Source organism: Vipera berus (assembly GCF_964194415.1).
Source record: "Vipera berus genome assembly, chromosome: 1".
Classification (NCBI taxonomy): domain Eukaryota; kingdom Metazoa; phylum Chordata; class Lepidosauria; order Squamata; family Viperidae; genus Vipera; species Vipera berus.
The window spans coordinates 127,495,171-127,567,259 of record NC_138202.1 but is presented as its reverse complement, the minus strand read 5'-3'; the positions used below and the strand labels follow the sequence as shown (position 1 = coordinate 127,567,259).

The 72,089-nt window shown below is 38.6% G+C and overlaps 1 protein-coding gene across 1 annotated transcript; it reads right to left on the bottom strand.

Annotated features, from left to right (window-relative positions):
- Window positions 1-30,290: 30,290 nt before the first annotated feature.
- Window positions 30,291-30,903, bottom strand: LOC308672113 (small nuclear ribonucleoprotein Sm D1-like). Its single transcript, XM_081334735.1, is given in 2 exon segments — window positions 30,291-30,511; window positions 30,515-30,903. Coding segments are annotated over 2 exon segments (357 nt in total). The 5' UTR covers window positions 30,695-30,903; the 3' UTR covers window positions 30,291-30,334.
- Between the last annotated feature and the right edge of the window lie 41,186 nt (window positions 30,904-72,089).

The window sequence follows — 72,089 nt, the reverse complement described above, 5'->3', positions numbered from 1 at the left end:
GACCTCTTGTTTGTCATTCCTTTTCCCATTAAAAGTTTGAAAGTTTGATTCAGAAAAATAATAATAATAATAATAATAATAATAATAATAATAATAATAATAATAAGTAGTAGTAGTAGTAGTAGTAGTAGTAGTAGTAGTAGTAGTTGGAAGAGACCTTGGAGGTCATCCAGTCCTAAATAAAATGCAGATGCAAAGGCTATACTCATTTCCCCACTAGTGATTGATAGCATCTTTGAGATTCATCCAGCCATTGTTGTGACAAACTAGCATTAAGGAGGATATGCTTTAAATCATTTTATTGGTGTCATGGAGTCATTCTAAGCCACTGGTGGGGAAATGGCCTATGAGTGCTCATACAGCCATTCACTTTTACTGAAACTCATATGGTTGTCTGCTTGCAAGAAAATGGGACATAAAATACAATTTCTGAGAAACAAAAGTCAGGGATCAGCATGTTCAAGTGAAGCCAAGATATACTGAAGTGCAAACTGCTAAATAAAGATGCAATCTTTTTTTTTAATTTAATTTTTTTATTAGTTTTCCAATATTACAATAGTATCTTTAAAAAGCAACGTGGTGTCTGGGTTACAATAGTTCCATTTCAGACAAATACATATTATTACAAATCTCCAAACTGTTGTAATCAACATGTCACTGCGTGTTTTTTAGTTTTGCCAGCTTCACTCGTTTCTATCTGCACATTTTCCCCTGCTTTCTGCACCTGTGTTACTATCTTATCATGTAACCATAGTGACTCTCATATGTCCAGCTATGTTATGGTTTCAGACTGTTTTGTGCGCATGCCTAGAAAAAGTTTCTCACAGTTACTTCTTACTTTTCTCTTCTGCCTGATGAGAGAATGTAGTCAATTTAGGTCTTTTGTTTTCTCATTAAAAGTTTTACAATAGAATATGCCTTGAGGATAAAGTTTTGTCCGCAATTGTTTTTACTGGGCATTATTACTGATACTACTGTTGTGGACACTAAGCTGATGTTGAACTTAATTACGGCAGCGAGACTTTTAGTAGCGCAATATTGGAAGAAGGAAGAACTGCCGACTATAGAAGAATGGACTTTAAAAGTTTCCAACCTGGCGGAAATGGCAAAGATCTCAGCGTATTTGAAAGACCAGTCGCAACAGAGATATATTGTGGAGTGGAGAAGATGGATTGATTATATCCAGAATAAATATGGGACTAAAAACTTTCATTTAGCATTTGAATAAGTATTGATGTGATATTTAAATTGCTTGTAGTTAGTTTATAAGAGTTAAAGTGCGATAGATTTAGTATTTTATTGTTGTTTGCATAAGGTAGACTGATTGTTTGTATATTTATACCCTGTATTGAGCTCTGGGAAGTCGGGGAGGGGGGAGGGGGAGGGGAGGGGGTTGGGAGGGGTTTTGTCTTTTTAAAAAATGTATTGTAAAACTTTTCAATAAAAAAAAAGAATATTCCTTGGATTTCCTTTTCTTTGATATTCACCATGCAAATGAACCACGGTCCATCCTCCTCTGGTTAGAATGTTAATTGTTCCGTGACATTTGGTAGCAGAGGATGGTTTATTTTTATTTTCAAGATATAGTGATAGGCAGTCAGCCAGGCAGTTAGTCCGGCACTGAGGAGGCTGTGATTAATTGCTGCAAATATGCTGAGGAAAAGGAGAAAGAAGAAGGCTGGTTATCTGTCTGCTGAGGAGGAAGAAGCCGTTTCACAGAGAGATCTGCCTTCAAGTTTACAGACTCCGTTGGCATCGGCTACATGTCTTGGAGAAGCAGCTTCTGAGCCAAGCTCAGTTTCACCATTTTCTGTTTTTGCAGACTCTCAAGCTGAGTTTGCAAGAGGTTTGGATCTAAAGGGGTGTAAGGTGTTCTTGGACTGTGCTGTCTGCAAGAAATCCAACTCTAAAGCAGCAGCAATTCCACAACGCTCTACACGCCTGTCTACACGCATTTTTGATTTGGTACACACCGACATAGTAGGTCCTTTTACAACTTCCTCTCTCTTTTTTCCTTTAATACATACTATCTCTTATCTAAATTAACATACTTCTCATTGCTATCCATCAGTCATTTAATAGTTTTCTTATATTGTATTTATATTGGATCTAAAGGGGTGTAAGGTGTTCTTGGACTGTGCTGTCTGCAAGAAAGCCAACTCTAAAGCAGCAGCAATTCCACAACGCGCTACACGCCTGTCTACACGCATTTTAGTATATTTTATATTTTAACATTCCATCTTTAAAACATCAAACACCTTATATATTTTTTAGCTTTAATTTTACATTGATATTAAAATTAAACATTTAAAATTTCTCATTTTCATATTGCTAAAAAACTTCCTTTCCCTTTACACAATTTTCTCCATTACCTAGTAATGTAATACACTTATTTATCTCATTTCCATATCAATATTAGTAGTACAATATTAGAATAGTAATCATTAGGATACCAATTGCAAGGAGGAGAAAGAGGAGGAGGACAATATAATATTCTTATTTCTCATTTATAGTTGCCACATATTAAAAATTAACCAAAATTTCTTCCATTTCAACATTTAATACATCCTCTCATGTCACTACATCCAAGTATATTAGTTACATTCTATCATTCTTAACATATATACACCTTAATCCATATCATTTAAAGAACTCAATATTTCAATGTTAGTATTTATACATCTGTGTTTTATTTTTATTTTTATTAATTAGTCAGTATTTTTATCTACTCATCAAAACAATCTCTCGTAATCCAAGTACAATCCTGTCTATTTTGGTATTATCTATTTCAGGCCTCTTAAGAATGTCCATATTTCTTCAATCTTATTATTGCTTTTTTCTTTTGCCATGTCATTTTTCGCTTCTTTGCCTCAGGGTCATCAAAGCATTCTTGTGTTGTTATATCATATTGAAGTGGCCCTCCAGTCTCCACTTTTGAAGGATTGAGGAGTCTGTTAACAGCACCAAATCTTCTCATTATTTTCACCTCTTGATATAATTGTCCTGGTCTGAATAAAAAATTTTCCACCTCTTTCCTATTATAGTCTTCAAAAGTCTGTATTTGTTGAATATTTAATTCTTCTGCCAATGTATTTGATTGTTCAATTTTTTCTGTTAAGTTCTGTCCCACTAAAATATTAGTTGTAGTCACAGTTTGAGTTTGTTTCTTCGAGATGCTTTCTAATTCTTTTCCAAAAGCTCTTATTTCATTGCCAGTTGTAGAAAGGAACTGATAAGTTTGGTAAGATATTTCCCACGTAGCATAGATTTGTTTTTGAAACTCTTCCATAGTGAAGTTTCACATCTGGTTTTCAAGGTTAATCTTATCTTGTTTTTCTTAAATATTTTCTTGATTTTTTTAAAGAGAAAGTCAGATTGCAATTTCAGGTTTAGCCACTGGGTGTCCCCCAAGTACTTTGAAAATTCTTTTCTTTTAGTCCATTTCTTTTTTCAACTTTTTTTAAAAAACACCCCTGGGCTTGCTCGCCACTTATTTGAAGGGAGAGTTAAATTCCCCCCTCTGTCTCCACAGGGGGAAAGGTACTTAGCAGCTTATTTAGGTGAAAAGAAGATTAAGGTATAAGAGAGGAATCTTACCCCCGTCTCTTCCACACTGCTTTAATGTTGCCTGATGGTAAGTTTGACTTTGGCTATCTGCAGCCTAGTAACTGGCCATATTACTATAGCCAGTCTTTCGTCTGCTGGTACGAAGGGAATGTAGGCACTAATGGGGGGGAGTTGCGGCTCCCCCGTGTTTCTGCAAAAGCCCCCTCTATCTGGTTGCCCCTCTTCGGCCCTTTTAGGACCCCCCCAGCGATGCAAAACTGGACGTGGAAGATGAGAGCCGTCCTCCAGACGTCTATGTCGGCTGGCTTGGCAAACCAGAAGTCAAAGATGTAATCTTCTTGACTCTGTTAAGAAATTATTGTGCACGTTTACCTGCTGGCAGAAACCGTAGAATGGAAGATAAAGAATAAACGTTTGTAGTGATAATTTAGAGCAGCCAGATGTTTTTATCTCTTAGAATTCTCAGCAATGATCAGGGGTGTCTTCTGTGGGGAGGAAACTGACTGGGTGATCAAAACCACACCCCTTTGATGTACATGTGATGCACATTAAGAAGAGGTGGTACTTCAGTCACCTGGTTTTGAATCCACCTCTGTAATGCTTTGTACCTGTAATGACCAGGCTTTGGGGGGAAGCTTAGAAATGGAGATCTAGGCCTCTGCACTACATCTAGGTTAGGTAAAGCTGGCTTATACTACCCTGGAATAAGGTAGAGCTAAAGAAGATACTGGTTTAATATTGATTTAGAATTAAAGCTGGTTTGAGAGCCAGTTGGATGTGGTAGTTAAGACACTAGGCAGAAACCAGAAGGCTGTGAGTTCTGGCCCTGCTATAGGCATGAAACCAGCTGGGTGACCTTAGGCCAATCCCTTTTGATAGCTCTAGGAAGTAGGCAAGTGGAAATTATTCCTAAGATCTTGCCAAGGAAACAGTAGGAATTTGTCTGGACAATCACTAGGAGTCAACACTGACTTAAAGATACCAAACGATCATGTAACAATACCCTTAGATACCACAGTCGTTTACCTGACAGGTCAAATAAAGCAGGATCAAATGTGGCACTTTGTCTTTTTCTTTATTTCATATTGAGAAATACAATCACATGTTTAATTCTGCCAATGAAGTTACAGAAATAGTTTTAAAGGATCTTAGAAATTATTCCATGCGGTCATCCTTTTCACAGTTTATAAAGCATTATTTGTGTTTTTGCTTTCATCTGCAGATGTAATGCTTTGGGTATGTTGGTATCTCTGTTTTGATTTTAGCAGGATTCAAACATGACAGTACATTAGCTGTCACCTGTCAGGTACAAAATAGCATACCATCTTATTTATTAAATGCTGTAATTTTTTTAAAAAAAGAATATTTCCATCCCACAGCAAACATAGCAAATTAAATATATATGCCTGTCAGCCAACAAATGCTATTTAATATGGCGTAACCATGATAACCCCATATGATGTTATCTGCTGTCAGCCTCCACCATAGCCAGTTTGCAGTCTGTTTGCAATCTGCTGCTTACAAAGACAGAAAAGCTTTAAAATAGTTCTTTCCCCTTCTAAATGAGAAAAGTAGGGTAGAAATCATCCCTGCCCATAAAGTAACAAGGGAGTAGAAGAACAAAAAGGGGAAAATATCAGGGCCTTAGAAGGGTTAAATAAACCTCACTTGCAAACCATAACCAATAGCTTGGCTGGAAGAAGAGACATAATTTGGTTAGCAAATGGTACTTGATATTACTTGCTAGATTTTGATTATTTTTTTGGGAGGTGGATGGTTGTTTTTGCTTTTTGTATGGCTCCAGCCCTGTGACACAATGCTCTAGGACCTTGAGAATTCGAAATGTACCTGGTCTTACAAAATTTACTTGGTCTTACCTCATCTGTAACAGCTGAATTTGTCATGGAGAATAAGGAATGAATAAATGAAAGAATATTTATAAAAAAATGAATTTCACATTACATTTTGGGGCTGACCCCAAATCAATGAATTACCTCACCCAGCAGCTTCATGGAGATGGTAAAGAGAAGGGGAGAGAGTGAACTCTCTGGCACTCCACTAACAAAGAGCCATGGGCAAAATTTCTCCCCACCCACCAATACTGATTGAAAAGGAGAAAGGAGTGTTCCCCCAACCCCAACCTTGAAGCCAGGCCAAAGGATATAATAATCGATGGTACTGAGTATAGTATATAGTAAGTATAGAGGGCAACTGAGGTAAGAAAGCATTGTACAACATATTTTGTAACATGTTACCTTTCACTCTGGTAGGAGTAGGATTGTATATAAAGAAGGGTGGGGTAAAAACAGATGCAATTTGGTCAGGTTTTTGCAGGCCCCAAAGCCTGGGCATGTGCTCTGGAAGCACATTTGGCCTGGCTCTTTGTGAGACAACCCTTGACCTTCGTAGGCCTTCCAAACCTCTCATGTGGCTTCAGGAAGACCACACCACTCTTTGGGAAGGCTGCGCACAGCCAGAAGCTGCTTTGCAAAGGGCCAAGATGCCGTTGTCAGCAATGAGACAGCACAGAGGTGATAGAAAGCACACTTAGTTCAGGACAGAGTGCAGGACAGCAGGAGTGGTGGAATGCAAGGTAACCAGTAGAGCAGAGATGTGGGGAAGATAGGTGGGTAGGTGATGTTGAAGCAGAGGTGAGTATAGCAGGCAGGAGAAGCTTTGCCTAACACTGCCTAACTATCACAACTGAAACTACCAGAACTGCCATCACTAAATGGTGTGGTCACATAATGTTTCACCTAGGAACCACTTTACTGATCCCTATTAATGTTGTTAAGAAAGGACTACCTTTACTGCTTCTATTTGAATCACCCCACAAAGCACCTTCTACAATAACTTTCCCCATGTCTAGAGTGTATCCAGTTTTGGATCATCCCTCGATTTGACAAAGATTCCATTTACTTCTTCGCCCATGTCATTAATAAAAATGTTGACAAGTACTTTGCGTAGGACTAAGGCAGACCATTTGATACATCCTAGTTTGACAAAGAACCCTTATCCCTGATTTAAGGTATATTTTAAATCTAACTCAGTGGTACTTCTGTAAATGTATATTCTTACTGTCAGAGAAAAGGAAGAGGGTGAAGACAACCCTTTCTTCTGTTCAGTCATAACCAATCTCCAACTGCCATTCATATTTTCTATTCTGGGAAATAAAAATATGAATATTGTTTCTTCTGAACAAGATACATACTCCCAAATGCAGCACAACATCAGGGTATGTTTACAGAGATTTGTCATGCAGAAAGAACTCTGGGATGTGATACACAAAGTTTCAAAGCTGCTAATCACATTCTTTGTCAGATATCTCATAACAATTTCACATTCCAGCATATAGGCTTTAAAATCACTGACTTTCCGGCTCCATATATTTAAAGCAAGGCCAATTGAAGGACAAATCAAAATTTCAAATATATGATGAATATCCATGTCCATCAAAAATACCAGAAAAATACTTGAAAGATTTAATTTAAGGAAATTGGTATGAATGTATTTGCTAAAAAAAATGGGGGGCGGGGAAATGGTTGCTAGTTTGCTTGGTTGTTCTTTTTTCCTTTCTATTTTTGCAGATCTTCTATCTGTAAGCAAGGTAATGATTTGAGGCATCCATGGAATATAATTTATCCTCTAGAGCAATCAATTCTCTTTGAAAAAAACAAGTTAAATTACTGCTATTTAGCATTTGGCCCAGAAAATACGGCTATTTTTTTGTGTATGTAAATATCATTGTTGAGAATAAGAGAGCTGTAAAAAAACCCACATCAAATTATCTGATATTCTCATATTCATCACTGTACAATTGAAGGATGAGAGATTTACAGGCAATTGTGTGTTTGATTTGTTCCTAAGGTAAGTGGATGTATTCATAGAACTGCTTCCCAGAACAACTGTTTGATGCCACCTCTTCTCCATCTGCAAACTCTTATAGCCTGATAACATTTTCTAACCCTAACCCTTCACCCTGGTTTCCTACTCTTATAAATAACTGAACAAACCAGATGTTCTTTCCAATACCCTGCCTTTTTTTCCCTTGCCCTTCTAACGTTACCAGTTCTGTAACAAAATAAAAAATAGAATTCCTCTGAACCTGGTCATGTCATGCAGGCTGATGGTGTACAAACAACCACAACAAAGGGGTTTCAGTCTCTTTCCAATGAAATGACATTATTATTATTATTATTATTATTATTATTATTATTATTATTATTATTATTATTATTATTATTATTATTATTATTATTATTATTATATTATTATTATTATTATTATTATTATTATTATTATTATTATTATTATTATCTCAAAAATTCCATTTTTGTACTGAAAAGTGTGTTGTCTAGGTGTACAAATATTAGAATATAAAAATCATTACATTCACAATAATCTTATCAGAATACAATCATATACTAAGAAGTAGCAATCATATTATTAAAAATAGTATTTCCCACAATAACACTAATCTTCTTTACATAATCCAGATTTTCTCATATTTCCAACTTTCTAACCTCTGTTTTTATCAGCTAACCATTGGTAAAATAAGTCCCATGTCATATAGTATTCAGTTTCTTCTTTTTCTTTAATCTTTAACATTAACCTATCCATTTCTGCACATTACAGTATTTTTTTAATTATATTCTCCTCTATAAAGGTTTCTTCATTTTTCCAAAATTGTACATATACTACTCTAGCTGCTGTTAGTATATGTAAAACTAGTAAGTATTACCTTTATTATAGTTCCCTGGTAACATGTCCAATAAGAATATCTCTGGTTTTAAATCTATATGTTGTTTTATCATTGCTTCCATCCATAGGTGTATTTTATTCCAATTTTTTTTTTTTTTGCTTTAGGACATGTCCACCACATGTGATAATACAAACCTGGTATTTGATTACATTTCCAGCATTTTACAGATTTATCTTTGTACATATTCGTTAATCTTGCAGGTAAAAGGTGCCATCTGTAGAACATTTTATAAAGATTTTCTTTGTACACTGTTGACATTGTTTATAGTTTCTGTCCCACCGTTTCTGCCATTAATCTAATTCTATTGTATAGCCAAAATTCTTAGCCCATATTACCATTGTCTCCTTTACGTGTTCTTCTTTCAATTTAGTACTTAATAAATAATTGTATATCCTTTTAATTAATTTCTCATCTATACCCATTAGAATCTGATCCAATTCAGTTGGTTCTTTATAAAAAACATATATCTTCCTGTCTTCTTCATATCTGGATTGTATCTGTAACTGTGGCCACCATGATAGGTCAATCCTTAATCTATTAAGTTCTTGTTTAGTTTTAAGTTCCCCCTTTTCATTTAATATATCAAAATGACATTTTTTTTGAAAGCAGGTCTGAACTTTGGCAGTTCTCTTTTATCTCAGCTGTCTTTGGACATTATGTCTATCATTCCAATTGTATCAATTTTTGAATCAGTGGAACCTGACCCAGTTATTTTTCTATTGTATTGCAACAATACAATTCTTGTTTAATTTCCTTGAAGAAAATCAGAAACTTCATATAGTACAAAAATTAGCAAATAAGCTGTTAAACAGTACACACAGTTTAGGCATTATTGAACATTTGTCTTGGTTTGCAGCTGATTCTAGATATAATTCAAAGTTTGGAGTTAACTTTTAAAGCTCTGAACCATTTAATTTGTATATATCATTGTCTATATAATAAACTTATCTGGAAACTATATTCTTCTAAAAATGCTTCCCTTAGTTTTTAGAAGCTTTTGCTGCACATAGAAGAGAGAGAATCTTCCCCTGAATTATGAATTGTGAAACCATAGTTTACTCTTAAGAGAATGAGGATAGGTGAAAATCTATTCAGAATCTTCCCCTCATCTTCCTCTGAAGCAAGGAAAGATACACAACAATTTATTCAATTGCTTGCAACTTATAAATATCAATTCTGATATGGACAAATGGGGTTAGTAACAATCCTGATCCAAACCATTGTTTATCAAATTTGTTAAGGTCTACCCATATTTCTTTACTGGGCTTGAATTAAAACCATAAATCAGCCATCCAACGTGTAAGGTCTTGAAACAAACACAAAAAAATACTACAGTTCTACTTTATTGATATTGACTATAATATCAGAATCTTGAAAGGCTGAGGGTGTGTTTTTTTTTCTTCCACTTATACCAAAGGTAGCTGAGGTGGGGCAGTCTTGAAGTTCTTCCTTACCACTTCTTGTCTTTCTGGGCTAAGTTGATATTTCTAGCAGAAGTAACAGCTTCTGCATTTTTCCTCAGGTTTGTCTCCATATTCCTCCTTATGTGGACCACTGAACTTTTTTGACAGATATATAAACAGGAGACTCCTTATATGTATTGGGTTAGGGCTGATTATGTGTTGGTGCTAGAGTGAAATCATACACTTTCCCTCTTCCCCACTTGAATGATTCTTAGTGGAGCCACGTCAATGATTAATTAACCACAACATCTTAGAAACTACACAGTTTCTCTGTGGCTTCCTAATATAATCAATCAACTAAATACTTTGTAATGTTTCCTACATTAGCAGCTTGAGGCCCTAAGTCACCACCAATCCACATAAGACCTTTCTGATAAATTTCTGAATGAGGAAGTAGCAATGGAGCTCCTGGTTCGTCTATGTGAAGTAGTTTTGGGATTACAATATCACAATTCAAGCCCATCCTTTCTTTCTTTTTTTTTATTGAAAAGTTTTAAAATACATTTTATCTTTAACAATCCCCCCTCCCCCTCCCCTACCTATCCCTCCCTACCCCTCCCCCCCTTTCCCCCCTCCCCCCCCCCGACTTCCCAGAGCTACGTACAGGGTATAAAAACAAAGAACAATCATAAGCATCCATATGCTACCAACAATAAATTCTTAAATCTATCACTCTCTAGCTCATATAAGATAACTACAAGCAATACTAATATTTCATATAGAAAAAAAAGAAAATAGAAAGGAAGACTTATTCAAATGCTAAATGAAACTTTTTAGTCCCATATTTGTTCTGGATATATTCAATCCACTTTTTCCACTCCATAATATAACGTTCTTGCGAATGATCTTTCAAATAAGCCGAGATCTTTGCCATTTCTGCCAGGTCAGAAACCTTTAAAGTCCATTCTTCTATAGTCGGCAGTTCCTCCTTCTTCCAATATTGACCTATTAAAAGTCTTGCTGCTGTAATTAAATTCAACATCAACTTAGTGTCCACAACAGTAGCATCTGTAATTATACCCAACATAAAGAATTGCGGACAAAACTTTATCCTTTGCTTAAAGATCTTCTGCATATTCCACCAAATTTTTATCCAAAAAGCCTTGACCTTTTTACAGGTCCACCATATGTGAAAATATGTTGCATCTTCGCCACCACACCTCCAGCATTTTGGCTGATAATTCGGATACATACTTGCAAGCTTTTTAGGATCTAAATGCCATCTATAAAACATTTTATAAAAGTTCTCTCTTAGATTTTGAGCTTGTGTAAATTTTACGTTCCTCACCCAGATCTTTTCCCACGTGTCCATTGTAATAACTTCTTGGATATTCTGGGCCCATTTTATCATACAATCTTTAACAAGTTCTGTTTCTGAGTCGATTTCTATCAATGCAAGATATATCCGTTTAATATGTGCTGGACCCTGATTTCTAATTTGCTTTATCAAATTTTCATCAGTCATTGCAAAACCAGTTTTCTGATCTTCTTTCCACCTGGCCCGTAACTGAGTATATTGAAACCAGGTTTGAACAATCTTCTCATCTCACAAGAGGTTATATGATTTTAAACACCATACACTTCTTTCCAAGCTTAAGATCTCCTTATACGTAGTCACGTCATGTTTGAAGCCAACATTTATGTTTTCTATTGCGTGTTTTGGAATTGCCCACAATGGCATCTTACAGTCTACCTTATGTCTATACTTCTTCCAAACTCTCAACAATGCCTGTCTTAAAATATGCACTTTAAACACATTATCTACCTTCTTATCATACAACAAATATGCATGCCAGCCAAATAACAAGTCATGGCCCTCATCCTTTCTTTCTTATTGGTCCTCTGCCCCATGTTTCCATTTATAGAGTGATCTTTGTTTTATTTCCAAATTTCAGTCTCCTCTAATTATGCAAGAATCTTTTCAGGCATCTCCCAATGGTTAGCTGCCTATTTCCTACCTCAGTTTACCATAATTATCTGGTATCCAATTTGTTGTATAGCTGGTTCTTGTGGGCATTGAGCGAGATGGAAGGTTCAAAACAGCAACATGCTTTATTGAAGGTCAGAACAGAACTGAAGCTGCAAGGAAGCTGCTGCGTAGCTATTTATACGGTTGGCCGATAGGCAGCGACCAATAGGTTTGAAGCTAAGGTTTCCCGCCCAAAGACCTACTTAGCCGGCTGGAGACAACTGGTCTGGGCCGGCTAGCAACTGTTACAACATACACATGAACTAGCACTTAGCAATTGAATGCAAGCAATTAGCAAGCAGGACAACTAGTATTAACAATTGAATTAGCGAATAGTGCAACTCCAGCAAACACTTACAACATATATAAAACCCAATACATTACACAATTACATATCAGAGAAAATGGAAGGGTAGAAAGTAGGTCAGGGCCCTTGGTAATTTTGCCAAATTATGTCAAAACAAAGCAAGAATCAGTGTTGCTTATATGGCTTTTTTCATTCTATTTATCAATAATCTACAAAAATCACCCTTTTTATCCTGTCTTTAACAGAAGATTATCACTTTCCAATTTCCTATTTAGAACCATAAACTTTGATGGGAATGATCATCCTAGGCAAAAACAAGCACTGAAAGAACAGGGGAAAAAATCTTGCCTTTGCTGATTTTTAATCATACCTAACTACATAAAACATTTTCAAAACCTTATAACCTGTGGCAAGCACTCAAGCTTACATACTGCTGGCTGTAACAAAACAGTAAAATTATTTTCAGCCTCACAGATGTATCTTCTCCAATGGCATTAGTTTTGCTTGAATAGTTGCCCAGCTGCATGCGCTTAAAGGCCTTACGCTGAAAAGAGTTTTTCACTTTTTGCAGATTATGTTTTCTCAATCTCTTTTATGAGGTTGCAACCCACGAACTTGTTGAATCAACCTAATTCCCATGCTGAGGTGGAAGCCTTTATTTCTTCTCTCACAGAAGTCTTAGATGTAGGAAAATAGCAAATGATCTTATGGATCAAAGGGATATGCCATGAATGAGGAAGGTGCATTGCACCAGAAATATATATATATATATATCCAACCAAGGATGATGTTTAATAAACCTGGACAACTCAAATGTAGGGACCAACCATGTCTTTTAACCACATAAAAATCCACAGACATGTCATCTAGAATGAGTTTTTTGTGGGGAGAAGGAGAAAACAGCAGGGTTTTTTTTACCCAGTATTAAACTTCAAACATAAGCTTCAGATCCAAGTTTTATCTCCTTGTGTTCCATGTACTTTCTGATCCCAGCTGGACTCAACCCATTTGTGCAGTTTAGTTGGTACCCACCAGTGGTGGGATTCAGCCAATTCGCACCAGTTTGGCAGAACCAGTAGCTAATTTTTTTGTTGCCCAGGCTCAGAACGGACTTGTGAAAGTGGCATCCACACAGAGAACCAGTTCATCACATATTTGAATCCCACCACTGGTACCCACTAAACATTTCAGTTGAATGTGTGAACTCTGTTTTTTTTTTTAAGAATACTTATTTATTTGTTCTCTTGAAGTGATCAGCACAGCTTCCTAATAAATTATAACAACTTTAAACATAGTGGGCAACTCCCATTTTTTGCAACGATGCACACTGCAGCTAAGCCTATAATGAATGAATTACGTTGGATTCAGAGGCAGTGAGGCTGAAAGTAATCATGATCTTATAGATGTCAATGGATTGCCTGTAAATATGGATAGTTGTATTTCTTCCATTTGCTTCACATGAATGTATTATTGTGAGTTGCTTTAAGATGTGATTGTATAGAAGCAGCATATAATTATAGTAAATAAATAATGAAAATGGGATTCAATTGGCAAAATAAAAGCCATATTGAATTAAACACTACATTGTAGAATAAGGAATACAATAAGCTTCCATGCGAATCTGAAATATTTTCCTATTTTTTCTAGAGCTCACTCAGCAGAAATAAACCTGTTTTTTGCCAGTTTTCCTAATACTTTTTTCTTTTTTTCAAAATTTTAATCTTTCTATATTAAGTTGGACCACTACTGAGTTACCTTATTGTTTGATTCTATAGATGAAGTTCTGTTTAATAAATGCATCAAAATTATTTTTCTAAATAATGCATATTCCATCCCCCCCAAAAAAGAGGGGAGGGCTCATAGATCAATCCAAATCAAGTCTGCTTACTCTGAGAATTAGGGCAATATTTTATTCTGGAAAATGAGGGTTGGATTTTTTAAAAAAAACATTTTTTCACAAGCTTTAAAAAAGCCACGTGTGTTTTTGTTTACAACCCCTGTGTAACACAAGGGAAAGGATTTGTAAGATTAAGTTAGCAAGGTTTTTCCACTTAATGTCTTATTTGTCCTAATAAAAGACGTAGTTTCAGAACAGTAAGAAGCAAATACCTCTATGCCATCTGATAGCTGTGACTAAACACAACTCCATTACTATAACATCTCTGTGTTTGTGTCTGTCTGTGTCTGTGTGTCAGTTTTTGGCTCCTGGTCACTGTTTAGACAAATCCTTGCAAGTTTTTTGGCAATGTTTTCAGAGGTGGAACAGCTCTTGCCTGTTTCCTAGAGCTGAGAGAGAGTGACAGGTCCAAGATCACTCAGTTGACTTTATACCTAAAATGGGACTAGAACTCATATTCACTTGGTTTCTAGCTCAGTGCCATAACCACTACAGCAAACTGGTTCCCTCAAGTAGCAACAGTAAAGAGTAATGACATCTTTTCCTCATAAAACATTGCTTTAGTTGTGGAATATGATCTTTGTCTTATCTTTAGTTGGTTGAATATATAACACATTAATATAATAGTCCAGGAATATAATCCTAGCATTTTAAAATGTCTTCATCTTCAAATGGACATCTTATTTGTCAAAATGATGCAGACTTTCCTGAATCTGGATAGCCAGTATCTCTTCTACAGATCTCCTAATCAGATCATTAACGAAATAGGATGCAACAGCTGTGGTTCCAATAAATAGAGATGCCAAGAAGTATTGGAAGTTTTCAGGGACCACTGACATGTCCAACTCATGTCCATCTTAGCTCAGAATATCTCCTGTAGGTGATTGTTTGGACACCTGCTGTAGCATCATCGATAGCCAGTTTCTAGTATGCTTGAAAGGAATAAGTGTAATGACACATTACAAGAATGGAGATCCCTTTCTCCCTTTGTACCTACAAGATATACCCATGTGGAAAGGATTACTTAGCCAGCTTAAACAATTTCTACTCCACCATTTTAAACATTTCTTCATGGCTTTCAGCTATTTACTGCTTTTAGTTAGGGCTGCGAAATATTTTTTCTCAATTATTCCATTTGATTTGATGACATGATGTTAATTTTATTTGCTACCTACTTTTCCCATCAAGTCTTTTAGCTTATTGCATGGCTTAGTTCATTTTTTTTCTGAATTGTGTTGTGTTACATTTGATTGTCATGATGACCTGTTCATCACAGCTGGGGCCCATATGCAGGGCTCTGAGGGGTGGCTGTAATTGCATTTGGTTAAACCAAATATTCATCCCAAATTAACTTCAGAGCTTAAAAGCCCAAATAAATTAAAAAATCACTATTTGGGTCAGGGTGACCATTGGAGGAAGGGAATATACTTTCCTGTTTGCGTAGAATTGGGCAATTTAAAAACAGAACCAACATTCTTCATTTAAACACAAGTTCTGACAGAATAGAATAGGCTAGTTGCCATCTACTTTAGAGGCACTCTAACTTGTGCTGAGAGTGCCTCTAGAAATGACAATATTAAATTATGACAATGTAATGGTTCTGATTTCATAGACCAGCCACTTCTTCCCCAGGAAATTTTAAAGGGTTCAGAAAACCTTTATGTCCATGGAAATAAGCCCAGAATATATTATGTTGATCTCACAGAGATTCCATTTAATCCTTTAGATAAAGTTTAGAAGTATATAACAAAGTGGTGATCATTTTTAATTATAAGAACAAACAAACAGAACAAACACAAAACTCTATAGAGTTTTTGTTTTTGTTTTATTTTAATCCCATTTTTCTATTTGGTTTGGTTGAATTCAGTATCTTATGTTACAAGATACAAAGGAAAGAAAAGGATTGGGTTTACCTGATCTGAAATTGTATTTTTATTGTGTTTATTTATTTATCAAATTTATATGGTGACCCATCTCACAAAAAGTGACACTGTGCAGGGTATAACACATTTGCAGCTTATTGTTTGGTCTGGATGATAGAATGACTATTGCTAAGAAACAGAAGATTTTTAGGTCTAGAAGAACATGGCCCAAGATTTGGGTGGTATAGAAACTTGTGGCAGAAGCTCAAGATTAATGTAGGTTTCAAAATTCATTATGTTAGACATGCCATTTTGTCATGAGTATAGAACCATGGAATAAATACAAATCCAGACAATGCGAAAACATAATTTTGTTAAAATTTAAAAATAAATAAAACCTAATACAACAAAAGCATTTTATGGAGATGAGAAGTAATAGGAAAAGATAAATGATTAACGTATTGGAAGATACTAGAATTTTATCAAGGGGAATATAAAATAAAATCAAGAGAATAATTGAAGACAGAGGGACATAATTTTCAGCAGTTTTCTTACAGTTATCAGAAAGTTTTAAAATAGACAAAAGAATTATATAAAATGATTTGGTATCTTATGCAAGCAACATAGATTTAATGTAATTGTGTAAAAATATTGATATAAAATATTACATATGGCACTTGAAAGACAGAAGCGACATTAAGAAAATACTAATTTATTCAACTTATTTTACTTATTTTTTTACAATTTTTCAATCTTGTTTTAAATTAACTTTTTTTATAGAAACTTGAGGTAGAAGCTCAATTTTTTATAGAACTTGTTTACTGTGCATGCAGTTTGTTACAGCAATACCTCATTTCTACGTATAACTAGCTTGGTGGGATTGGTGGGATTCAAATACTTTAACAACCAGTTCTCCACCCTAATGACCGTTTTAAGTATTAAAATAACTGATATACCGAAAGGTAGTTTATTATTTCATATATTTAATACTTAAATAAGAACAATAGAAGAGGTACACAAAACTAGATTATGTTACCCGAAAATAAGGCTGGGTCTTATATGTATTTTTTTTTACCAAAAACCCATTAGATCTTATTTTCAGGGGATGTCTTACATTATAGAAGGTGGCGAATGCACAGGCGCAGGGCATGGCCTGTGCATGAGGTGGCAGCCAAGGCCAAAGTACCAGCAGAGCCCCAGAGGGTCAGGGAAGGTCCTGAAGCAAGCTGGTGACTTGCCTGCAGCGCCCATGCCAGCTGCCCCTTCCCTGCCAGAGCCGGAATGCTGCTGTGTTTACCATAAGTGCTGGTACCAGTAGATGCCGGCCTTCCCTCTGGTGGGCCTGGGCAGCTGCTAGAGAGCAACGGGCCTGTTTCAGCACCTGGAGCCTTTAGGGGGTTTGCCCTTTCACTTCCCTTTGAAGCCAGACTGCTGGCGCTTTTGGCCACCTGGCCCTCTTCACAGCTCTGCCCACCAAAGTGGCAGGTTGAATGTCAGAACCGGAAAGCTCCTGCTTTCCAGCTCCATCACATTTCTCTGCCACCACAGAGCTGGAGAGCTTGCCTCACCCACCACCACCCAGATGCCCTCCCTTCCCAAAGCATTTCTGTGCTAACCTTCTTTCCAGCTCTGACACATTCCTCCATCGCCTTCCTCTGATGCTGTCGGACTAAAAAAAAAAAGTTCAATCAATCAATTCCAACTTCACGAGACCTTTTTTTTTCACAAGAAGTTGGAATTGATTGATTGAACCTTTTTTGCCTTGAACTGTCTATGCCAGGGGTAGGCAACCTCAGCTCTTCTATGACTCATGGACTTCAACTCCCAGAATTCCTGAGTCAACATAGCTGAATCATAAAAGAGCTGAGGTGTCTACCCCTGGTCTATACGCTCACCCAGCGTGCTCTCCACATCTTGGATCAGCTGCAGCACACCATGGAGAACATGGCTGATGCGGGCAAAGAAGGTGCGCATACAGACTCTGCTGTTTTCAGCAGTGCTTTGGTGCCTGGTTGGGTGCCTCAGGTCAGCTGCAGCATGCTGTGGAGAGCATGGCAGAAATGGGGCGAGTGCGAGGACTCTGCTTTTTTCAAGTGCCATTTTAATAACCAGTTCACTGAACTCAAGAGAAAGTAGGTAACGGTTCTGCTGAACCGGTGTGAACTGGCTGAATCCCACCACTGGCTTTAGCCATAAAAGTAGTTGAGATTTAGATTTTTTCCATTGAATTTAGAATTCTGAATGCTAAAAAAACAAATAAAATTTAGAAAATTAATGTCACTATGCTGTTTTAATATCTCATAGCAAAAAGCATCCAGAAATTGATAAATAGGTGATAAAGTCTGTGACACAAAAATAATTATACCACAGTGTTAAAAATAGAATTGCATTTAAAGCTAATAGCAGCAAAATAGCCTATATTATAAAAAAATCAATTCAGTGAAGCAAAGTCACAAACAAAGATGAAAGGATAGTGTCTAGTATAATTACAAGATAAATCATGAAGAAATGTAAATAGTTTTGCTAACCATGGTTCAACAGCTTTTATACTTAAATAGGAGTGCAATAATATGTCCATTTCATTTCATATTCTCATTTCAGACTTTGCTCTATATTCAGATCTCCAAATCTATATTTATCAGAAATAAGAGGTCAAAACCAATACTAATCTGATTTATTTATTAATTAATTTAATTCCACTCCTTGATACAAACAGTGGACCCAATACTATATTCTTAAGTTATACTGTCATGAAATCACTCACAGGACAAAATAACAGAGTTGGGAGGAACCTTGGAGATCTTCTAGTCCAACCCCTTGCTCAGCCAGGGAACCCTATACCATTGCAGACAAATGGCTGTCCAATCTCTTCTTAAAAACTTCCAGTGTTGGAGCACCTTCTGATGTTACTTATTACTTGCTTGTTACAACTTCTGATGTTACTTACTACTTGCTTGTTACTTATGAGCTATGTTTCACTTTTCTAACTGGATCACAGATGTATTTAGCATGTTAAACAAACCCAGGAATACTGAAGTCAGGAATGGGATACCGTATTTTCCGGCGTATAAGACGACTGGGCGTATAAGATGACCCCCTACATTTCCTGTTAAATTATAGGGTTTGGGCTATACTCGCCGTATAAGACTACCCCTCTTCCAACGCACACCAAATAAAAATTAAAAAACATCAGATTTGATTTTAATATGGTAATTTTAATCCAAATGCTTATGACATGCAGGTGCTTAGTAGGAAAACTGTCACTTATAAACATAAGGCTGTTTGTCATCAAACATGTAAACATAAAACAGTGCAAGTGGATTAAACTATAATAATAATAATAATAATAATAATAATAATAATAATAATAATAATAATAAGAAGAAGAAGAAGAAGAAGAAGAAGAAGAAGAAGAAGAAGAAGAAGAAGAAGAAGAAGAAGAAGAAGAAGAAGAAGAAGAAGAAGAAGAAGAAGAAGAAGAAGTTGGAGGGGACCTTGGAGGTCATCTAGTCCAACCCCCTGCTAAGGCAGGAAACCCTATACCATTTCAGACAAATGGCTGTCCAGTCTCTTCTTAAAAACTTCCAGTGTTGGAGCATTCACCACTTCTGGAGGCAGGTTGTTCCACTGATTAATTGTTCTAACTGTCAGGAAGTTTCTCCTTAGTTCTAGGTTGCTTCTCTCCTTGATTAGTTTCCATCCATTACTTCTTGTCCTGCTTTCAGGTGCTTTGGAGAATAGCTTGACTCCCTCTTCTTTGTGACAGCCCCTGATTCCAGCAACCATTCCCTATTTTCCTAATTCACTTTTTCACTTTTCCTAATTCACTCTAAAGCTTTCCCTGCGCAGAGCCTTAAGTAACACAAGCTGCCTGCAATTAGTGCAGGTTCGCATCCCACCAGGCTCAAGGTTGACTCAGCTTTCCATCCTTCCACGGTAGGTAAAATGAGGGCCCAGATTGTTGGGGGCAATAAGCTGACTTTGTAATAATGCTGCTTGGGGGGGGGTGAAAGCCCTAATAAACAGGCATATACACAGAATGAAGGCTATTGCTAAGCACATTGATGTGTGCTTTAAATTGTAAGCCACCCTGAGTCTTCGGAGAAGGGCAGGATATAAATGGGATTTTTTAAAAAAAAGACCAAATGGGAGATCCGCTCCAGGTTTTCCAGCCAGCCCGCCCAGTTCCTGAGTCAAATGTGTCCTTAGAGCTAAGCCGCTGCTCTGGCTGCTGCCTTCCCCACCTGCCTTTCAAGTTGGGATATACTACAGCTGCTCTTCAACTTTAGAAGAAAAGACGCCCAGACCCCAGCCTGTAAAAAATCACAGACTGCAGCTTCTTCTCCAATTGGTCCCGCTTTCCCTGTGCAGACTAAATGGGAGATCCGCTCCAGGTTTTCCAGCCAGCCCTGTCCCTAAATTTTCAGCACCCGGCGTATAAGACGACCCCTGACTTTTGAGAAGATTTTCATGGGTTAAAAAGTAGTCTTATACACCGGAAACTACGGTATTAATTTTAGTTTAGGGTTAAATTAATCTTTTCTAGATAGCTAGATCACATCTGAAGTTCCTCCTCCTGGTGTCAGCATAGAGACAGTCATACAGCAATCTAAAGAAGATGTAAAGCAGGGCTGGTCTAGGAACTGACTCTCTCTGACTTTACTGTTTATTCTCTCTTGGCCATGACAGATGGAATCTAGTGAAAACAAGATTCCATGTTACTCCAAAACTGTTGTGAAATGCTATCCTGCTCAGATTTCTGAGACTAGTTTGTTTCTCCATTAAACTCGATATGAACATCTGCTTGGTCATTTTACATTTTCAATTTGCATTGATCTTCCATTGCTTCAGTAAATTGATTTTATGGCATCTGCCACCACATAGGTTTACCCATGTGAATTATGTCAGCTGAGATAAATGAATGTACTATACTAGGAGAACATAGCTAAGTATGTTCGCTTAATAGCAGGAACACAGATCACATTTTGTGGAATCCTGAGTTAAGCCACTTCAATCAAAAACTTTTAGCCAAGTTTCAGGAGATAACATGCAAGTAAGTAGAACATGAACCTTCATAAACCTTCATAGGCTTTGGAAAGTTGCATAAAAGCAGAGAATGCAAATATTTATACAGTATATTTATATTATATTTATATTTATATTTTATATTTATTATATTTTTATACCGCCCTTCTCCCAAAGGACTCAGGGCGGTGTACAGGGCAATAAATATAAAAACGGAATACAAAAGTTAAAAAACTATTAAATAGTATGCCCAAGTTTAAAACAGTAATTAAAAACATATTAAAACCCCAACCCTAACCCATCAAACCAGGTCAGATTGCTCGAATAAATAAGTTTTTAGATCGCGCCGGAAGGAGCGAAGGTCGGGGGCCATCCGGAGCTCAACCGGCAAGCGGTTCCACAGGTCTGGCACGCCCACAGAGAACGCCCTCCCCCTGGGGGCCACCAATCGACATTCTTTGATCGGAGGCACCCTGAGGAGGCCCTCTCTGTGGGAGCGCACTGGACGGAGGGAAGTTGACGCCGGCCGCAGGTGTTGCCATAGGTAATCTGGACCCATGCCATGTAGGGCTTTGTAAGTCATTACCAACACCTTGAATCTCACCCGGAGGACAACCGGCAGCCAATGCAGCTCGCGGAGCAAAGGTGTAACATGGGAGTATCGGGAGACTCCCAGCACAACTCGCGCGGCTGCATTCTGCACCAGTTAAAGCCTCCGAGTGGACTTCAAGGGCAGTCCCATGTAGAGAGCATTACAGTAGTCTAGACAAGAGGTCACGAGCACATGAGTGACTGTACGCAAGGCATCCCGGTCCAGATAGGGTCGCAACTGGCGCACCAGGCGAACCTGGGCAAAGGCCCCCCTAGTCACAGCTCCAATATGCTCTTCTAAAGAGAGCTGTGAGTCTAGAAGGACCCCCAAGTTGCATGCCCTATCACCCCCCCATGGTAAGAGATGGAATAATCAGAATTTCCCAGGATGCCGGCACGAACAGCCACTCAGTCTTGTCAGGGTTGAGCCAAAGCCTGTTCCTCCCCATCCAGACCCGGACCGCCTTCAGGCAACGGGACATAACGTCGAGGGCATCACTGGGGTGGTTTGGGGTCGAAATAAAAAGCTGGGTATCATCAGCATACTGATGATACCCAACTCCAAAACCACGAATGATCTTACCCAGCGGCTTCATATAGATGTTGAACAGGAGAGGCGAGAGGCCCAATCCCTGAGGGACTCCACAAATGAGAGGCCTCAAGGTCGACCTCTGCCCCCCTGCCAACACCGACTGCGAACGTCCCAGAAGGTAGGAGGAGAACCACTGAAAAACTGTGCCTCCCACTCCCAACCCCCTGAGACGTCGCAGCAAGATACCATGGTTGATGGTATCAAAAGCCGCTGAGAGGTCTAAAAGGACTAGGACAGAGGAGCAACCCCTGTCCTGAGCCCGCCAGAGATCATTCACCAGCACGACCAATGCTGTCTCCATGCAGTACCCGGGCCTGAAGCATGATTGGTACAGGTCTAGATAACCAGCTTCATCCAAGAACAAAGGGAACTGCTGAGCCACCACGCTCTCAACAACCTTCGCCAGAAAGCAAAGGTTGGAGACCGGACAAAAGTTGTTTAATATTGTTGGGTCCAAGGCAGGCTTCTTGAGGAGGGGTCTCACCACCGCCTCCTTCAAGGTGGTGGGAAAGCTACCCTCACTCAAAGAGGCAGTGATCACTGCCTGGAGCCAGCCTCGTGTCCCATCCCGGGCCGCATAAATCAGCCAGGAGGGACACGGGTCCAACAAACATGTGGTGGAGCTCAGCTTCCCCATGATCCTGTCCACTTCTTCAGGAGTCACAGGATCGAACTCCTCCCAGATAACATCGACAAGACTGCCCGTATCCTCATCGTCAGCCTCTGCCTAGTCGGAGTCCAGACCGGTCCGGTTCCGAGCAATTTTGTCCGACAGAAATCGACTAAACTCCTCGGCTCGACCCTGCAAGGGCTCCTCCCTCACCTCCTGATTAAGGAGGGAGTGAGTTACTCTAAACAGGGCGGCCGGGCGATTATCTGCAGATGCGATGAGGGTGGCAAAGTGGTTAGACCTTGCCACCCCCATCGCCACGAGATAAGTTCTCGTGAATGACCTTAGTCGTAACCGGTCAGATTTGGATCGGTTGGATCTCCAACAGCTCTCTAGGCCCCGTCTCCGACGCTTCATCTCCCGGAGCTCCATGGAGAACCATGGAGCCCATTGGGATCTGCACCAGGTCAAGGGTCGCATGGGTACAACTTGGTCGAGTGCCTCTGTGGCCACCCTTTCCCAGGCTTCCACTAGGGCATCGACCGAGCTGTGGGCAAAGGAGGCAGGTGGGGACCCAAGCGCCGCCTGGAACCACTCAGGGTCCATCAGGCGCCTAGGGCAGAACCATCTCATTGGCTCCATGACGGGGAGTGGCAAAACGGAAGACCAGCCGCAGGAGATGATGATCGGTCCATGACAGGGGTGTAATAATTGGGGAAAACCCCCCAAGATCATCTAACCACCGTCCGGATAGAAAAACCAAATCGAGTGTGTGACCCCCCCATGAGTTGGGCCCTGAATAACCTGCATCAGGTCCATGGCCGTCATGGAAGCCATGAACTCCTGAGCTAACTCAGATGATCCCCCCAGGGATGGTAGGTTGAAGTCACCCAAAACCATAAGTTTGGGGAACTCAACCACCAACCCTGAGAGGATATCGAGAAGCTCAGGCAGGGCTGCTGCTACGCGACTAGGTGAAAAGTACACCAACAGCAAGCCCAACTGAGCTCTAGGTCCACATCTCAGGAGGAGGGACTCACACTCGACTATCTGGACTATGGTGGCCTCCCGCGGACATAAGGTCTCCCTCGCAACTACTGCCACTCCACCACCCCTACCCTGAGCCCGAGGCTGGTGCAGCACCCGGAAGCCTGATGGGCAAAGATCAACCAGGGGGATCCCGCCCTCTGGGCCCAACCAGATCTCCGTAATGCAAGCCAGGTCTGTATGCTCCTCCTCAATCAACTGACGAATGAGAGGAGCCTTATTCATTACGGATCTGGCATTGAAATACACGAGCCTGAGCTCAGGTGGCTGCTCATCCTCGCTCCCGGTACCACGGGCCGAAATCAGAGGGTCGGAGCGCATCACCGCTTGGAGGCAGCGAGGACGCACTCCCGGATATTGATACGGCCCTCTGTTCATACACCTGCGGCCATTCCCTACCGCCGTGACAATGACAATGACAAAAAGAGGAAAGGAACAAAACAAGCTACTTGGCATTCAGTTTTTATAAACAGAATGTGTCAATATGAGAAGAGATTAATTAATGACAGGTATATCAAGTCCTTTGTGGAAGAGAAATTGAATGTTATTGCAAGGTCCCTGGCCCTTACTTAAATCTGAGATACCATTAAAAGTCTAATCAGGCAACACAGACTGAGGCTTCTTCAGGAAACAGTGCTTTAATTGATCAAATAAAACAACTGCGTGGCAAACGATCTGGAACGCTGGTGGAGTTACATCCAGAAGTGCCACACCAGAAAGTTAGTAGCATTGCTTTATAAACTTCGTTAACCAATCAGACAACCGAGCCATTGTATCATAAGGAAGACATCAATCATTCCTGCACACTCCCTTATTCCCTCCTTCAGTACATCCCATCCATATACATGTTTCCCATGCTTGCATGAAATTTGTCCCTGATGCAAACACTGATTACAAAAGCGAGATAGCAATAGTTAGGCTAAACAATTTATTTTTGTTCCAGTTACAGAACCCTTCATTATAATTTGCTGCTACTGTTCTCTGCTTTGTTGAAATTACTGAGGTGAACACAACAATATTTAAAACAGTTACTCATGGTTTGGGCAGACTATTTCTGGCTGATTCTTTCTGCTTTTTCTGAATCATTTTTGATGGAATCTGGTGCAAAATTTTCTACCTCTATCCTTTTAAAACGTGGCAGGTTTGCTGCAGTATTTGTGGTTTCCATAGAAATTATCTGCAAAATAATGATTGGTGTAGGACTAATGAACTCCCCTCATGATAGCACAATTTAAATATTCTTCTTGCATGGTTTTCTTTGTACAAAACCATCTATGCTTATTTTGTATATCTGGTAGATTTACTCCCAGAGAATGAGAAATACATTATTCTGATTAAAATAAAAAAAGTTATAGCACGTAAAAACACATTTCTTAAAAGTTCAAAAGGGCTTAGAATTCATGCAACTGTCCTATTAAAAATAAAAATAAAACTTGGTTGTTTGTGAGCTTCTTATGCTACTAAGTGAGAGAGATGGATTGAGAATCCAATTAAATTCTAATGCTTCTGATTTGTTCTGCTTCGCAGCAAGGTGATTTGTCAATCATTGAATCAGATCTGAAGTATATCTAGAATAAGTGCATATATTACTGTGTCTTCTCAAACTGCAGGGTTTGTTTGTTTGTTTATTAATTTGTTTTGAGACTAGCTACCGTGATGGAAAAACATTGAATAAAATATCATTGTTACCTGTTTTTAAATACCAACCATTATTGTAAAGGCAAAGCTTGCAGTAAAATGTGTGATCATTTTCAAGACTAGCATTTTTAGCAACTTATGGTAGAAGAGCCTTGCTTGGCTGAGGAAAAAAAAATATAAACTTCAGTTCATGATCAAATTTCTGTGAAAATCCTTCCACAGACCTGTTTCCCATTATTTCATTTTCACTTCTGGGTCTATCTTTTATTTCACTTATTGTGGTTGCTAAATTGAGCAGCCATAAATTTTCAAAGCGTATATTTGAAAAGCTTTATCCTATCTCCATGGTGGCGAACCTATGATACGCGTGCCACAGGTGGCACGCAGAGCCCTTCCTGTGGGCAAGCGTGCTGTTGCCCAAGAGGGATGTGGGGTGGGGCTGTTCCCCTCCCCCTCTCCATGCACACCTGACTAGTGGGAGCTGGAGAGGGCAGGGAAACCAAATCCAGCAGCGCTCTCGGTCTCTTTCTCTCTCTGCACTGGGAGTCTGGGAGCAGCTGTGAGAGCTGAGCGGGGAGAGGGGAACCTATAAAAGGAGCAGGTTTTGACAGGAGAGAGAAAGAGAGCACATGGCCTTTGGAAGCAACGGTGCAGTCGAGACAGTGAGTGAGCGGAGTGAGTTTGGAGAAAGGACGAGTGAGCTAGTGAAGCAACATGAGTTTGGACCTTGGAGAAAGTTCCAGCAGGGCAAGTGAGGGAAGTATCACAAGTGAGTTTGGACTTTAGGAAGGTGAGCAGGGTGAGCAAGGGAAGCAGCAGGAGTTTGAACTTTGGAGAAATGGCAAGAGAAGTGTGACCGAGCGAAGCAGAATGCATTGGGAGAAAATGTGAGAGAAGGGTGAATGAGCAAAGCAGGTTTGGAGAAAATGCAAGAGAAGGGTGAATGAGCGAAGCAGAAAGTGTTTGGAGAAAGGTAAAGGTAAAAGGTAAAGGTTCCCCTGCACATGCGTGCTAGTCGTTTCCAACTCTAGGGGCCGGTGCTCATCTCTGTTTCAAAGCCGAAGAGCCAGCACTTGTCCGAGGACGTCTCCGTCGTCATGTGGCCGGCATGACTAGACGCCAAAGGCGCACGGAACACTGTTACCTTCCCACCGGAGTGGTCCCTATTTTTCTACTTGCATTTTTACGTGCTTTTGAACTGCTAGGTTGGCAGAAGCTGGGATGAGTAACAGGCGCTCACTCTGTTACGTGGCACTCGGGATTCGACCCGCCAAACTGCCGACCTTCTGATCGACAAGCTCAGCATCCTAACACACTGAGCCACTGCCTCCCTATTTGGAGAAAGGAGATCCATAAATGGTCCTTCACACACCTGTGGATTCTGGGGGAGGGGATGACATGAGTGGCATGAGAATCCACATTACCTGCACTACACTGCCCAGACCCCAGCCTGGTTTCAGCAGGCAGTGGCATGTTCTCCTCACCTCAAAGAGCAACTGGGCTGGGCGAGGTGAACCGACAACATGCTGAACCTGCCTGGGCATGTGCAGAGGCAGAGGTGAGCACATGCACCTGGTGCCTGGTGTCCCAGGTGATTGTCTTGCCATGCACTAACTGCTTTTTGAGTGCTTCCCTTTCACCCAGGATGCCAGGCGCATGCACTCACTGCTGCCTCTGCACATGCCCAGGCAGGTTTGGCATGTCACCGGTTTGCCTCGCCTGGCCCAGCCACTCCATGCAGTGAGGAGAATGCACCGCTGCCTACTGGAGTCTGGGCGGTGTAGCGCAGGTAACGTGGACTCTCATGCTGCTCGCGGTGTTCCCTCCTGCAGAGTCCATGGGTGTGTGAAGTGGGCGAGAGCCATTTGCTGATTTCCTTCAGGTGATGCCTGTTTTTCTCCCTCCCTAATTACAAATATCTTCCCGCCACTCTGCTCTCATGGCTGTGTGCCTCTTGTCCAGCAATTTACAGTGGCCTTTCAAGCCATGGCCACAGGCAGCACAGCCACTAGCTGCGCTGGCAGCCTATCCCACTCCCCTTGTCGCTTTCTGGGCATGGAGGGAGGGAGGGAGGGAGGGAGGGAGGGAAGGAGGAAGGAAGGAAGGAAAGAAGGAAGGAAGGAAGGAAGGAAGGAAGGAAGGAAGGAAGGAAAGAAGGAAGGAAGGGAGGGAGGGACAATGAGAGGGAAGGCAAGTAAGGAAGGTAAGAATGGACAATGGGAGGGAGGGAGGGAAGGAAGGGACAAAGAGGGAGGGAGGGAAGGAAGGGAGGGAGGAACAATGAGAGGGAAGGAAGGAAGGAATGGACAATGGGACGGAGGGAGAGAGGGAGGGAAGGAAGGAAGGGACAATGGGAGGTAAGGAAGGAAAGGAAGGAAGGAAGGAAGGAAGGAAGGAAGGAAGGAAGGAAGGAAGGAAGGAAGGAAGGAAGGAAGGAAGGAAGGAAGGAAGGAAGGAAGGAAGGAAGGGACAATGGGAGGAAGGGAAGGTGCCTACCACAGTCCCACCTGCCTCCATCAGAGACCCATGGATCCCCCACAGCCCCCACAGCCCCACCCGCATCCTCCAGAGGCGCCCTGTAATCTGAGTGATGTTTAGCTGGCCATGCCCACCTGGCTATTGACGTCGCTTGTCAAAAAGTTGCAAAAGGTGATCACATAACCCCGGGACACTCATAAGTACGAATCAGTTGCCAAGCATCTGAATGTAAATCACATGACCCTGGGGATGCGGCAACAGTCATAAGTGTGAAAAATGATCATGTCACTTTTTCCAATGCTGTTGTAACTTCGAACAGTCACTAGGTGAATTGTTGTAAGTCGAGGACTATCTGTACTTTATCACTTTTTTCGCTTTTTTTGGTCAAGTTTTTGACACCTTGCTAGATGACTGGTGGTACTCGAATACTGCAGCCATGCCCATCCAGTGGGCTACGCCCACCTGGCACCCAGCAATAATTAAGTAGGTTTTGGGTTGTAGTTTGGACACTCGGTCTCTAAAAGGTTCGCCATCACTGTCCTATCTCTTCATACATTTCAGGTTGGATGTGTCTGGGTGCCTCAATGAAAAAAAAAATGAGTCCTCCTATAAATATTAATATTTGTAAAATCAGTAGCATGTTAGATTTTTTTTTCTTTTAATGCACATTTCAGATCCCACAACAGCGGAAAATACTGGCAACCCAAGCAACAGGAAATCCTGAAATTTCTGAAAGACAAACTTATGACTTCCTTTCAGTCTTGAAATGTGTCACCCAAGTACATGTGAAATCTCACTAACACAAACATAATGATTTCAGTGATTACAAAATAACACGGACTTACGAAACTTTAATCGGTTCAGCTATATCTGTATTTATAAGCAGGAATTTATTATTATCATCTTTGGATTTGTTCCAACAATTTTTAGACACCCTCTCCATTTTTTAATGGCTATGCTTACACAGGTTTGAAGCTGTGTTGCATTTACACTTTGGCTGATTAGTCAAAATAAATATTTGAAGTATTTCTGGAACTGTAATATGAAGTTCACCATTCAAATATGCATAATTGTTATTCCATGTATAAATCCCATCCCACCATTTCAGCTGCCTTTGGATAGCCCTTGCCACATATCTCTATTTCTTGTCATCTACGGACTTAATTAATGTGTTGTTTTCTTCCTCTCTCAGACGATTAATAATGCTGTTAAATAAAACCAAGCTGAAGTTCCCTTTGTGCATGCCGATAGACAACTTGTCTTGGTCCTGACGCATCGTCCATTATCTTCTGCCTTCATTTAAACACCTTTAGCCAGTTCTCAGTCAATGTGACAGCTTTCTCACTAGAACCAAATGCCAATTGATTTTAATTTAAAGCAAAGCAAGAGCATGGAGTTTAAAGAAAGCCATTTCTTCACATTTAACTTTCATCTTATTATGTTTTTCAGACAAGGAAAAATGCAGTTACAAACGGTGCATGATCTGGAGGTGACTTAAAGCTTAGTATTAGCATTATAAGTTACATATTTATAGAAATTTCAATACATTGCAGTTCATCACTTTGCTAAATGGAGGTTCCACTACAATTCTTCAAACTTTTTTTCCCCCAAAATGTGATGGAATGTGCACCTGCAGAAGCTAAGGGGGAGGATTTGGTCAGCTCAGAGCTTTCCAGGATTAGAATACAATAGAATAATAGAGTTGAAAGGGAACCTGGAGGTCATCTAGTCCCAAAATGGATGGGGGAGGGGAAGAGGTTCAGGGTGGCCACGCCCTAGAATCTCTTAGGACATATCTAGTAGCTTAGAAAGTTAGCTTATCAGGTGCAAGCATACAGATCCACTCATGAAAGGTTCAAGTCAGATATTTTATTGGGAAATTATTTGGGAATTTCCCCAAATTGCTTGCTTTCCTTTGGGAACAAACAGCTAAGTTTTCATGGAAATTAGGAGAATCAGGCTTATGCTTCTTGCAGCTATGCTGGGACTTAAGGCTAGTTCCTTGCTTGATTCCTCCTCCCTTCCAGGCTGGGAGTTTTTCAACATATAGTTTTTAGTTTGGTGAGTTTTTATCTATTTGGTATAAGAAAATAAAGGATTGGATTCAATGGGATCTCACTGTTTTATTTCTGGGCTTGGGTCTAACAATTCTTTCATTTAAATCAGTTTTTCAGTTGAGTAACCACATACCACTAAGATATTTTACCAGACTTATCCAAATGTTTTTGCTTTGCCAAAAATTTCTGGCCATACTGATAGTATTTCCTTCCTGATTATTCTCATTCAGTGATAATTTGAAGTCACTACAGTGCTGAAAAATGAGACTTAGAACTAGTCCTTGAAGTTGCATTGTGGCAGCATCTATGTGGTCATGTGATTGCAATTCGGATAAGTTTACAATTTGGTTCGACTCTGTATGAATCTGATGCCAGATTTCCACATTTGTTTATTAAAACTGACACAAAACAAAACCTGTAAAAAAACCCAGTTGTTTGAGGCTTTCTTTTAATAACAGATATAAAGAAGTTATCGTCTTGGACCCCCTCTTCCTCTTCCATGTCCTCTTCCACGTCCTCTTCCTCTTCCACGTCCTCTTCCTGCAACTGCCTCCCTTTTTTCGGATTTGACTTTTGGTTCAACATCCACCAGCAAAGTATCAAGAGGCAAACTGTCTGGCAGAATAAAATATCTGATATTATTGCCTCAAATGCTCAATGTCTCCAACTGGACAGGTTCTCTGTTCTTCAAAGTCATCTTTACAGCTTTAAGATGGGTATTCCTGCTGACATCCACTCCTGTAATGGTTCCATGTACCTGGGTCCCATTTTTCAGTTCAATGGTGACAGTTTCATGACTAAGTTTCATAAGAAATCGCACGAGTTTCATGGTGGAAAGGCAAGAGACACAACTCGAAGCCGCTAAACCAGAGACAGAGGCCTCCCCAAGGGTGAGAAGCTTTTGTGATCACATTGTACACCTTTTTTGTGGGTGTCACACAGAAGAAACTTCCCTGGAGAACTTACATTCTAACAAGTTAGTATGGGTAGAGGCATTGTGGTTTGCTTAGAATCATATTCTCCACTAAAGAACTCTTATTTGTTTTATTTGTTTTTCTTTTTTTTAATTAAAGAGTTTTACAAAAAAAAAAATTTTACAATACATATCCCCAAAACCCACCCACCCCAAACCACCCCCCTTCCCCCCCACTTCCCAGAGCTGAATACAGGGTTATAGATATAATAATCATATTCTAACTAAAATTATCCATTATAAAATTAACCAAATTCATAATGTGCTTTAACTCCCCTTTAACATAGATACATTCAAATTATTAAAAACATAATAATAATAACTTAAACAAAAATATAATCAATACTAATACTAAAATTAATAACAATATCCCTCTAAAATCTACTCATAAGCTAAATGGAACTTTTTAGTCCCATATTTATTCTGAATATAATCTGTCCATCTTCTCCAAACTGAAATATATCTTTCTTGTGAATGATCCTTCAAATAAGCAGAAATCTTAGATATTTCTGCAAGATTCGATACTTTAAGTACCCATTCTTCTATAGTAGGTAAACTATCCTTCTTCCAGCATTGTCCCACCAGTAACCGTGCTGCTATTATCAAATTCAACATCAGATTGGTTTCTTTAGTATCACAATCTACAATACCCAATAAAAACAATTGTGGAGAGAACTTTATCTTTCTCTTAAAAATCTTTTGAATGTTCCACCAAATTTTAATCCAAATAGCTTTTATATTTCTACAAGTCCACCACATATGAAAATAGGTGGCCTCTAAACTTTCCACCTCCAAAAGAGGCACCAGGTCTTATTTTCGGGGGTGTCTTTTCCACTCACCTCATGGCAGCAGCACCGACAACCCCGCCGAGCTGGACCACTCCTTCTGTGGCTGAAGGAGCAGCTTCATTCTGCAGCTGAGAATGGAGCTCTGGCCTGCATTTTGCGATCAGAAGCCTTTCTGGAAGGCCTGTACTGCCAAGAACCAAGTTTTGAGATTGAACCCATAGCTCAGTTCTCGGCTGCAGAGGCCTTCCAGAAAGGCCTCTGATGACAAAATGCAGCCTGGGGGATGCCACAGCAGAAATGGGCTGGTGAGGAGAGGCAGGTGTCAATTCTTGGGAGGCCTGTAAAGATGGTGCGGGGGTGCAGGGGGCAGCTTCCCCACCCTAGCTTGATTTTTAGGCATGCTGTCAGAAGAGTAAACAAAACTCTATCAGAGGGCGATGAACCATGGTTCATTTGATGCATGATAAACAACAGATAAAAGAAAGAAAACCCAAAGCATAAATTCTACTATTAACCTTTTAATTACAAAGAAACTTGTAAAAACACAGAAAGACTCACGACTACATGTCTATTTCACCAAAGAGCACAAAGGAAAGGAAAAAAAAGAAAGTAACTTTTGTTTTGGACATGCGCACACAGTAATAAAGTAATAAATATAAAACCAAACAAAATACATGGCTGAACATGTGACACTCACCATGGTTACAATGATAAGATAACAATTCAACTTGCAAAAAAGCAGACTGCAAGAAGCTTACTGACAAAACCTAAAAACGCAGTGACACATGCACCATGCACCTTATATTAGGGCCATCCCCCAAAATCAAGCTAGGGCTTATTTTCAGGTTAGGTCTTACTTTTGAGGAAACACGGTAGTTGAAGACTAGTTTGTAACCAGTTTGTAACTACTAGTTCATGTATAATAACTCAGCATAGGATACTCGCATAACCATGTATTCCAATCACAACTTCAAACATATTTGGATTTAACTGTCAACAATGCTGCTGTACATACTTTAATATAAGTAGCCTTCATTATCTGAGGATTTGCATTTCTGCAGTAGGGATATAATAAGCCAAACACATTATGTAGGGACTATTAATCAACAATTTTTACAGTCCAGCAAGCCACAAAGATTCTCTCTTCCCCACATGACAGAATGGAAATGCAGTAAATAAATAGCATCCTGTTCCCAATTCACTATAACCCCGAATTTGTGTGAGAGAGAAATGCATTTCTTGCTAAGGAATTCAGTTTTTATTCCCAGAGAAACACTTTTTAGAACATTACTTTCCAAGGCAAGGACATTACATGCAGTTTCCAATGTGACATTTTCAGATACATGATTAATTAACAAAAAATGAATGGTTTTTAAAACAACTATAACAATAAACAAACAAAAATGGCCACAATGCACATAGCGTTGTTGCATATTTCAGGAAGGAAATTTAAACATAAATATATCTTACATTGCATGATCCCCAAATTTAAGCTATACATAAACACCTAAATCCCTACTTCTGCCCAAGCTCATTAGCTGGGTTACGCTGTTAGCAAACTGAAGTCAATTAAATATGCAATCTGTCAAAGCACACAGTAATTCAAGCCATCTTGTTTCAAATTTGGGTTATTTCCTGGAATTAATAACTGGTAAGGTAACTGATGGCTGTTTGTAATCCCCACAGAACACTCAGCATCCAGTGCTTTAGATCTAAAACTGAAGAGAAAGGGAATGCAAGAGTAACAATAAGGATTTTTCCTCCTCCTGGAGTCATTTTAATTACATAAGTAGAACTTTGGTGAGAATTTATGTTTGATGCCAACTGACTTGCTTGAGATGTATCATAATGTCAATAGAGTTTTCTAATTGGGATAACAATGGAAGAAGAGCGAAGATATAGAAAATACCATCACAATTTTAAGATCTCTTTTTGTATTTTTGCATCCCAAAGGTAAGGGACGCGGTGGCTCAGTGGATAAGGACTCTGAGTTTGTCGATCAGATGGTCGGCAGTTTGGCAGGTCGAATCCCGAGTGTCGCATAACAGAGTGAGTGCCTGTTACTCGTCCCAGCTTCTGCCAACCTAGCAGTTTGAAAGCACGTAAAAATGCAAGTAGAAAAATAGGGTGATAAGTCTCAGCCATTTGGTGTTCATTTGTTGACCATTCCCTGAGGTCAAAGTGAAACCTAGTCCCTTCATTGCTTATGAAAGATACTAAAGAAGCCTCAATCTAATGCAGTGATGATGGATGAACAGAGGGAGAGAGTCAATTCAGCCTGTCAGCAGATATGAACATTTATGTATATTTATTCATATACAAGTGTGTGTTTCTTAAACTCTGTTCCTGGTTTGCCACTAAATGATCCATCATACTAACTAGATGGCAATAAACAATTGGACAAAGGACTTTCCAGTCTACCATACAGTCCTTTCAGCAGTTCCAAGATTATGACAGCAGTTCAGGATTCAGTTCACTAATACCAAGGTCGAGACTGGCCCAAACACTCAACACAAAAACCAGGTCAACCAACATCTTTTCAACTGTTCTGCTGGTATTACAGGTGAACAAATCAGCATTGCTTTGAGACAAAGTAAAAGCTTTTATCTTCCAATCCAGAAAAGAAATGGCTTTTAACAGATAAGAGTATCCTAAGGAGTAGGGTAATTACTCTCAAGGAGTCTTTCTTTGTAGCCTACCATTTCTTGTGTGTGATTCTTCACCTTCTTGCTTCAGAAGCAAGACCTCACTTTTGAAGATGCTTTTTTACAATAAAGTAAAGTGTGCCCATTTGAAACCAGTGGTGAGAACTATTGCTGTGCAAATCCTTTAAAAGAGATTTGTCAGAACTCAATGGGGTTACAAATATATCACCTTTCTTTGAATCATTAAAGCAACCAGGGTTTTTTGGGGGGTAGGGGGTTGTTTTTGTTTTTGTTTTGCCATGCTCTTGTGGTGTCTTTGGAAATTGCTCTCCTCTGTCTCCACTTTGTGATATGGCTGTGTATGCAAAAGCATGCAGAGATAGTAGGCAACAACTTAGAAAGTCACTACATGGGCTTGGAAAAACACACAACAATTCATCTATTTGAAAAGAGGTGCTTTGTGCATACTCTAAAGCATTTTTTTCCAGAGTTTGCACTGCTCTAGAAGAAACTGTATAGATATTGGCCGCCATTCAGATTGTTTCTGCTTACATATGCTTCTACGTTTTGTCTGAATAGTTTTTCATAGGTCAGTTGCTGGAAGAAAACTTTAACTTTTTGATGTAGAGAAAGATGATTGAGACTCACAGAACATGGGTCGTAATTAGGTAAACTGCAAGTGTACACCACTATGACAAATTGCTTAAACAGAATTTATTAGTACTGAATGAAATGAATATACAGCTTTAATAATGGAGCCAAGTTGTTTCTTATAACTTTGGGAGGTATGATATCTAGCCATGCAGATCAGTTTTGATGTGTATTGGGTGCTATAGATTATGAAATAGCCATTCAGATGTTGACCAACTATTCATCTCTCTTCCTTATGTCAGTACTGTGGCTTGTTCAAAATCTTGTGTCCTAGGAAACACATTACATCAGAAATGGAAATGTTTTCCCATTAAGACTCACCTCATTGGGATAGAGTCTAAGGACCCATACCACCTACATTTTAATTTTTTTCTAAACATCATAAGTGTCATCTCTTTAAGACTCTTGAAAAAGAAATGGGATTTTTGTTTTATTTGGTTTCATTTTTCCCTAAGAAAATAAAATTAAGCAAAATGGAAATGGTGTTCCTTTTTAACCAAAGTTCTTGAGCTTCAGGATATTTACTTCAGCTATCCATTCCCTCTCTTTAAATTGGTCTTAGAAATCCCTTTGTTTTGTTTTGCTGTTTACTAAAGATACCGTAATAACTTTTACTCTTTTATTTCATATGCTATTGCAATATTTTTAATTATTTCAATGCATATCAGTGGTCTATATAAGTGATTTTCAAACTTTGGGTGTGATGATTTTCTTTTAAAAAAAAAGTAAATTGGTTTGGCCACTCCCCGCAGGAATAAAACTAATCACATTGGTATTAGGGTTGGGCAAGAAGTAAATATCATCTAGGAATCCATTAAGATGGCCTTGAAGGGGATATTCAGAAGCCATTACAGAAACAACTAGTACAGGAGCATTCTTGAACCTTAGGAATGGAGATTGTGTTAGGAAGAGACTAAGACTAGCAGGAAGGCATTACTTTAGTCTGTCTCAATAAAATATAATTCAGACTGGGACATCTACCTGACCCACCGTCAAGGGAGGCAGGATATGTTATAGGTCCCCTCTCTTAAAGAGGTCCATCTAGTGGAATAAAGAAGAAGACCTTCTCTATGGGAGTTCCCTCCCTGTGGAACATAACTCCCACAGAGATAAGATAGGTCCCCACCTTGACACTCTTTCAAAAGGCCCTGAAGATATTATTTTTCCAGTGAGCTTAAGAACTCCAGGAAGATATAGAGCCCATCAAATGGTTTGATTCTTATCATCAAGGCATGGAGGGGGGGGGTCACATTGGAATTTGTATTTGGCGTTTTACTTCTGTAAGCTGTCTGGAATCACCAAGAGTGAGTTGGGTGGCCATAAAAATCTTCTTAATAAATAAATAAGTTGTTCTGGCCTTCCTGGGGAGTCAATTTCCTGATCTTTCCTACCTTAAATGACTGATGTACATCATTTAAAATGATCAGATTCAATCAATACATCATAGGGGGTTCAAAACGTGCACTATCACAGCTGTAGGTTTGCATCAGGTTGAGCAAGAAAACCTAGCATAGGTTTTGATAATGCTCTCACTTTGCCTGGACAATCCTAATTACTGACTTTCTTCTAAATTATTTATAACCCCCCCCAGGGAGCCTGAGTGCATTTTGGGAACTTCTGGCCTTTAGAGCATTTTTTAGATGGACCTCTTACATTTATAATAATCTTGAATTGGTTCGTTTTGCCTTTTATGTTTTAATTCTGTATGTAGGCCATGTTAGGATGATGTTGCCTAAAGGGGCTCATAAGAAGAGCACTAACAAAGGTTACAGAGTTAGTGAGAAATAGGGAAAAAAGACATTAAATGCAGGTCTACTGTAGCCAAAGAACCACATCTGATTTCTGGTGCCTGTTTGAGATCCTAGATATAAGAACAGATCCCTGCAGAGCTCCTGAATTGCTTCCTATCCCCTCTTTCTTTTTCTAGTCAGAAAAGTTAACTTAAAAACAAATTAGGGGAAGAAGATAAGAGAATAAAGATCCTCTGGAGGCTCACAACATTCCAGCTATTATACCACAAGCCACAGTAAACCGTATTTTTCTCCAGGATAAGAAGAAAGATAATGACCAATTTCTGTTAAAGTGTCCACCTATTGCCAATGGAGGAAATTGGTGCACTAAGGTAGGGTGCCCAGCTGGGACCAATTAATAATATCACCTTGGATATACAGAGGCAAGGAGAATGCTTTTCCCCATTCTCCTTTTGTTGTGGATTGTCCCCTTTGGCTTTCATGTAGAGCACAATGCATTGATTGATGGGGCATGGAGACAACGGCTAGGAGTGAACTGAAACTGTTGATGACTCATTCAGGTGCTGTGAAGCCCCCACATTCATCAACTGGCCATAAAAAGTCAAATATGGATTGCAAAGAGGTCCTGCTAGGCTTCCTCCTGGTCAAACTGCCTAGCTACCTTGTCAAACTGTTTTCTGGTTGAACGTGATAGCCAGCACCGAGCCTTCACCCTCTCCTCAGGCAGTTCACTTCTCTCTTAGCTTTTAAGTTGCAGTTATAGATCTGCTAGAAGTGGTGCAATTAAATCATTAATTACTTTCCCAGCCAGTTGGGAACTCAATTTCACTTTGGTTTGCAACTTGTGCTTCATACTAGATTACCTAGCTAATCCATATAAACATTTTCAGATGCTATATTTAAGGGAGTTAATGATGAGGAAGCTGGAAATCATTTATCGCAAAATAGTTCTTAGAGATTTGAAGTGCAAGCTCGAGAATTCATAAGCAAAGGTTTCTAGCAGGCAGGCAGATTTGGGACCACACATACTTGCATTCTAATTTCCTTAATAAGTAATGGAGCTAGGGACTTCACTGGAAGAAAATGATGTCTTGGCAAGGTTTTGATAAAGTAATTCTATTCTGAAGAGTATTGCAAATGGGCTCAGTTAATTGGAATTGGTCTGAAAACCAGGACATTGCACATATGTACACACACAGAAACACACAGACACATCTAGTTCTCTTTTATACAGCACGGAGGAGTGTGGAGACATCTGCCTCTGGCACATCAAAACCTAAAAAGAGATTCTTCTCCCCAAAGAGGTGTACAATTGCTTTCCATCTTCTTTTACATGAAGAAAGATGGTCCAGATAAGATGACAAAATTAACTCCCTGTCTGCATTTGGAGCATCTTTTCTTCATTTCTTCCTTCCTTTGCTCCACACAGAGGAATACTCTTTATGCTTCCTGCAAGAAGGCATTTTGTGCAAGAAACACATTGATCATTGCCTATCTCCTCTCCTCTGCAGTACCTTTCTTCATGGGAGGAATGTTTGTTCCCTGCCTTTCCCAGCATGGAAGATTGGGGAAATGATTATTATCTATACTCATCTGCATAGTGAAAGGCTTCTCCTTTCTCTAGACTGAAGGACAAGATAAATAGTTTCCCTGTTCTGATCCATGAGTTTCCTATTTCAATGTAGTGCCTTGGGAGAAAGGGAAAAGCATTTCCTCTCCAAATACCCACCTCCCCCTACCATAATACTGACTCGGTATCAGTCTTCCTGGTCAAAGCCCAGGCATAAGTTGCAGACACTTTTTGGCTTAGCCCAATTCCTTGGCTTGGCTTACCTGAAAACTTTCGGACACAGCTTGGCTTGATTATAATGGCAAACAAGAATGAAACCATACCCAATAAATAATTTCCCATTGCTAGTGTTAGATGTAAAATACTTTAATACTCTCAGGGCTTCTACCTATCATCCTTCTGAATTAATGGACAGTTGACATGCTACCGTGTTTCCCCAAAAGTAAGACCTACCCTGGAAAGCTTCTGCAGCTGAGAACTGAGCTATGAATTCAATCCGTAGATAAGGTCTCAGCTGCAGAGGCCTTTCCACAAGGGCCTCTGATGGCAAAATGCAGGCCAGAGCTCCATTCTCAGCTGCAGAATGAAGCTGCTCCTTTGGCTGCAGAAGAAGTGGGCTGGCTGGATGGGGCTGTTGGTGCTGCTACCATGAGGTGAATGGAAAAGACACCCTCCAAAAGGAAGACCTGGTGCCTCTTTTGAAGGTGAAAATAATAATAATAAGGCCAGGTCTTATTTTCGGGGAAACACAGTCCTTGTTGGCATTGAAGTTAAATGGCTGTTGCATGTTTACATAACTGACAACTTTTGACTTGGGATCCACTCATTCAACAGCACATCTGCCTCAATACAAACATAGGGATAGGATAAAAACAGTCTGGTCTTTGGGCTTGATTTATTTCCCATCACTAACAACTTGGATTATAAGAGCGGTAGTGGCTCATTGGTTAGAATGCAGTATTGCAAACTAACTCTGCCGACTGCCAGCAGTTCAATTCTCACCGGCTCAGGGTTGACTCAGCCTTCCATCCTTCTGAGGTTGGTAAAATGAGGACCCAGATTGTTGGGGGACAATAGGCTGACTCTGTAAACCGCTTACAGAAGGCTGTAAAGCACTGTGAAGTGGTATATAAAGTCTAAGTGCTATTGCTATTTAGACTGGGGAGATCCAGGTTTTCATCTCTACACAGGCACAAAATTAGTTGACTGATCTTGAGCAAGTAACATGTCCTCAGGCAATTTGACCTCACAGGTCATGCAAACTTAGAAAGGGAGGCACTGCTCTCCCTGTGGTAGCTTACCATTTCATTTGCAATGTGGGTTTTCAGTTTAGCACAACACTATTTTTAATCAAGTTGTTAAATAAAAACTTGATAAAAACAATGTGTTTTAGGTGTCTTTGACCCCTTCTGTTCTGTTGGGAAAGAAGTATTACAACATTGACTTTTATGTACCTTATCTATTTAAAAAAATATCTGGAAAACCTCTACTTTCATCTAACCAATACAATGGAATTTCAAGGGTAGTGCTCTTATATATGTTTGTCTTTGATGTTCCAGTACTGTGCCACCACTATTACATCAATCAGCTTCCTCTGGAAAAATAAGAATAGGTCACAGAGGGAAATAGTACTGTAGCAAAATTCTCAGGGTCATTCAATCATTTTGTACCCTAAACATGGAAAAATGAATGAGTTTCAGATTGATATAGACACACAGATTCTAAGCTAACAAGAAATACTGCTGGTTTTGAAATGAAAGATATAAAAATAGTAATAATAGGTGATATGTCCCATCTGTTCAGCTATGTCTGGTTTCAAAAGAGTATTATTAAACCCTTAAAATCCCACTTAAACATTCACATTTCATTTACTGTTTGAATTTGAACTGGACTTTTTGAAATTCCCCAGCCCATTTGTGTGGATGATTTCCCCAAATTGGTGGAGAATATATTTTCTAATAAGTTTCAGGGACAGGACTCTCACTCACTATTGTAAAAGCCCAATGTTGAAAGAGTTTCCTTATGATGGTCTCCAATCTCTGGATATATAATGGTCAAATGAAAGGGAGGATGTTCATGCACATCTTTGGATCAACATGTTAAGTAAATATTTTTTTAAAAAATCCTCCTAAAACCTTATCAAGCAGATTCAATTTAATTCAACAGAAGGTCCTGTAGAAACAGACAGGAGAACTTGCTTAGGACTTTTCTGAATCATGCTGTCAGAAATGCTGTCTTACACCTGAGTCTTGCATGTGCTAGTTGCCAATTTGCCATAAACTATGGGGGTGGGGAGGGAGGGAGTTGGATAGAAGGGGGAAAGGCTAACTGCTCATCGTACCTTCCAGAGACACCATCTCAAGGTCAAACCACTGGGAACAGAATGCAATGGCTCACCAACCAGCCCACCATTGAAGAGACAGTTGCCAAAACAATTTATTCAAATATAATTGGACAATGAGGGACCAGCAAGGGGGAGGAAATGAATGGGAAAATTAACTGGGGAACTTTGGTGCATGAACTTCAGTTCTGACTTTGCTATGTTATAATCCACTTGGCTTTTAATAAAGTATACCTTTCAACACAAATGGAGTCAAGATCTTTCTTGCCTAAAGGACCAGGTTGGAGCAGGACTGACACATGCAAGTAATACATGAAGATAGAATGAACATACTTAAGAAAAATGAAGTTTACAAAAAATATAAGGAAATGATGCTACAACAAATTAAACTTCTCATATGCTGAAGGCACCTGCAAACACTGACCTCTGGTGAGGTTATCACAACTAGGAAAAAGTATTCTTAAATTAAGCCAAACTCTCTTCTCCCCAGAAAATCTCGTATGATGTTTTTTGTATAATCTTTTTGGTGCTAGAGGAATGCCTCGATTATCCCAGGCATTCAATACTTTGTGCTACTTAATATAATATTGTGCTTCTTATTGTCTTGTGATGTTGTTTTATTGTTTTGTTGTTTTACTAAAACATCCTGAACACTCTGGGTGGAGGGGCACAATGGAAACATTTAAATCAAACAACACGGAAATGAAATAAAGTATTAGTGCAAGCAAAGCATCGATGAATCAAAGAAACAGAAAGATGTAATGAAATGCTGATGCAAATGTAGAAAAAATAATGAACAATTAAGAAGTGAGATTAGCAATTAAGAAATAAAATGCACAATTAGAAGATCACACTAGCAATTAGCAGGCTCCAACTTACATTTAGACTGCAATCCTATACTAATTCAAAAAGATTCCCTAGGGTGATTTGGATCCTCCCTTTTTTCCACCCAGAAGGAAATCCATCGACATTCAGAGACATTAGCTCTCAAAACTCTTCTGCATGTAAGTGTGGCAACCTAACCTGCCCTTGTAGAACCACCGCTGAGTCCATTTATTCCTTTCTCCAGAAAATGTTATGTTAGCCTTTGAGAAGATACAATTATTTTTCATATAGCTACACATCCTAACCTTCTGCTATGCCAGCATGATTTTTGGGTGGGAAGTAATTTTGTTGTAAGTTCCCTCTTTCCTGCCTTCTTGGATTGTTCTGAAAACCATAAGCTGAAATATACACTGAATAAATTGCTGAGCTAGGATCCAGAAAACTCAGGTTCAAGTCTATCCTTTGTCATGGAAATTCACTGGTTGACTGTCGGACATTTACACTTTCTCAGTTCAATCTACTTCATTGGGTTAAATCCACCTCACTTGGTTATCCTCACTTTGGAGATAAAACAGGAGGAGATTCCTATGTAAGCCACATTGAGCCTCTGGAAAAAAGATTGAATATAAATCTAAAAAAGGCAGTTACTCATCATTTAGTAACTAGCAAAACAGTTGCTCAGAGACACAGTCACTAAGTGAACCATGTGACAGAGACAGAAGTTGCAAAAATTACTGGTTGTCGCTTCCTCATTCAGATTATGTTCTCTAATACAGTGTCCTGTGGCTGACACACCTCTCTGCTCCTCCCCCTCTTTTTTTACCCACCTCATAGGAGAGAGAGATAGGTTAAATCAACTTTTCTCCATAGAGGAGCATTTCTTTAAAAAGTGATGTGCATGTTAACAAACTATTTTGTGGCCCTGGTTGATCATCCTTTGGAAACCCCAGCCAAGTTGAATTATCTACATTGAAAACCAGACACAAGGCATTAACTCTGCCTTCCTAGGCATGGCAGCTGCTTTCAGCTGGGCTTGTTCATGGCTTTAGGCCTTTGGTCTTATTGACTTACTTCATTGGAATCTACCGGTAGTAGAAAATATGACGAATAAAAGAACTCTGAGTTCTAGTCCTGCTTTAGGCATGATAGCCAGCTGATTGACTTTGGGCCAGTCAGAGTCTCCCAGCCCAACTCATCTTACACATCTTTGTTATGGGGAAAGGGAGGATGAAGGAGTATTAGATATTTTCACCACCTTAGTTATAATAATAATAAAGGTGGAATAAAAAGAAATATTCAGGGGGTTATTTCAACAGGTGTGTGTAGCCACACATATTCATTTCTATGTTACAAGTTAACCAATTTGCTATTTATTGATGCAGCTCTTTATTTCCTACTGAATTCAAAGTGATTGATTTTGTTTTAAAATAGACATACAATTTGGCTGTTGTATTGAGAAAATGTTTTCTTTTTATTTCCCTTGGAAATTATTGAGTCCATCTGACAGTAGCTTCTTCAAGTTATGAATCCTTTCCCTATCTCATTACTTCCCATCCCATTCATAATATTTAGACAAGAAAATCCATTAATAGAATGCACCTATAGGATTTCTACATGCAATCTAGTTGTATCATGTTATAAATTTATATATTTATTATGTGAACTAATTAAAAAGTACAAATACATCCTGCACAACAGCATTAAAGGATCAATGCAATTTAAAAAGATTAAAAGATTAATAAACTTAGATATATATATTTTTAAAAAAAAATAAAATAAAGAACCTGGACATTTTAAGTAGAATAGGCTCTACAAAGTTTTAACACACTGTACAATAGATTTTTATTATCATAAAACAAATAAACAACAACAAAAACCCCTACCATTATTAAAATGTTGACAATGAACATACATCAGTGATCCATTGCTGGAAATCAAGTGTAAATTCTTATTTCTTGCCTGGTTCTATTAATCAAGACTTAACAGTAGTTTACTGATAATTAGCCTTCTTGACTTAGCCATAGATTCACAGACACACGCAAGGTAGATAAGCGTCACTATTGCAGAAAAGAATTACACTGTAATCGAAGACATGATTTTCTACTGTTCTGAGAATGTGTGATTTTTCTTTATATAGGGATTGTTTCTTCTGCCCATCATTCTGTAATAAATAGAGTTTTGGCCTTGATGGCCTTGAAATTGAATGATTGTACGTGCTTATAGGACTGCCATCTTTGATTGGAGAAATATTGGCTTCAGCTTTAGTACCCACAATTGTGCTGCATCTATGTGGCATCTTCCTCTGTGCCAACCATGGGGTGTATCTTGATTTACTGAGTAGTGCCAGGAGATGAAGTTTAGGAAGATTGCAGTGGCCTGGAGTGCAGTCAGAAGAAGCCCAACTAGACATTCCATTGTAGGGATTAGCTCAGGGCAACAGGTCAATATTTCTCCTCCCTCGAGGCATTTTTGATAGCACTGTTAGGGATAAATTGGTCCCTATTTGGAAGGTAGGGCTCTTTGGAATATCTGTGCAGCTATTGTAGGTTTATTCAAATTATATAGCAAATAAAATTGCTTAGACCCACTCAGACTTGCAATCTGATAGAACCCCCTCAAAAAATTTCCTCAGAAAGGGTAAGATTAGAAGGTATTTATTGAGAGTTGAAATCATCCAGTAATGTGAGTGGTCCAGTTTACCCAAAATACAGATTTAGAGGCTATTTTTAAAATATATTACATTATCTCGTAATGTAAGCTTATCATGGGTATAGTAAATGGGTCAAAATTATATCATCAAACCAATATTTTTTTATGTCCTGCAGCATTAAATGCTGGAAGTACTGAAACTGATCCCTACACAAACATGGATCTCTATGATTGTAGTTGGATTAGACAACAACTCTTAAAATGAGTCCAAAGAGGAGTTACATTCTAAAGTGGTTTTTTTTTTATCCACGGTGCTAACCAAAACTAGTGAGAGCCACTCTGCTGTAGCAGTTAAGGTATTAGGTCATAAATTAGGAGACCCTAAGTTCTAGTCCACTTTAGGTACAAAGCCAGCTGGGTGCCTTGGACCAGTCACTCACACTCAGCCTTAGGAAGGAGGCAATGACAAAACCTTTCCAAAAATCCTTCCCAAGAAAACTGCAGTGGCCTGTCCAGGCTGTTGTCTGAAGCTTGAAGGCATTAAAAAAAATATCAAAGCAAGAATAAATGTACAATAATGAATTGTAAGTGTGAGACGTTAAATTGAATTTTTTTAAGAGTTACTTTTGATTTACCAAATGAATAGCAGGATGACCTTGCTAAAGAAGTTTATTCAATGTTTCATACATTTCCTTTTGTATAGAAATAACAATGGCAAGTAGTTGAACCCTCTCCACCAATGCTAACTAAAGATTTAAATACTACAGCGATCCAGACTGAAGAGCCATTTAACAGTCAATGTAGGGTCAGATATTGCCTAGTAACTAGTTAGGACAAAGAAAAGTGTTTGTTAGAATGATCTTCTATTTCTGGGAGGGGTAGGAGGGGTAGAGAGAAAGAGCCATAGCATGTGGCTTGTGTAAGATGGGTGGAAAACAAATGTAATAAATAAAATAAAACGTAAGTAACTTGATTTGATTTGATTTGCTGTTTTGTTACTTTGGATTTAATCAATTTATTGACTTGTAAATTCAAGTCTTGTAAAATTCTTTTAAGTTCAATACCTTGCAAAATTCTTCCCTTTGCTGGATTGAATCTATTTTATTTAGGCACTCCTGAATAAATAATACCTATCAGTTAATCATCATACTTTAATAAAGATTAAGCCTCTGTTTGTCTTATTCAAACAAAAACTGTCAAAAAACCTGGAATCCCACCTGTGTGGCTGAGAATTGGGCGGAAACAAAAAATTTAAAAATTCAAGATTTCTAATTTCTTCCCATTCTACAAATTTGATTTCAGCTATTCACTAGCTATGTATATATCATTCATGCAGCAGCATTCCAAGCATGTTTGTTGATATATACAGTAAGAGCCTTGGTGGTTCAGTGATTAGAAAGTATTACTGCAGGCTAACTCTGCCCAGTGCCAGGAGTTTGATCCTGACCAGCTCATAGTTGACTCAGCCTTTTGAGATTGGAAAAATGAGGACCTAGATTGTTGGGGGCAATATGATGTAAACCACTTAGAGAGTGTTTTAATTATTACAAAGCAGTACATAAGTCTACCTGTTATTGCTATTACTATATACAGATCTGGTTTAGGTTGATTTTATCAAAAGAAGTATTATTACTGCATATCCTAAAACCTTACAATATGTCACAAACTCAGGCTTCTCACAGTGCAGGACATTTGACTTATCAATTCACATATATTATGTAAGTTTATTACTTTGATATTGACAGCAAATGAACAGCAAACAAACCACATTGAAAAGAAAACTCAGTTGAGTATAAACATTAGTTTCTCCATTATTCATGGATTATTTCTTTTAAACTGTGTAGTCTTCTAATGATCCTCTCCTAAATTCAGATATTGTAAGTATTTTCTAAGCATTTTCCTTTGAGAAAGCAATAAAACATTCCATGATGATATTTTTAAAATATCCTATTTCAATAGTAGTGTGCAGAGCATCTGGGAGTAAGTTAATGGCTTACATATTAATTTTCTCATCTATCTGATGGGCAGAAAATTGCTTAAAATAAATGCAGTTAAATTTGTCACTTTGCATCTACAAAACTTATGCTGTGAAATTTATTATGGCCTCAACAAATTATTCTGTAATAATTTAGCCAGCTTTTGCAAGTAGAGAAATGCATGCCTTTGTGTATATGTGCATGTTTGTGTGTGCTTGAAGTTAGAAGTTAGAACTTCTGACTTTCAGTATAATCTCACTTTCCAATGTAAATCATGGCAGGGATTATTCTGATTTTGTAATTAAGTTTGAGGAAACATTTGGCTTGATCCCTAGGAAAAGAGGTGGTTTTTTGCACTCTAAAATGCAAAGTTATATTAGTATTTAATCACATAAAAAAGATAAATGAAATCCCGACATGCTAATGAACTTTAGGTATATGTCAACCCTTCTAAGTAAGCAAGACAGGAACCATGACTAGAGGAGTTAATTCTACTTTATTATAAGGCTACATTAACAGCATTTTGAAAATCTGAAAGTACAAATCTTCTGCTGTCCCTTTTAAATGCTTGTTTCATTAGGGCATCATAATTTTTTTTTTTCACTGGACACTCCTCCCTCTCTTGTCTGATTTCCAAAAGAAGTGAGGAACAGGTCTTTTCAGGTAATAGCTTACATCTTCCAATGATACTTTTAGCATCATCAAACAACAACAACTCCCTATCCCAGGTCCTTGGAAAGGACTCAACAGGTGGATAAAAATGCCAAATCCAATCTAAACATCTAGCTGACTGTGCAACTCACCATAATAGTAATACAAGGGGGAGAAGATCACAAGGAGTATTGCATGTTTATTCTTTTAAGCATTTACTTTAATAAGGCTTGTGATGCTCACACAAGCTTTCACCTCCTCTTTGTTGGAAATCTCTTGTGGATATTGCCCTTGAAGGGCATTTACATTTGAGCATTAAAAAGGTTGTTCATAATACCAGCTTATATGAGCACTTTGATACTTTACACTTCTATATATATCAATTTAAATTAACCTTCTGTGTGTATGTACAGATATGCACAAGCGCATGCTGCTCTCCTACAAGAGAAAAGTGGAATTGTCCAACAGCAGGAACATTGTCTAATGGGGAGATTGGTAACTTGCAATCTGGTCCAACTACTTCGCCAGTTGATGTCAAATCTTCTCAATCCAGACATGTTTTTATTTTGTTGTTGTTAGCTACGAAGTCGTGTCCGACCCATCGCAACCCTATGGACAACATTCCTCCAGGCCTTCCTGTCCTCTACCATCTTCTGGAGTCCATTTAAGCTCACGCCTACTGCTTCAGTGACTCCATCCAGCCACCTCATTCTCTGTCGTCCCCTTCTTCTATTGCCCTCAATCTTTCCAGTGATTCCTTTCTTCTCATTAGGTTGCCAAAGTATTTGAGTTTTAGCTTCAGGATCTGGCCTTCTAAAGAGCAGTCAGAGTTGATCTCCTCTAGGACTGACCGGTTTGATCGCCTTGCAGTCCAAGGGACTTGCAGGAGTCTTCTCCAGCACCATAGTTCAAAGGCCTCAATTCTTTGGCGCTCAGCCTTTCTTATGGTCCAACTTTCACTGCCATACATTGCAACTGGGAAGACGATAACCTTGACTATACGCACTTTTGTTGACAGGGTGATGTCTCTGCTTTTTAGTGTGCTGTCTAGATTTGCCATGGCTTTCCTCCTGAGGAGCAAGCGTCTTTTAATTTCTTGGCTACAGTCCCCATCTGCAGTGATCTTGGAGCCCAGGAAAATAAAATCTGTCACTACCTCCATTTCTTCCCCATCTATTTGCCAGGAATTAAGAGGGCCGGATGCCATGATCTTGGTTTTCTTAGTGTTAAGTTTCAACCCAAGTTTTGCACTCTCCTTCTTCACACACAACACAAGGCTCTTTAGTTCTTCTTCACTTTCTGCCATTAGAGTGGTATCATCTGCATATCTTAGGTTGTTGATATTTCTTCCGGCAATCTTAATTCCAACTTTTGATTCATCTAGCCCTGCCTTTCTTGTGATGTGCTCTGCATATAAGTTAAATAGGCAGGGCGACAGTATACAGCCTTGCCGGACTCCTTTCCCAATTTCCAAATGTTTTTCTTAAGGCAGTTCAAATTTAACCTCTCTTGAACCTCAGACAAACTCTACCTAAATGGTTAATTCAAATAACCTTCACAATAATCTTCTGGTCAGAGGTGTGTCCATTGCACGCAAAGGCACACTCTCACAAAACAATCCTCTTTGCATGTCTGAAGCATATGATCTATTCACAAATGGTTCTCAGCCTTATCACTGTCTATTTATATGAGTTTTAAAATGGAAATCTGAAGCAATTTCAGTTATGTAATAGATCTTAAATTGGTACTTAAAAACAAATCCTTAAATGCTGAAGGCTTTAAAGAAACTTATGATTGTAAAGCATATGAGGTAAATAATGTTTTCCTGTCCATCATTTTAGCTCCACATGAATGAAGACCTTATTTGATCCCAAAGGTGCTTCTTCACAAGGAAACTGGACTTTCTTGCTTTCCTTATTTGGTCTATTCTAATAACCTCAGTTTCTTCTGTAATGGCCTATTTGTTAATCTTCCATGGTTTTCAGCTTTCTCATCTTTTACTCAGTGACTTCTAATCAATTTTAAAAAATACAGGATATGTTGTGGGACTGTATATATTTATTGTCTTTATCATTATTTTTCTGTAGATAAATATAACATATTTTCCACCAATCAATTTTATGGTTATAATGGATATAGGACAACCACTATGATCTAGCTGCTAAAGAACCAGGCTAGAACCAGGAGACTGTGAATTCTAGTCCTACGTTAGGCATGAAAACAGCTGAGTGACTCTGGGTCAGTCACTTCCTGTCACAACCAATGAATCAACACTTGGTTGATTTGGGGGGGGGGGAAACTCAGCAGATCATGCAATTGTGGGAAAACATTAGGAATGTTTTAAAAATCCACAATTTCCAGGCATAATCATAATCATAATAGTAAAGTTGGAAGGGACCTTGGAGGTCATCTAGTCCAACTCCCTGCTCAGGCTGGAAACCCTATTTCAGACAAATCGCTGTCCAGTCTCTTCTTAAAAACTTCCAGTGTTGGAGCATTCACAGCTTCTGGAGGAAGGTTGTTCCACTGGTTAATTATTCTAACTGTCAGGAAGTTTCTCCTTAGTTCTAGGTTGCTTCTCTCCTTGATTAGTCTCCATCCGTTGCTTCTTGTCCTGCCTTTGGGTGCTTTGGAGAATAGCTTGACTCCCTCTTCTCTTGGCAGCCCCTGAGATATTGGAACACTGCTATCATGTCACCCCTAGTCCTTCTCTTCATTAAACTAGACATACCCAATTCCAGCAGCCGTTCCTTATATGTTTCAGCCTCCAGACCTCTAATCATCTTTCTTGCTCTTCTCTGTACTCTTTCTAGAGTCTCAACATCTTTTTTACATTGTGGTGACCAAAACTGGATGCAGTATTCCAGGTGTGGCCTTACCAAGGCATTGTAAAGTGGTATTAATACTTCACATGATCTTGATTCTATCCCTCTGTTAATGCAGCCTAGCACTGTGTTGGCTTTTTTGGCAGCTGCAGCACACTGCTGGCTCATATTTAAGTGATTGTTTACTAGGACTACGAGATCCCTCTCACAGTTACTACTATTGAGCAAGGTACCTCCTATACTATACCTGTACATTTGGTTTTTCTTGCCTAAATGTAGAACCTTACATTTTTTACCACTAAATTTCATTTTGTTAGATAGTGTTCAATTCTGCCCAGATCCTCCTATATCTTAAGCCTGTCTTCTGGAGTGTTGGCTATTCCTGCCAGCTTGGTGTCGTCTGCAAATTTGATGAGTTCCCCATCTATCCCCTCATCCAAATTATTGATGAAGATGTTGAAGAGCACTGGGCCCAGAACAGAGCCTTGGGGCACCCCACTACACATTCCCCTCCGTGTAGATGCGGTTCCATTGAGGACCACACGCTGGGTACGGCCAGTTGGCCAGCTACGAATCCATCTGGTGGTGATGCTTTCTAACCCACATTTTTCTATCTTATCAAGTAGTAGTTTGTGATCTACTTTATCCAATGCCTTACTAAAGTCCAAGTAAATTATATCCACAGCATTCCTCTGATCCACTAATTTTGTCACTTGGTCAAAGAATGCAATAAGATTTGTCTGGCATGATCTGTTTTTGACAAACCCATGTTGGCTATTAGTAATGATTTTGTTTGCCTCTAAGTGCTCGCTGATTCGTTGTTGGATTATCTTTTCCAGAATCTTCCCAGGTATTGAGGTCAGGCTGATAGGTCTGTAATTTCCTGGATCCATTTTTTCCCCTTTTTTGAAGATGGGAACTACATCAGCTCTTTTCCAGTCCTCTGGTAGTTCCCCAGTGCTCCAGGATCTTTGAAAGATATAGTTCAGTGGTTCTGAGATCATATCTGCCAGTTCCTTGAGAACCTTGGGGTGTAATCCATCTGGTCCTGGTGATTTGAACTCATCTAGGCTGGACAGGTGCTCACTTACCATTTTCTTGCCTATCTTAACTTGTGTTTCTATTCTGTTTTTTATGGCACTATTTTTGATAGGTTGGTCTGTTTTTTCCCTTTGTGTAAAGACAGATGCAAAAAACGAGTTAAATAGTTCTGCTTTCTCCCTATTGCTTGTCACCTTCTTGCCACTTTCCCCCACTAATGAACCAATCATTTCCTTTACTTTTTTGTTTTTTATATGTTGAAAGAAGCTTTTTTTGTTATTTTTGACTTTGGTCGCAAGCCTTAGTTCATTTTGAGCCTTAGCTTTCTAAGGCTCGGGCTATTTGCTGATATTCTGACTTAGTTATGTGCCCCTCTTTCCACTTTCTATACTTGTCCTTTTTGTCTTTCAAATTATCAGAGAGTTCTCTGAGCAGCCATGCTGGTTTCTTTTGAGAGCTGTTATTTTTCCTCTTTGTTGGTATTGTGCTAGATTGGGCCTTTATTATCTCACTTTTCAAAATTTCCCAAGCTTCTTGAGTTTTTCCCCCCTTTAGGATTCTCATCCATGGAATCCTTCCCAAGCTCTCTCTAAGTTTATTGAAATTAGCTCTCCTAAAGTCCAAGACTCTAGTTTGATTGTATTCTATTGCTTGTGCTTCCATAATGTTGAATTCCAATATTGTATGATCACTTCCTCCCAAGGTTCCTGTGGCTTCAACACCTTCTATCATTTCATCTCTGTTAGTGAGAATTAGATCCAAAATGGCTAATCCCCAAGTTCCCTTCTCTACTTTTTGGGAGAGAAAGTTGTGTGCTAGGTTTGTCAGGAATCTGTTTGATCTTCCATTTGGTGTAGCGTTTGTCTCCCAATTGATGTCAGGGTAGTTAAAGTCCCCCATTACTATTGTGATGTGCTTCCTACATACCTTGGTTCGCTGACTTGCAAAAAGTTCATCTATTTCCTCTGTTTGGTTGGGTGGCCTATAATATACACCTATGGCAATGTCGTTTTTTCTCCCTTTTATATTGACCCATGAAAAGGTTAACTTAAGTCTAATGCAAGCTTCAAATTGAATAGTATGTATTAATCTATTTTATCAATATATTTAAAACACTGATATATTTATCTGTAATCTGGCAAAACTGGAATGAGCAAAGAGTGTTTGACAGAACATGAGCTAATCTCTTTGTGCCTGGTTCATGATCTTCCTTTTGGAGGGGCAATTTTACAAAGTTGTGGAAGTACTTTTAATTATACTTAAACATAGTAATCGCTTATCTGCCCTTTTGCAAACAAAGTACAAGTGGATGACAAGTGAATCCTAATATTTTTGACTAGTAAAGCTCTGTTATCATCTTTTCTATATTTCTTTTCATCAGAGCATCTTTTACTGTGTAGCAAAAAAATAAATATATCAAGCCACAAATCTCTTTTCAATAGATAATTTATAAGTTTCTATGAAAAACCAACTGAATTGCAACTCCTGAAAGAGATGAAGTGATTCAGCCATTAAGTGATTCAGTGAACTGTCTCATCAAGCTACTGTTTACAGTTTTAGGGAACAATTTCTTCCAGCACATCCTTTCTTCTGGATAAATTTTATATTAACCTAACAAGAAAAAAAATCCCATTGCCTATCAGGGGTGACAGGCAATCACAAGGAATCAAAAGCAAGGCAATGCTTCTAGGATTCTTTATTGGTGACATCTTTAGACTCAACAATTGTTACACTGTGGGGAAATTATTTATACCGCAAGAACTATAGAGTGGCTTCTAAGCAAATGCATTAGGTTCAAATTATATTAAAGATATTTGTTCTTTTGAATGTCAAAGTGTTCTTTTAATGACAGCTTGGAGAAAATTGAGTTCTGCCTGTTCCAATGAAAAGCTATTGAAATGAGGTTTAGAGACCAGCTTGAGTAGTGGAGTTGAAGAAGTCAGAAATAAATGATTTTCACATACCTGTAGTTCATCATATAAATAAAGTATAAATCCCATAGCTGCAATACAAAAAAACTATTTTAGATTTAAGGATACTTCAGAATTCTATTTAGAACAATTTTGAAAGGTTCTGACCTGGCATTTATTTCATTTATAAATAAGGGGTCAAAATACCGGGTTTTTTGCACTTTCCTCAATTTTTGATACAATTTTCATCTTGGAAAAGTCATGAAATATATTTAAAAATAAACATTTTAAGATAAAAATATATGCAGCATTCATATTATATAGCTTTTCTATAACATATAGAAAAGAAAGATATATTTTGAAGGGAAAATGATTGTGCAAATGATTGCACTTCGTTTTAAATCTCAGATTAGTATAAAAATGAACCAAGTGAAGCTAAGATTGATCATTGGAATTCATTATAACAGCTAATGGGGTTCAGTACCAGTAGTAAGACATTGAATAAGATTATTTATGGATACTCAAGTTTTAGCTCACCTGCATTTGTTTCTGTTAGGAAATGATAGATCTTGTGACGTGTATGGACTGGAAATAATGTGGCCTGTTCATTCCTATATTAGGTTCACTCAAGTTATACCAATTTCTCAAACCTCTTTTAAAGTACATGGAAATGAAATATCTATGTATAAGAGAATCTAGAAAGCCATACAAACAAAGCTCAAGCTCCAATGAATACACAAAAGTTGAAACATACTCAACCTTATTAATTGCTTGTACTGTAAGAAAAATCGTCTACCGTGTAAATTCTGTTGAGAAGATATGCTGCAAGCCCCATTTGTGTAAGAGTTTCATTTGGGGGGATTCAAGAAAGAGGCTTTTCTGCCATGGCACCTACCCTGTGGAACATCACACACACACACACACACACATCCAAGATGAGGTTAGCTCTATCCTTCTGAGGATCCCTTAAAACATGGCTGTGTTAGCAGGCCAGGGCATCTCAAACAATTGTGATTTGATAGGATGGGTCTGTTCATTTTAATATCAGTCATCTGCACTATCTTGTTAACTGTGATATTGCTGATTTTTTTAATTGCAATTTTTAACATTGGGATTTTATAATTTATGATAACCTACCTACCTCTTTATCACAAGCTAGACAGCTATTTAAATGTATGGAAACTAACTAAATAAATGTTTATATACATTTTTTGATAATCATTTACATTTCTAATTATTTAGGTACTGGTTACCAAAACATAGGATTCATTTATGGGCACATGCATCTGCATCTCTCTCTCTCTCTCTCTCTCTCTCTCTCTCTCTCTCTCTCTCTCTCTCTCTCTCTCTCTCTCTCTCTCTCTCTCTCTCTCTCTCTTATCTCCTTTCAACCCGATTGATCATGATGTCCTTCTGAATGTCAGGGGTTGGGGGGGGCATTGTATTTCATGTGTTCCATTCCTTCTTCAGCAGATGCTCCTAGTTGAAAGGTGTTAAGAGAGATCAGGCCTTAGTCTCTTACATGTGGAGTGCTGCAATGTTCAATTGAATGCACATGTACGCACAGGCAGTCGATTTAATTCAGTTCTTATCTTCAAACACTATGTACACTATTCCAATATTTTATTTCTACATTTACTCATTCAGTAACTAAGTTTGTATTAATTATCAAATGAATAATAGTAGCAGTACTACTTTTCCCATCCTGAAATGAAATTGCAGTTTTTGCTTACAAGAAAAATTAAATGAAGCTAAGATGATTAAGAAAGTGAAAACATTCTGGATTGTTCTAAAAATGGAAAAGCAGGAGTAGCTGTAGCTGCAGCAGCTACAATAGTCACTTCAATGTAGTTGAATAATTTATTCTGGAACCAAGTGCAATATTTTTACTACCGCCCAGAAAATAATGTGGGAGTATTTTGGAAACCATAACACTTATTTAAAATTCATTGGGCACATACCTCCAACCCTTTAGCAGTATTCTCTGGAGCTAAAAACAAAAACAAAGATGAACTTTATAGATTTGTTTCCTAATTTCAACATCTGAATCAATTTAAAGTCTTTACCAGTCATAGCATCAGATGAGAGTCAACTGAGCTATAATGGTTAAGATGTCAAACTAGTTCTAATTTTGCCTTAGGCATGGAAGTCAGTAAGGTGGCTTTGGACAATCACTTTCTGTCAACCCTGATCAACATCAGAGTCTGTGGCCTTTTGGCTGAAAAGCAAAACCTAAAGTATTTTGGATTTAGACTTTGAGTATAACCATGGAGGGGCAAAACAGTGGGCAGCAGCTTGAAATGAAACTTCTTCAAAGTTCCACTGAAATATTTGGAATTGACTGCAGTTTAGTAAACCAGTTAAGATGTTCATCAAAAGAAAAACTGAAATAGTTTTGAGTGTTTCAGCTATGAAAGATCTCTGACTTTTTGCTCCCACCTAGTGGAAGTAGGGGTTTGGTTTTGGGGGTTTTTTCCCCCAAGAAGTAAGGCTTACTGAAATCTTGTGTGGTTGTATAGGTTCAGGCAAAGGAGGGATCTAGTGATCCTGATTTTGAACTACAGTATATCTGGCCAGGAAAGCAAAGACTGCCTACATTAAGAATCAGGATCCTTCAGCAGTGGTGAGCCAGTTATGAAATAAACTGGTGATTTCAACTGAGGAATTCTTTTACCAATGGCCCTCTTTATTGCTGGCAATACTGGGTGCCAATTCCATGGCCACTCTTTTGCGTATATCAGCACTGGAGGCTTCTGCTGAATGGGAATATGGCTGACTGATGGGAATGAGACAGGCCTCTAGAAATATGAGTCTTCCCTGATGCCGTGTTGTCTCTATCATGTCTATCATGTCCTCCCTCCTCACCTCCACTACCATTTGAAAACAACAGCAAAAGACCAGGTTCTGTGTCATGACATCAGATATCAAGTACATGTGGGGCTAAAAATAATATATTATTTATGGGGTGGATTTGGACTTTATTGTATCACTTAAAACACACCAGTACACTCAAAAAAAATTGCCACTTGAAATGACCACAGGTTGGTTTGTACCTGAAACAAAAAAAAAACACACTTGGAGTTGCACTCAAACTAAAACATTCACCTGTGACTTTTGTTTTGTACATAGGCCAATAAAATCAATGGCTCCCATACACAAAACCCCTTTCACATTCAAACAATTTTGCACAAGGTAGTCCCTATCTATGTTACTCATTTATCTGAAACATAAGCTATTCTTGGTCATTCAGAATATACAAAGAAGCCAAAGATTAGAATAATATCTGGCATTACCTACAGCAATTAGTCTTATACTTCTAAAAGAAAGAAGAGTAGAAGTATTTCGTTAACTGGGATTGGGGGTATGTGGACTTAGGACCTTGATTATATTCTGGTATTTTAGACAAGTATTTCTTATGTCTCCAGGGCAAGGATTATTATAAAGTAGGGATTATCATAATGTGTCAAGCACACAAATCAGGCAGCAGATTATGAAAGGGCAGGGAAATACCTAATGACTCTGGCTGATTTTGAAAAGCTAAGCTATCTAGACTGCAGACTCTAGACTCTAGACTGTATTTCTTGCTGCCAAGAAAACTAAATGGGGTCACCTGCAGCTAAGGTTGACTCATGGGAACATTTTCCTTTCCTTTGACTGAGCATTTCTAATTCTTGGTTCAAAATAATTCACAAACCATCTTTGATCATTATGCATCCAAACACAGGCTATTGTAGAATGAGTGACATTTGCTATTTGCACATGGGCAGCAATATATGTTGAACCAACCCTTCATACTCTATTAAGAGCCTAAGAACCATGGTGAGTGCAGTGGTTAGAATGCAGTTTTGCAGACTAACTCACTGCTCACTGCCAGGAGTTCGATTCTGACCAGCTCAAAGTTGACTAATCCTTCTGAGTCAGTAAAATGAGGACCAAGATTGTGGGGGCAATAAGCTGACTCTGTAAACTGCTTAGAAAGGGCTATAAAGCATTTAAACTAAACAATGGGGACAAAGAATTAATTGCTATAGAACATTTCTGTAATGTATTGGGATTTACTTGATCTGTTTTCACTGTCTTTTGAATGCTGCTTAAGGTTGCTCAATTGGGGTGTCTGTGTAATGGTCACTGACTTGCCATACAAGCTGTCTCCAAGAAGATCATTCAAGGATTTGGGGCAGGAATTGGTTCCTTTAAACCTATTGGCCACCACCTAGTGGCCAACCATATAAGAAGCTGCACAGAAGCCTCAGTTCTCAGTTCTGTTTCTGTTTGCCTCAATAAAGCATGTTCCTGTTTGCAACCTCTCGCCTCGCTTACTGCCTCCAAAGAACTCACTACACAACAATTTCTGTCCCAAGCAATCTAAAACTAATAGGGTTACTGGTGCTTGTAACATAGATGTTTGTGCGGGTAATAATAACAACCCTGCTGTTAAGGAAAATCAAGCTTTTGATAGTGTGTACCATACCATGTGCACTAATCAAACAGGTGGTAAGGAAGTAGTAGAACTCAGACACAAAACAGGTTATGTAGAAAGTAAACACAGGGTTAGTCATAAAGGACTATACACCAACGAACAAGTATGAACAATAAACAGGATGAATTAGAAATTCAAGTAAATGAGGGCTGATATGATATTGTTGCTATTATGGAAATTTGATGGGAATATACAGGTAGAGGAATTAAAATTATTTTCAAAAAACAGATGAAATAAAAGAGGAGGTGGAGTTGCACTATATATAAGAAATAACTACATCTCTACAGAAATAAAGCACAACAATGATGAAAACTGTCTCAAATGTATTTGGGTCAATATAAAAGGAGGGAAATGACATTGCCATAGATCAGGGGTGTCAAACTTGCAACATTACATGATGTGTTGCAATGTATCACAACTTTTTTTCCATTTCCGGGAATGGGTTTTGCCATGACACATCCAGCCTGTGGGCCAGCAGTTTGACACCCCTGCCATAGATGTATACTATAGGCTACCTAACCAAACAGAGGAAATAGATGAACTTTTTGCTAGTCAGTTAACTAAGGTATATAGGAAGCACATCATAATAGCAATAGGGGACTTTAACTACCCTGACATCAACTGGGAGACAAACTCTGCACCAAGTGGAAGATCAAACAGCTTCCTGGAAAATCTAGCAGACAACTTTGTCTCTGAAAAAGTAGAGGAAGAACTAGGGGATCAGCCATATTGGACTTAATTCTTACTACCAGCAATGAAAGATGGAGGTGTTGAAGCTAAATGAATCTTGGAGGGGGGGAGAGGAGTGATCATGTATTATTGGAATTCAACATTATGCAAGCACATGCAATAAAACAAAGTCAAACTAGAGTCTTGGACTTTAAGAGACCTAATTTCAACAAACTTAGAGAGAGCTTGGGAAGGATTCCATGGATGAGAATCTTCAAAGGGAAAACAACCCAAGAAGCTTGGGAAACTTTGAAAAGTGAGGTTATGAAAGCCCAGTGTAGCACAATACCAATGAAGAAAAAAAATAACAGCTCTCAAAAGAAACTAGCATGAATATATTGAATATATTCAGAATAAATATGGGACTAAAAAGTTTCATTTAGCATTTGAATAAGTAGTGGATTTTTATGATGTATGATTAGTTATTTGTTACTTTATTAATATTATGACTATGGAGAGTTAAAGTCCGATAGAACTTAATGTTTTATTTTTGTTGTTAGCATATTTTAGTTTATGTTTGTATTATTATACCCTGTATTCAGCTCTGGGAAGTCGGGGAGGGGGGAGGGGAGGGGAGGGGAGGGGAGGGTTGGGGAGAGGGGAGGGGGAGGAGGGAGTCTATTGTGTTTAAAAATGTATTGTAAAACTTTTTAATAATAAAAAAAGAAACTAGCATGGCTGCATAGAAAACTCTCTGATAAATTGAAAGACAAAAAGGACATGTATAAAAAGTGGAAAGAGGGTCACATAACTAAGGTGGAATATCAGCAAAAAGCCCAAGCCTGCAAAGATGAAGTGAGGAAAGCTAAGGCTCAAAATGAACGAAGACTTGTGACAAAAGTCCAAAATAAAAAAAAAAAGCTTCTTTCAACATGTAAGAAACAAGAAAAATGTCAAGGAAATGAATGGTCCAGTAATGGGAGAAAATGGCAAGAAGGTGACAAGCAACAGGGAGAAAGCAGAACTGCTTAACTTGTTTTTTGCATCCATCTTTACATAAAAGTCCAACCTATCAAAAATATAATAAAAGTTTAGTAATACAATAGGCAAGAAAATGGTGAGCACCTGTCCAACCTAGATGAGTTCAAATCATCAGGACCAAATGGATTACACTCCAAGGTTCTCAAGGAACTTGCAGATGTGATCTCAGAACCACTGAACTATATCTTTCAAAGATCCTGGTGCACTGGGGAACTACCAGAGGACTGGAAGAGAGCTGATGTAGTTCCCATCTTCAAAAAAGGAAAAAATGGATCCAGGAAACTAGAGATCTATCAGCCTGACCTCAATACCTGGGAAGATTCTGGAAAAGATAATCAAGCAATGAATCAGCAAACACCTAGAGGCAAACAAAGTCATTACCAAAAGCCAACATGGGTTTGTCATTGCATTCTTTGACCAGGTGACAAAATTAGTGGATCAGAGTAATGCTGTGGTTATAATTTATTTGGACTTCAGTAAGGCATTTGATAAAGTAGACCACAATCAGTGGAACGACCTGCTTCCAGAAGCTGTGAATGCTCCAACACTGGAAGTTTTTAAGAAGAAACTGGAAGGCCATTTGTCTGAAATGGTATAGGGTTTCCTGCCTGAGCAGGGGGTTGGAGTAGATGACCTCCAAGGTCCCTTCCAACATCATCATCATCATCATCATCATCATCATCATAGCCTTGGTGGAGCAGTGGGCTAATGCCTCCTTAAGTAACACCAGCTGCCTGCATTTAGTGCAGGTTCACATCCCACCAGGCTCAAGGTTGACTCAGCCTTCCATCCTTCCGAGGTAGGTAAAATGAGGACCCAGAGTGTTGGGGGCAATTAAGCTGACTTTGTAATAATGCCACTTGGGGGGGGGCGAAAGCCCTAATAAGCAGGCATATACATAGAATGAAGGCTACTGCTAAGCTTGTAAGCCACCCTGAGTCTTCGGAGAAGGGCGGGATATAAATGGAATTAAAATAAAATAAAATAAAAAAAAATATTATTATTATTATTATTATTATTATTATTATTATTATTATTATTATTATTATTGTTGTTGTTGTTGTTGTTGTTGTTGTTGTTGTTGTTGTTGTTGTTGTCATTGTTGTCATTGTCGCTCTCGTTGTCGTTGTTGTTGTTATTAACAACAACAACCTACCACTTGATAAGATAGAAAAATGTGGGTTAGACAGCATCACCACCAGATGGATTTGTAGCTGGTTGACCTCAATGGAACTGCATCTACATGGAAGGAAGTGTGCAATGAGGTACCCCGAGGCTCGGTTTTAGGCCTAGTACTCTTCAACATCTTCATCAGTGATTTTGATGAGGGGATAGATGGGAAATTCATCAAATTTTCAGACAGCAAGCTGGAAGGAATAGCCAACACTCCAGAAGATAAGCTAAAGTTACAGAAGAATGTTGAGAGGGTACTATCTAACAAAATGAAATTCAGTGGTGAAAAATGTAAGGTATGCTGTAGATATAATTTACTTGGACTTCAGTAAGGCATTTGATAAAGTAGATCACAACCTACTACTTGATAAGATAGAAAAATGTGGGTTAGATAGCATTACCACCAGATGGATTCGTAGCTGGCTGACAGGCCGTACTCAGCGTGTGGTCCTCAATGGAACCGCATCTACATGGAAGGAAGTGTGTAGTGGGGTGCCCCAGGGCTCTGTTCTGGGCCCAGTGCTCTTCAATATCTTCATTAATGATTTGGATGAGGGGATAGATGGGGAACTCATCAAATTTGCAGACGACACCAAGCTGGCAGGAATAGCCAATACTCCGGAAGATAGGCTTAAGATACAGAAGGATCTGGACAGACTCGAACACTGGGCACTATCTAACAAAATGAAATTCAATGGTGAAAAAAGTAAGGTTCTACATTTAGGCAGGAAAAATCAAATGCATAGGTATAGTATAGGTGGTACCTTGCTCGATAGTAGTAACTGTGAGAGGGATCTCGGAGTCTTAGTAGACAATCACTTCAATATGAGCCAGCAGTGTGCTGCAGCTGCCAAAAAAAGCCAACACAGTGCTAGGCTGCATTAACAGAGGGATAGAATCAAGATCAAGTGAAGTACTAATACCACTTTACAATGCTTTGGTAAGGCCACACCTGGAATACTGCATCCAGTTTTGGTCACCACGATGTAAAAAAGATGTCGAGACTCTAGAAAAGGTACAGAGAAGAGCAACCAAGATGATTAGGGGGCTGGAGGCTAAAACATATAGGGAACGGTTGCTGGAATTGGGTATGTGTAGTTTAATGAAGAGAAGGGTGAGGGGTGACATGATAGCAGTGTTCCAATTATCTCAGGGGCTACCACAAAGAAGAGGGAGTCAAGCTATTCTCCAAAGCACCTGAAAGCAGGACAAGAAGCAACGGATGGAAACTAGTCAAGGAGAGAAGCAACCTAGAACTAAGGAGAAACTTCCTGACAGTTAGAACAATTAACCAGTGGAACAACCTGCCTCCAGAGGTGGTGAATGCTCCAACACTGGAAGTTTTTAAGAAGAGACTGAACAGCCATTTGCCTGAAATGGTATAGGGTTTCCTGCCTGAGCAGGGGGTTGGACTAGATGACCTCCAAGGTCCCTTCCAACTTTATATTATTATTATTATTATTATTATTAGTATAAGTGGTATCTGGCTCAATAGTAGTAACTGTGACAGGGATCTCAGAGTCCTAGTGGACAATCATTTAAATATGAGCCAGCACTGTGCTGCAGCTGCCAAAAAAGCCAACACAATTCTAGGCTGCATTAACAGAGGGATAGAATCGAGATCACATGAAGTGTTAATACCACTTTATAACACCTTGGTAAGACCACACTTGGAATATTGCATCCAGTTTTGGTAGCCATGGTGTAAAAAAGATGTTGAGACTCTAGAAAGAGTACAGAGAAGAGCAACAAAGATGATTAGGGGACTGGAGGCTAAAACATATAAAGAACTGTTGCTGGAATTGGGTATGTCTAGCTTAATGTAAAGAAGGACTAGGGGTGAACATGATAGCAATGTTCCCATATCTCAGGGGTTGCAATAAACAAGAAGGAGTCAAGCTATTCTCCAAAGTACATGAAGGCAAGACAAGCAGCAATGGATGTAAACTAGTCAAGGAGAGAAGCAACCTAGAACTAAGGATAAATTTCCTGACAGTCAGAACAATTAATCAGTGGAACACATTGCCTTCAGAAGTTGTAAATGCTCCAACACTGGAAGTTTTTAAGAAGATATTGGACAATTGGACAGCCATTTGTCTGAAATGGTATAGGGTTTCCTGCCTGAGCAGGGAGTTGGACTAGAAGACCTCTAAGTTCCCTTCCAACTCTGTTATTCTATTCTATTCTATTCTATTCTATTCTATTCTATTCTATTCTATTCTATTCTATTCTATTCTATTCTATTCTATTCTATTCTATTCTATTCTATTCTATTCTATTCTATTCTATTCTAAAGCAGTGTATTAGTCTAAATGCTATAGCTATTGATTGGAAAACTTATTTTCCCCCCTTATTTCAATCACTCAATATTTTGGGCTATATGTCTTGAGTAATTAAAGACCCACTCTGTTAAATTAGTATGCCACATAAAAGATTTCAGTGACAAAATTAGCTGGAGCAACAGGCCCAATTTGTTCTCTAAATATGATTCCAGTCTGAGACAGCATCCAACTAAATAATCAATTCTTTTTCAGACTCCTGGCAGCACGCACACACACACACACACACACACACACACACACACACACACACACACCCCGAAAGTGCTTGCTTCCAAAAAAAGAATATCTGCCTTTGGAATATTGTTTTGTTCCTAAATCTTTGATGAAGACAGAATGAAATTTGAAAACAGCTGGAGGACACTGATCTACACAAACTAATTTGTTTATGGATGAAACAAACATAAAGAATTAAATGCTCTTTTGCTGGTTGTCTGGTTCCTTGTGCCTCTAACTTAGTGTGGCTTCACTCCATGTCAAAAAGTGTCCTTAGGACGACTTTCTGAATGATAAATAAGTTATTTTGGCACAATATTGACTTTGTCCTTAAAAATAATTTACTTTTAATTGGTATATGCAATAGTGAATGTACTATTTTCTTCTACGAAGCTGTTGAACTATTCAGTAGAGACTGATGAGTGTACAGTGATGTCTACCATGAGCGGGGGACTGACATCAATTTAAATTAATTGCTCATGCATTTATGTATCAGAACAAAGAGATGACAGCATGAGAATAAAAGATATGAATAATTGATCAGGGAGTCATTGAAAAGTCTCTCTGTCATATCCAGAAAATACACCGCTCCAACCATTTCATTGGTTTCATTTGAATTCATCTGTCACTGGAATAGCACTTAATGTTGTTACGATTTTTAAAATACTATTTGGGACCATAAAGATTATCTTACCTGACCTGTAACACCTAATAATATCCCTTAAGCATACAAACTGTAGGAAGCATCTCTGGGTATAGATAAAGATCACAGTCTTAAAATGAGTGAAAACATTACTGGAAAAGGGATGTACAGGTAGTCCTTGATTTACAATCATTAATTTAGTGACCGCACAAAGTTACAACAGCACCGTTTTTCCACACTTGCAGCATCCCCATGATCATGTGATCAAAGTTTGGATGCTTGGCAACTGGCTCACATTTATGATGGTTGCAGTGTCCTGGGGTCATGTGATCATCTTTTATAACCTTCTAACAAGCAAAGCTAGATTCACTTAACAACCATGTTACCAAATTAGCAATTGCAGTGATTTACTTAACAACTGTTGCAAGAAAGGCTGTAACATGGGGCAAAACTGACTTAACAACTTCTTGTTTAGTAACATACATTTTTGGCTCAATTGTGGTCATAAGTTTAGGGCTACCTGTACTTATATCCATTGATACAAAATTATATATATGGCAAATCATCTCCTCCTGCTCTCCTCCTTCTCTTCCTCCTCCTCCTCTCCTCCTCCTTTTAAAAAAAAAAATTAGGACCACAAGAAGCTTTAATATACTGATTGTGAGAGCAGTTCCTTGATATCAACCAGCCCAGCCTGGAGGTGTCAGAGGCTGACTGTGGGGTTCTTTTTTATGCAAGGCACAGATAAACATGAAATGGAAACATTCCACTCTGAATAGCCTGTCAAAATATTTCAACTTGGATAGGGTTGAACGAAATAAAACTTGTTTCAATGTTCTATGTTTCCTCAAAAGAAAAATTGAAATATTTCAGTGTTTGGCTATGGGAAACAATGGGAACTCACAACTTTTTGCTTCCTTCTTTTCATCTTAGAGTCACAAGGACAAATAGGGTAGCAATTCACACTATTACCAATGAACTAGCTTGCAGAAAGACTGGCAATTTAACATATATCCTCTTAGCTGGCAACTAGCATTTGCCAGTATAAATTGCATTTAACAGAAGAAAAAAAGGAACCATGAATCATGCATCACAATTAATGCCCTTGAGCATCAGAATAACTCCTATTTTTACATTTCAGATGATCAAAGGATGGGAGAATTGTAGACTGCTCAAACCAACAAGTTTCAAAAAGCTTTTTGCAGTACAATGCACCATATGCTGCATCAATAGTGGACAAGAACAAGACTTCCGGTTTGCCATCGACGCCTGTGAACAGCATCTGATTTCATCCCACTGGGGGACCCTGGAAAGGGTCAAAAGTAGCCCTGTAGGGGCGATGAGCGAGGAGGGGATCCCTGCTTGATCGCAGGAGGGCAGCAGCCCTTCTGCTTGATCTGGGGAAGCTCTCCAAACTGGCGGGGGAAAGACCAGCCATAGCAATATGGCTTGTTACTAAGCTGCTGACAGCTGAAGTCAAAATTACTACCGAGCACCTTTAAAGCAACACAGATGAAACTGGGTGATATCTGATCTTCTCTTTAAGACTCTAAATATCTTTCCTGCAAAAGCTGCCCTACGTATTTTTCCCCCTGTAAGGAGAGAGGGAAGGGAATTCCTGCCCCAGCCTCTAAGAACAGCAGTGACTGACTACCCAGGGGAAACAAAGCAATTATAAAAACAACTTTAATCTAATTGGATGCATATATTTTTGAAATTTAGGGACTAAAAGGTTTTCTAAAAGTTTTCTTACTCTTAATTCTACTGGATACGCTGATTTTTATATAAAAAGAAAAGAAATACTTTGAAAAATTATTATAAAAATGGGAGACTTAAAAAGTTTTAAATGGCATCCTGTGGTGAAGTTTGGTATTGCAACTTGCTATTGCCTAAAAGAGACTTGGCTTGAAGCCCAGACGTCAGATAAAACTCAACCTTGATAGATACCACCTGTGAGAAACTCAGCTGTAAAGAAAACGTCTGGTTTGCATAACTGGCCTGCTTGAACTATGAATGTAAACCTTTACTGACTTTCAGAGTTATATGTGGGGAATTGCCTTCCTATCTCTTTATTTGAGGAACATTGGTTATTATATGAGATGATGAAATACCTGCTTGGACTATAAAATCTTACTTGACAAATAACTTCTACTATAAAGACTACCTATAAGCATGTGAAATAGAGGTCCCATACCTAGTTATAAAATTGTTTTTAACATCTGATTTTAAAGTCCTCAACTTAACACATTATTAAGAGAATATGGATGAAGACGAGGAAAAGATCCTTTCCATGTTGAAAGCAATACATGAAACAATTCTTTCAGCTTGTGACAAAATTAGACCCAACATAAAAGAACAAGATGCCATCTTAGATATACATACCCAAATTTTGACTACAACCAAAGAACTAACAATGCAGAAGATAACAGAAGAAGTGGAACAATCAAATACTAAGACAGAGGACTCAATTGACCAACAAATACAGTTAATGGAAACTCCAGAAAAGGGAGTGACAACACTGAAAATGGAAAAGACTTTTTATATAATTCAGAAGAAATTTGAGAAAGAAGAACAAATTGAATGGAAGATAAACATATCAGGACAATCATGGGGAATTGGAATAACAGGGAGACGATCTAATGAATATAAATGGGCTAGCCTTCCAAAAAAATGGCAACTAAATAATCTCTCTTATTTCAAATAATATATATAATAATAGAGGGAGATTTATTTGATGATCTAAAAGCACTAACATGGAAGGCTAGTTGGCAAAGGAAAAAAGCCAGAATAAGGCTGAAGAAAATTGGGGTTTTGATTTATTAGAGGGGATTTCTTATTACTACTTAGAGGCTTAAAGGGAGAAGTTGAGATAAGGGGAATTTTGGTCATTAAATTTAAAATATTTGGAAACTAGTTGAAAATAAGGATTCTATATGTTTAATATTTAAAAATTAGACCCAAAAGAAAAAAAATATTATGAATATGTTTGATTTATTGATTAACCCAGACAATATAGATAATGATTTTGATTTATTAAAGGGGATACTGTATTATTAATTAGATGATTTAATATGGTGGGAAATAGATAACTTTTAGGAAATAGAATAAGACTATATTCAAATAGATAAGATGTGTATTTTGAATGTTAGATTCTGTTATGAATTGAGATAAGGGAAATTTTGGTTACCTAAAGCCTGGAAATTATAAATATCAAATGTTAAATTTGAATATTGATGGGAAACTAAAAATTGGGGAAAAATCAATAACAGGACATTGATTGTCTATAAAGATTGGATGTAAAAGTAATTAAGATATGTATAAGCTAAACATGTATTGATAAATGTAATAATGATGTTTTTACTTAGTTGATATAATAAGAACTGTATTAGCTTAAATATGAGATAGTAGATATTAAGGGAAAAAGAGGAAATATTTGATGTTGTAACTTGAGATTTGTACTAAAGATTTTTGCATGTTATTGAACTATTCATTAACCTATTTTGTATGTAATTGAACTATTGATTAATGTTGCTTTTTAAATACTTAAATGTAAAATTGGAAAATTAATCAAATATTATTTTAAAAAAAGAACAAGACATTAATACAGGTAGTCCTGGACGTCCGGGTGGCAAGGCGTCGCCGCAGGCAGCCATTCTGGCTGTCAGCCCCGCCGGCTCCGTAGAGCCACCGAAAACAGCGCCGATCAGCTGTTTCGGTGGCTCGGAAGCCCCCTGCTCAGGAGAAGAGGAGGGGGTGAGCGCCCAGGTAGGGGTAGAGCTCTCTGAGGCCGCCAGAGCTAAACGTTTTGGCGGCTGAAGGATTGAGCCCCCCCGAAGCCTGGGTATGCTCCGGACTGCGGGGCGCCTCTGCTCCGGGCTTTTTGGAGCAGAGCAGGGCGTCAGCAACCATCCCTGCCAGCAACCTTTGAGAACCTGGATGCAGGCAGAGCGATACAGGAGATTTAGGTGAACGTGAATTTATGATCTTTAACTCAATGGATTTTGCGGAGTTTGAAAGTGAAAGTGTGTAGCAGGCAATAGTGGGTGAAAATGGCTGCCAAATCCTCTAAAGCTTTTAGAAGTGCGGGGGCTTCTCCGGTGCAGCAGTTTTCGTTACAAGCTTTATTGCCCCCTTCCCCTGCACCCGCATCTGTACCTGTATCAACTTTTACAGTTAAAGACTTGCAGAATGTGTTACAAGAGGCCATGGAAAAGCAATCGCAACAATTAGCTGAGCTTATGAATGAAAAGCTCACAGAGCTTCTGGATGAGAAGTTAACAGAACTAAGGGCAGACATCTTATCTGCATTTCAAGGCATGGCTATATGTATTGAGCGCTTGGACGAGAGAGTGGAAGATCTCAGCCAAAATAATATTAGATTAGATGCAAAAATGACAGAGACTGAAAATGTGGTGGAGAAAATTGATAGTGATTTGACCTTGGTACAGTATCATGAGATGGAGTTTGCCGTGAGAATTAGAGGCTTAAAAGAGGATCTTAAAGAAAATTTGAAGAAAATAGTGTCTGAGGGTTTGGAAGGGGTGCTGGGGCGACCAGCAGATGCAATTATGGAAGATATAGATAAAATTTTCCGTGTTAATTCGTGGATTGCAAGACAAAGGAAACTACCCAGAGATGTGGTGGTTTACTTTACAAAGAGAGCAATTAGAAATGAGGTTATTCAAGCCTCCTACAATACTAAATTTGCAATTGCTGAGCAAGAAGTCTTGATTTTAAAAGAGATCCCTCCAAGAATCCTAAGGAGAAGGAAGGAATTTGCCTTTTTGGCACAAGAATTAAGACGACATGATATTAAGTTCAGATGGGAGATACCAGTGGGTATGGTGGTGATGTATGAAGGTATGAGACATCGTCTTACTACAGTGTTGCAGGCACGTGATTTTTATAGTAATGTTTTGAAAGCAGCCCCCATACCACTTTTGGAAGCTACAAAGGAGAATGGTGAGGGAGAGTTTCAACGACGCAGTGAGAATTTACAAGGTGCCGAAGGAACAACGCAGATAGATGAGAAAGTTACAGGAGTGGATCAAATTTCAGTATCATCAGAGGAGGCCAGAGACCAGAGGATGACGCGTGCTGCTTTGAGACGAATGAGACGAGCCTGAAGACTCAGTTGTAGAACTGAAGGAGATAATAATGCATTATGGGAAAGTTTCTGGATTTAAGGTTAACATACAAAAAACTAAAATGTTGTCTAAGAATATAACAGTATCATAAAAGGCTGTTTTAGAAGAGTTAATGGGATTTGAAATTGTTAAAAGGGATAAATATTTGGGGATATATTTGTCACTCTTAAATGTAAAGTTATATGAAAATAATTATGAAAAGTTATGGGGAAAAGTTCAAAAAGAATTGGATAGCTGGAAAAAACTACAATTATCTTTATTGGGAAGAATTGCAGCAGTGAAAATGAATGTTTTGCCAAAATTTTTATTTTTATTTCAAATGATACCTATTCTTAAAAGGATTCAAATTTGGAGGAATGGCAAAAGGGTATTAATAAATTTGTTTGGGTAGGGAAAAGGCCACGAGTTAAATTTAAGATTATGCAGGATATGTGTGAGAGAGGTGGTCTTAAAACGCCTAATTTTAAACTATATTATGAAGCTGCTGCCTTGTCAGTGATAAGTGATTGGATTAATTTAACATAAATGAGATTATTAAATTTTGAAGGTCATGATTTGTTATTTGTTGGTATGCATATTTATTGTATGATAAGAAGGTGGATAATGTATTTAAGGTATATATTTTAAGACATGCTCTGTTGCGAGTTTGGGAAAAGTATAGACATAAGTTAAATTGTAAGATACCTATATGGGCAATATCGAAACACGCAATAGAAAATATAAGTGTTGGGGTTAAATATGATGTGATTACATATAAGGAAATTTTAAGTTTGGAAAGGAATGTATGGCATTTGCAGCTGTATAATATTTTAAGAGAAGAAAAGATTGTAAGATCTCAGCGTACTTGAAAGGCCGTTCGCAACAGAGATATAATGGATGGACAAAATGGATTGATTATATTCTAAATATGGGACTAAAAAGTTTCATCTAGCATTTGAATAAGTACTGATGTGATATTTATACTGCTTGTAGTTATTTTATAAGAGTTAAAGTGCGATAGATTTAATAGTTTATTGTTGTTTGCATAAGGTTGATTATGATTGTTTGTATTTTTATACCCTGTATTTAGCTCTGGGAAGTAGGGGAGGGGGGAGGGGGAGGGAAGGGAGGGGGTGGGGAGGGTTGGGGAGTGGGGAGGGGGTTGGGAGGGGTTGTGTTTTGTTAAAAATAAAATGTATTGTAAAACTTTTTAATAAAAAAAATACAGGTAGTCCTCAACCACAATTACAACCACAACTGAGGCCAAAATTTATGTGGCTAAGTGAGATATTTGTTAAGTGAGTTTTGCCCCATTTTACGACTTTTCTTCCCACAGTTGTTCAGTGAATCACTGCAATTGTTAAGTTAGTAACATGTTTGTTAAATGAATCTGGCTTCCCCATTGACTTTGCCTGCCAGAAGGTCACAAAAAGAATCACAAGACCTCAGGACATGGCAAGCGTCATAAATACAAGTCAGTTGCCAAGCATCCAAATTTTGTTCACATGACCATATGGATTCTGCAAGGGTCGTAAGTGTGAAAAATGGTCAAAGGTCACTTTTTTCCAGTGGCGTTGAAACTTTGAATGTTCATTAAATGATCTTTTGTAAGTCGAGGACTACCTGCAATCAACAACTGTTTTGTAGCTGTCATTACAGCATTAGTGGTAAACTCAATGCCCCACTTTAAACCAAGACCAGCTTGCACAGTATGGATTGTAGAATGAATAGGATGGAGTCAGGATCAGGAAAGTAATGAGAACATGGCAGAGTAAAGTGGATTTGACTGTAATTGGGACCATAAGTGAGTTACAAAGGAAATTTTTGAGGAGCCTGAATTTCTGATACAGTGTTTGATCACTCCTCCTGCTGCTGATAATACAATGGTGGTAACCGACAGTAGTGGCAATTATATCCCTTTGCAAAGTGGGTGGAACTTGAGTGTGAGGAAACCCAAGTAGCATAGCTGTAATGTCAGAATTCTAACGGTCAATAATGTCCTCAATGCTGTTAAGTATATGGAGTGTACATATCATGAAAATGATTCAGAAGTGCTTTGAAAGCAATTGCATAAATGTTAGCACAGTGCCTCTCCACTACTTATTAAAGTAACCAGGTCTTCTTTTCACATGAGCCTCAAAAAACTGTGTAAGCTATTTAAACTATTAACTTTTAATGCAACCCTTAAAGCAATCATAAGTTTTTATTTGTTTGTTTGTTTTTGGAAACCTGGCTCAGAAGCCCCCCCCCCGCCCAAGTTATTTCTGCTTCATGGATTGCTGTGATCACATGAACTTAAAAGCGCTATTCCAAATCCTTCTCAAAGGATGCACAGCCCTACCCATCTAGCACTGGTTGCTGTGAAAAAGGACAATTCTTAAAAGCTGCTTTGGAAAGAAGAGATATGCTTTGCTACAGTGCTGCTTATGGATGTGTAAATGCCTGGTATAAAATGACAAACTAGAATATAACATACCAAAGGGGGAAAAAAAGAAATAATGTCTATTCCAGTGTTTGGCATTTTAGCTTCTCAGTCAAGAATCCATTATGTTGTCCTGAGCATAGTGCTAAACAAAAACATCATTTAAGGCATATTATCTGGACCAGCAATCCTCCCAAATGAGGTGTTTAGTGATCTGAAGAATATATATTTTGTAAGTTTCTGTTTGATGCAAATGTAAAAGGAAAGGAAAAAAGCCTCTATGTGACAGATAACAATTATGTTTATTGTTATACAGGGTCAGTAAACTCAAGAAGCAGCTAATTTGCCTATAAAGATACATTTTCATGAATGCCAAGAAATAAAGTCATTTTAGATGGTAGGGGATGGGACAAAAAGAGTTGAAAACAAACAAATATGGTTTAAATTGAGTGATTTTTTTTCATCAGTTTATAAAGAGAAAAATAAAAGGCAAAGCACTGTCTTTGAATACAATACTTACAGTAGTTGTAACTCAGAGGCTTTTCTAGGTACATAATAGTTTGTGTTCAGGTCCTATAGACAAGAGGATACAGGCGTCCTTCCTTTTAACTGAAAGGTGAAATCTGTCTCTTAACTATCTGCAACAACAGAGTAAGTTTTGGGATTCAATACAATAAGTAAGAAAATGTTCTTCCTGGATTTATTTCCATTCCTTTATGGATGGTAAAGGTTAACAAAGGTAAAGATTTTCCCTGTATAGTTACGTCGTACTCTAGAGGACAGTGATCATCTCTGTTTCTTAGCCAAGGGAGCTAGCATTGTCCAAAGATGTTTTCATGGTCATGTGGCCAATCTGACTATATGCCAAGCCCCATAGAACACTATTACCTTCCCACTGAAGTGGTACCTATTTATCTACTTGCACTTGCATGCTTTCGAAGTACTAGGTTGGTAGGAGCTGGAACTGGAGCTAGAGCAAGAACAGGAGCTCATCCTGTCCTGCCGTGCTTGGGTTCAAACTGCCAATCTTCAGATTGACAAGCCCACCTCTTGTCAATATATATATATATTTGGGTGATACAGATAATCTTAAGAAATAGCCTTTTTTCCACAGAAAGTTACCTTTAAAAAGGGAAACTTACTTTAAAAAGAGAGAAAGAGGATTCATTGGGGAAATTAACATTTTAGAAGCCCCTTGAGAACATTTGCATAACAAAGAGTGGCATTAGAGAGATTTGCATTTCTTAAAAAATAGTTTTCTCAGAGAATTTACATTAAAACCTACGTGCCCTAGGGGAGATTCTAGACAAAAGGTCTGACTGTTATAGAAAATTGCAAACAAAGGAAACAGGCATTTATTGTAAATGTCTTTAAGCAAACTTTTTAGACTGGAATACAGACCTGAAATATTGGCATGTTACTTGGAAGCAGAGATCAAGTTTATATTGAACTCTATCAATTCTATCATTGACTCTTTTTTTCGGAGGGTAGGGCAGTGCTGGCCTTTGTTCAAAATGGA